General features: G+C 34.9%; 3 protein-coding genes and 1 non-coding gene across 5 annotated transcripts; 3 read left to right on the top strand and 1 right to left on the bottom strand.

The window, feature by feature from the left end:
• Window positions 1-22,364: 22,364 nt before the first annotated feature.
• On the top strand, window positions 22,365-27,838 carry LOC114416779 (rab3 GTPase-activating protein non-catalytic subunit-like). Its single transcript, XM_028381787.1, has 8 exons — window positions 22,365-22,896; window positions 24,969-25,103; window positions 25,318-25,512; window positions 25,967-26,028; window positions 26,163-26,320; window positions 26,848-26,996; window positions 27,081-27,224; window positions 27,497-27,838. The coding sequence occupies exons 1-8, from the start codon at window positions 22,540-22,542 to the stop codon at window positions 27,677-27,679; spliced, it is 1,383 nt and encodes a 460-aa protein (XP_028237588.1). The 5' UTR covers window positions 22,365-22,539; the 3' UTR covers window positions 27,680-27,838.
• Window positions 27,839-37,199: 9,361 nt separating this feature from the next.
• LOC114416778 (peptide-N4-(N-acetyl-beta-glucosaminyl)asparagine amidase A-like) lies at window positions 37,200-39,360 on the top strand. The gene has a single exon (XM_028381786.1). It carries the CDS (start codon window positions 37,275-37,277, stop codon window positions 39,087-39,089), a length of 1,815 nt encoding a protein of 604 aa, XP_028237587.1. The 5' UTR covers window positions 37,200-37,274; the 3' UTR covers window positions 39,090-39,360.
• A 4,104-nt stretch (window positions 39,361-43,464) lies between these two features.
• LOC114416777 (anaphase-promoting complex subunit 6-like) lies at window positions 43,465-54,447 on the bottom strand. Of its 2 annotated transcripts, none has more exons than XM_028381784.1 (16): window positions 53,959-54,447; window positions 52,578-52,712; window positions 51,805-51,878; window positions 51,307-51,346; window positions 50,808-50,853; window positions 50,584-50,663; window positions 50,321-50,502; window positions 50,054-50,179; window positions 49,828-49,902; window positions 48,988-49,113; window positions 48,190-48,259; window positions 47,855-47,937; window positions 45,957-46,070; window positions 45,534-45,633; window positions 44,825-44,944; window positions 43,465-43,763 (listed from the first exon to the last, which is right to left on the bottom strand). In XM_028381784.1, the coding sequence occupies exons 1-16, from the start codon at window positions 54,202-54,204 to the stop codon at window positions 43,659-43,661; spliced, it is 1,722 nt and encodes a 573-aa protein (XP_028237585.1). In that variant the 5' UTR covers window positions 54,205-54,447; the 3' UTR covers window positions 43,465-43,658. The 2 variants fall into 2 exon arrangements, with proteins under 2 accessions (XP_028237585.1, XP_028237586.1); XM_028381785.1 differs by having other exon boundaries at window positions 44,909-44,944.
• A 98-nt stretch (window positions 54,448-54,545) lies between these two features.
• On the top strand, window positions 54,546-54,618 carry TRNAE-CUC. The gene has a single exon. It is a non-coding gene; the product is annotated as a tRNA-Glu (tRNA).
• The last annotated feature ends 17,471 nt before the right edge of the window (window positions 54,619-72,089 follow it).

The following is a 72,089-nucleotide window of genomic DNA, read 5'->3' as shown; positions in this document are numbered from 1 at the left end:
TAGCTTTACCAAGTAACACAAGTTTCCCGAGAGTTCGATACTCGGTTCTTACTATTTTATACTACTTGCACGATCCGGTGCACTTGCCGGAATCGAACACAAAGCCAATGGCAAAAAGGGTATGCCACTTAATTGCATTGCTACTAAAACTAAGGGCACTGCTATCAAACTATGTGGAAGTATAAGACCAAAAGTGTTGTGCATGCACAAGAGAGAGGGTAAGTATTCTCGATTATTGTGAGAAACAAGAATATTTGATTACAATGATTAGATTAAAATCAGCAGTCATGTGAAATTTTATAATAAAATATGCAATTTGAATTGTTAATCTTAATCTAACAATTTTTTGTTTGAGACCATAGGTAGTATCCTCCTAAAAGGCAATCCTACTCGAGCCATTATGGGCATCAAAGTTTCCCTCCCAGTATTTCATGCAATTGTATATCCATGATTTGAATGTAAAACCAATGGCTAAGCTGGAAAAAAAATCCTATGCTACCTACCATGCGTATAGTGTTACTTAAATGTTTTCACTACTCATAAATAGCAATTCACAGAGAGTTCTCCCCTATATATATACACATATTTTTAATTAATTAAAGATCATGTGAACCATAAGTCAAGTGTTTAGTAAATGTGATAACAACAAGAGCATCACTTTAACAGACTGCTCGAGGTATCAAGCACAAGAGTATCAAGTAATTATAAAAAAGTGACAGCCACATTTGCATTAATATATAGAGAGAAAAAGGTTAAAACATGTTTTTAGTCCCTTTAAAATTAAAAAATTTCAGTTTTAGTTCCTCTAAATTTCTAGACGAGCTAAGACTGAGGGCAATGAGGAAGGGAGAGGGAGAAGGTGCGGCGAGTGAAGAGGGCACGGAGGAAACCCATAGAGAAAAAGTGAGTGAGGTATCAGCGCAGTGGAGTGGAGAAAGTGAGGGTTTTTAGGATTTTGGAGGAAACTGGGAGGTTGTACTGTAAAATTTCACAAGCTTAGGTAAACCAACAAGTGTGGAAAATGTGATCTGAGCTAGCACTGAGAAAAGCACGCATCATAAAAGCTCTGATACAGCACATGTAGACAGTGTGGAAAATGGAACTGTCATACCCTAATTTCGTCCGGGGACCTTTGGTTGATGACATGCGACTTTTGTTTGGTCCTTGTAAGGTGCTTGGCACCCATCATTAGGCAATTTGTGAAATTTCGGGACATGCCAGAAAACAAAAGAAAATATTGATGCACAATCCGTAAGGTTCCGTGACACACCAGAAATCAGATGGAAGCATCGTTGCACAATTAGTGAGGTTCCGTAACATTCCGTAAGTCAAAAAAGGGATGATTATGTAATCCACAAGGTTCCGTAACATTACGGAAAGAAAAAAAGTATCGTTACGAAATTCATAAGTTTCCGTAACTTTACGAAAAAAGAATCACCAAAAATAGCAGGGGGTGTACTTAGTAAAAATGGGGGTGCAAATAGCAACCAGGCCCACTTGGGCCCTCCAGAAGATTCCTCCAGAAGGCTGTTGCTTCTGGAGGAAGCAACCCTGCTCGCCTGGGCGAGCTGGGCGGCAACCATCTCCCCTATTTTGCTATAAATAGGGGAGGAAGTGAAGAAGAAAAGGGTTCAACCCCTTAGGCACTTCTCTCTCTTTCGAATTTGCTTGGAAAAATTGTTTCCGTGAAGAAAATCTAAGCCGAGGCGCTTCCGAAACGTTTCCGTAACATTTCCGTGAGGAATTTCGCAAAGGTTTCGACCGTTCTTCGGCGTTCTTCATTCGTTCTTCATCGTTCTTCGATCTTCAATGGGTAAGTACCTCGAACCAAACTTTTCGATTCATTCTATGTACCCATGGTAGTCCACATTGTGTTTCGTGTATTTTTATTCTCGTTTTATTTACTTTTTATACCCCCTTTTGACGTGCTTAAGCCATTTTATTTAAGTCATTTCTCGCTTAACCTAAAAATAAAATAAATTTCCACCGATCGTTTGAATTGTATTATCCATTAACTTCGGTTAAAATGAATTCCGACCATTCGGTCGTGCCGTAACCACGTTGGAAATCAAAAAGAGGTAAAGTAATAATATAATAATAAAAAAACAACGTCTTTTAGTAAAATAAAGCGAAAAATCAATCGGACATTTTCTCTTTGGGATTTCTCATTCTTAATCGAATTGACTAATAACTAAAGTGAAACTAAGGCTAAAATCAACTCGCCTAGTCAAGCTCGTCCATAAAAAATAGGTTTTTGAAGTTTGTCATTTCAATTTCTTACTAAGTAAATGGATCGTTTTCAAGGTCCAACGCCTTAAAATGATCACCTTTTAAGTAAAAAGAATCACTTGATAAAAAAGAACTACGTAGGTCTGATTTCCTCATCGCAATTGAGGAATACGTAGGAGCAAAGGGAAACACCCTTGTCGACCACAAAAAGAGAAAAATATAAAAAGGGTATAAAGGATATAAGGACATAAAAGGCAACGTAAAATCAAAGTCATGTTTGCACATTCGATTAAAGGCTTTCGTCCCTTGTGACGGACGTGTGGGGTGCTAATACCTTCCCCGTGCGTAAATACAACTCCCGAACCTTTCACTTAAAAGTTCATAGATCACGTCTTTTCCAGTTTTTCCGACGTTTTCCTCAAATGAACGTTGGTGGCGACTCCGCGCGTATTCCTTTCGTAGAACACGCATCCCGCGAGTCTTGCGTCGCCCTCCCGCCGAAGGGTAGGTTGCGACAGTTGGCAACTCCACTGGGGACTATTTTTAGAGAGTTAGGCCATTTAATCTTGTGCAATGTTTTACCGTGACTTACTCCTTTGTTGGGTTTCCCTTCATTATGTTCTTGTATATATAACTCATTGATGTTTTTTTGTGCATTTTTAAGTGTACGCTTGAGGTAAATATTTATTCATTTGATACACACAAACACTAACACTATTTGCACACACGGTGAGTTGAAAAAGGGCCCTATACCCGGGTTCGTGGGAACATAAGGAGTGGAGGTGAATCCGTGATCATGCTAGGTCTCCGACTTGCTTGATTACAGTGAACCCTCATCTAGAGTTTTTCTCTTTGAAAACATATTGTTGCTAGTAGTCCCTACTGCTGCAGTATGTTCTTCGAAGGGGATGATACCTCTAGAAACCATCAAGAGAGATATGACTACCTTGGGGGTTATTACTAAAAGCCTAGTTAGTTCCCTCCCATATAGGTCCCTTTAAATAGGGGCACGGAGCAAACACGCTGCGTGCCATTTTTCACACTGCCATGCATAAGTATCATATACCCTTTTGCTTATATTTGTTTGTGAATATTGCCGTACTATGTACATCCCCGTGTTGTGCCTTTCACATATGCATCATGCGTGGGTTTCGTCTTTGATCCCCTCACTTTAGCAAACCGACGAAGGGTCCGTGTCGCCTTCTTAAAAACATACGTTGGGTGCCACACTGCCCAAACGTTGTATCCAAGAAGGAAACAATTTCTCGGGTTCCCGTATTCGTAAATTGCATCTGTGTCATATGCATTTCTTCATGCATTCATCCATTCCACCCATGATAGATGTCGGAGTTTTGATTCGCACTAGATTTTATTTCACTTTAGTAAAACATGGGATCGAGTCAAAAGCCTTCGTTTAAAAAGAGGTTCTATCAAGTCAAAATCAAGAGCTTAGAGGTCACTAGTTTACGAGAGTTGGGGCAATTAATGGGTCAACTTCAACGGCAAGCCTTCCGCAAAGCCTATGGTAAGATTTGGGACCTAGCTAGGGTAGAAGTCTCCATGGAACCGATTGCATCCCTTTCCCAGTATTATGACCAGCCCCTAAGGTGCTTCACATTTGAGGACTTCCAGCTAGTGCCGACTGTGAAAGAGTTTGAAGAAATCCTGGGATGCCCACTGGGAGGAAGGAAGCCATATCTTTTCTCTGGGTTCTATCCCTCCACGACAAGAGTTGCCAAGGTAGTGAAAATCTCAGCACAAGAGTTGGACCGTGTAAAGCAAAACAGAAATGGAGTAGTCGGAGTACCAAGGAAGTGTTTGGAGGAAAGGGCAAAGGCCTTGGAAAATCAAGGCAAATGGGCTTTCTTTTATTTACATCTTGGCACTTTTGATCTTTGGAGTTGTCCTCTTTCCGAATATGGAAGGGTTAGTGGACCTAGCAGTGATTGACGCTTTCCTCGCCTTTCATCATGGCAAGGAAAGCCTGGTCGTCGCCATTTTGGTCATGTATGACACGTTCGACCGGGGATGTGAAAAGAGTGGCGCAAGAATTGTTTGTTGTGCACTGGCTCTCTATGTGTGGCGGGTTTCACACCTTTTTCTCCAAGAAGGTAGGCCCGTCTATCCGCTACAAGGTCACCGCTCGTGCATCGAAAAAGGAAAGGCGAATTGGGACCAACTCTTGGCTAGCATGGAGGGGCGTCTGTTAATTTGTTCCCTCGCTAGAAGGAAGGAAGAATCAGGATTCTATCTTTATGCGAAGGATGTCCAAATGTTCCCTTGATGGAACAAAGGGTTGTATTAATTATAATCCTGTCCTCGCCATAAGACAGCTTGGCTACCCCATGAGAGGAGTGCCATCAGACGAAAGTATCACGCCTTTCATCGCACGGGGTTTCAGTGACCCCAATGCGAGGGTACTCTAAGGAGTTCACAAGGCATGTGATGCGGTGTGAAGAAAGGACAGAGAGCTTAGGGGAAGCAGTAATGGGAGCATCGGCGGCTATCATAAGTGGCTGAGAGTCCGGACACAAGGATTGGATTGGCTCCCAAATCTAAAGACTATGAGAGATGATGAGGTTAAAGCTTCGGAAGAAAGTGATGAGGTACAATCCCTAAAGGCAGAGCTTGAAAGAGCCCGGGTAGTCGAAGAGAAGTTCAAGTCCATAGCCATCAAAGTCTGAAAAGAGTACGATGAACTAAGGGACGTCAATATGGCCACCGCTGAAGCCTTGGAATGAGAAACCAAGAAGGCCTGAAAGGAAGAACACGACCAAAGCAAAGTTTTGAGGGGCTTTATAGGGCAGCAATAGTGAGCTCAAGCTCCGAAGAGGTGAAAGGAATCATCACGGGTCAAAGGCATGATCTTGAAGGACGAGCTAAAGGCTTGCCTTAGGTCGAAAAGAAATTTGTCCCAACAGTTAAGCGAGACTGAAGGGAATATGTGGGCCATCATCGATGAGTGCAAAGAGAAGCTAAATCTAGCGGCGACTCACGAGCAAAGGCTAGAGGATGAGTACGCCAAGATATCAGCAGAAAGAGAAGCAAGGGAAAGGGTAATTGATTCATTGCACCAAGAGGCAACAATGTGGATGGACCGATTTGCTCTTACTTTGAACAGGAGTCAAGAACTTCCCCGATTGCTAGCCAAGGCCAAAGCAATGGCGGACACCTACTCCGCCCCCGAGGAGATCCACAGACTTCTCAGCTATTGTCAGCATATGATAGACTTAATGGACCATATGATTAGAAACCGCTAGGAAGTTTGTATTGTCGCTCAGATGTTGACTAGTTATAACTTTTTGAATAAGATGAATTTATCCCACGTTTTTACTCCAAAAATCAGTGCGAATCAAGTCACTCCCGCATTTTATCTCTAGCATGCATTGTATGTTGGTCTCGTCCTTTGTCACGGGAAGCCGGAAGGTCCATATCACCTTCTTAACTGTACACATAGGGCACTGCGCCCCCAAATGCGCAAGTAAGAAGAGGTAATTTTTCGGGCTCTCGTGTCCGTAAATGCATTCATATCATGCATCGCATAAACATCTCTTCATGGCATCATAATGAACATATCGTTCCTGCATTTGTCTGTTATCATATTACAGCCTCACATTTTGCATGAGTCATGGCATCATCATGCATATGTGTTCAACAAACTTTTTGATCTGCAAAATTGCATACCATTTGTTTTCATGTTTGCTCATCCTTGCGTTTTCCTCTACAAAACAAAAACAAAAAAGGGGAAGCGTGAAACTTCACACTACATTCTTAGTTGCATGTGTTAGGCACCATGAGCCAACCATGTTGGGATCATAAACCCATTTCTAAAAAAAAAAAAAAAAAACACACAACAACAAAACAAAATAATTGAACATGGTACCTAATGCATGGTTAACTAGGAAATGGTGTTTCTTCGGGCATCTCAATTTCATAATTACATTTTCCATGCATAGCTTAAAGTATGCCCGAGTCATTCATCCCTATGAGATGTTGTTGAAGTATTGGCGATCAGAATTGCCATTCCTTGGATTATAGGGTTGAACCAAGCTCATGCTTTTACAAAAAGGTTCATCAAAGTCAAGTTGAAATATGGAAGTAACCGTCTTGCAAAATTGGGGCAAAAGATGAATCGAGTCACATCACTGCTTTGTCTATTGCCAAACATATTTAGAATTTTTGATGTCCTTATTACTTCCAGTTTCACCTTGACAAAGATGTCATGGACCATGTTGAAAATATAAATTGATTCAACCCCATATCCTGCGTAAAAATTCGCAATACTTCAACTGTACATCATTCGCATACATCCATGCTTTTCATTGGTTGCATTGCTCATTGCATTCTTTCCTTGAAAAATAAAATAAAATGAACTTAATCATTGTTATCAAAAAGAAAAGGACACGCTTTATGGCGCCCTTACCAAACTCGTGCTAGAGCTAGAGTAATGGGTGAAGCAAAGGAGGTGCAAGAGAAGATGAAGGCCGACATGGAGGCCATGAAAGAGCAAATGGCCACAATGATGGAGGCCATGATGAGCATGAAGAAGATAATGGAAGCCAATGCGGTTATAGTTGCCGCTACTAGCGCTGTCGCTAAGGTGAACCCGATGCTCCCATCTAGCCTCAAGCAAATGAATCATCCAACCTCAAATATGGTAGGCAAAGATTTGGGAAGTACGGATGACCCCATGATGTGCAAATTCAAAACAAGCACGCCTTCCCGCCATATGGCTTGCCTCCCAAACTATACACCACCCAATGTGGCGTACATTCCCAATGAGGATGTCAATAACTCCACTCCCATACTCATTAAGAGCCAACAACCTCAATCTGATCATGCACATGTCTCTCGACCCATGGAGGAGACACATGAAATTCCCCACCACGATCTAGCCGACTTCGAGCCTTGCCTCGGATATGCCGCTGAAGGGCAAGCAGTTGGTGGTATACCCCTGCAAAACACTTTGGAGGGCCCTCAGTATCATCCATAACCACAACCCTCACGTTCCACAACGGTTAAAAACCCTCATGACTATGGCAGGAATGGGAAAGTTGGATCATCTAGAGGAAAGGCTCAAGGCCATTGAAGGAGGTGAAGATTATGCCTTTGCTAACCTAGAGAGTTGTTCCTAGTACCCAATATCATCACCCCTCCCAAGTTCAAGGTGCTGGACTTTGACAAGTACAAGGGGACTACTTGTCCCAAGAACCATCTAAAGATGTATTGTCAGAAGATAGGGGAATACGCAAAAGATGAGGAATTGCTGATACATTCCTTCCAAGAAAGTCTTACTGGGGTAGCTATTACCTGGTACACTAACTTGGAACCTTCCCGAGTCCATTCTTGGAAGGACCTAATGGTTGCCTTTGTTAGGCAGTATCAGTACAATTTTGATATGGTTCCGGATAGGATGCAACTACAGAACATGTGCAAAAAGGGGGACGGATCTTTCAAAGAACACGCCCAAAAGGTGGAGGGATCTGGCGGCCCAGGTGGTACCCCCAATGATGGAAAGGGAGACGATAATCGTGATGGTAGACACATTATCGATACTCTACTATGAAAAGATGGTGGGCTACGCACCCTCAAAGCTTTGCGGATTTGGTCTTCGCCAATGAAAGGATCGATGTGGGTCCGAAAAGAGGCAAATTTGATCATCCTACTAGGACGACTGAGAAAACTGGGGCAAATAAAGAGGGTGAGAAAGAGGGAGAAACCCATGCTGTGACTGCCATTCCTATACGACCAAGTTTCCCACCAACCCAACAATGTCATTACTCAGCCAATAACAAACCTCCTCCTTACCCACCACCCAGTTATCCACAAAGGCCATCCCTAAATCAACCACAAAGCCTGTCTACCGCATTTCCAATGACGAAGACCACCTTTAGCACAAACCAAAAACACCAACAAAAAGGAATTTTGCAGCAAAAAGCCTGTAGGGTTCACCCCAAATTCCGTTGTCATATGCTAAACTTGATCCCATATCCACTCGATAATTCAATGGTAGCCATAACCCCAACCAAGGTTCCTCAACCTCCATTTTTCTGAGGATACGACTCGAATGCAACGTATGCTTATCATGGAGGAGCCCCGGGGCATTCCATTGAGCATTGTATGACCCCGAAGCATAAAGTGTGAAGTCTAATTGATGCGGGCTGGTTGAAATTTGAGGAGAATCGCTTGTTGAATCCTAACATTGACAAGCGACACCATACATGGGGCAATTCTGGAAGCTGTTTTTATGACTCATCAGGATTTTCGAGTTTATGCCATTATTATAAACCATAGTTACAATGCTAAATGATATGGATAAAATGGACATCCTTGTCTCTCTCATCCTTTAACGAACACATCTTTGCTTATTCAACTTCCACCGGAATGTGAGTGTAAGCCATTGGTCTGTTTGCTCAAGCAACCTGCGCTCCTGAGTGTTGACTTCCAAGACCATTCAATCAGAGATTACTCATCTTGCACGTTGGTGGGGGTGTCGTAAAACAACGAGTAAAGTTCAAAACAAATAAGTTTCAAAATAAAAAATAAGTTTCAAAATAAAAAATAAAAAGGCATTTGATTGACTGTGTTTTCAAGTAAAAATATAGACGTTCATGTGACCTCATTTTGTCTTTTTAGAGAGAAGTGAGTTATCAAGAATAGGATGTTGGACAAATGGCCTCAGTTACCTTAAGAAAAAGGGGGGTTGAATTAAGATGCAAAGACTATTCCCCAATTGAACTATCACTCTTTCTTTTTGGATTAACAATGCACCCTTAACATGAATTACTCAAAAGACAATTCAAAATAAACTTCTTTAAAGCAAAAGATAAATAGCAATAAATAAAAGAAGTTTAAAGGAAGAGAGGAATGCAAACTTGATTTATACTGGTTCGGCCACTTCCCGCGCCTACGTCCAATCCTCAAGCAACCCACTTGAGATTTTCCACTCTCTTTGTAAAACTCCTTTTACAAAGTCTGAACCACACAGGGACAACCCTTCCCTTGTGTTCAGGAATGCTCTACAACAAGAGACCCACGGTCTCTTAATCCCTTTTCAGAAATAAGAAGAAGAGATCTCTCTTAAAAGAGATAGATTGTACAATGAAGATCAATCAAAATTCTTTATTGAATATACAAGTGGTTGATCAAGGAATCTTTTGAGAGGATAAAGACATCTCAGTTTGGAAAAACTCTTAATCTTTTGAGAGGATAAAAATTTTTTGGGTAATGAAAACTCTCTTTAAATTCGTGTTTCCAAGTCACATAAATAGACCTTTGATGGCCGTTCATAAACCATTTGAATAGATGTGACTCCTGGGAATTATATTCTGAAAATCCCCTCTGGTAATCAATTACAAGACTGGTGTAATCGATTACAGGTTTTAAAAATTTGAATATAAACATTTTCAGCTGCTGGTAATCGATTACCAGAGAGCAAATCTCAATTTGAAATGATAGAATTCTTTGGTCAAACCTTTTGTTTGTTTTCAATTTGGAAACTTCTTCCTAAAGATTCTAAGAGATCAAACTTGATCATATATCTTGACTTTCTTGGATTCTTGTCTTGAATAAAACTTAGAAGCACTTGATCCTTTAGCATCATCAAGACATCAAAACATCTTGCTTCTACATAGGAGTCATTTGACTTAATCCATCAACTGAAAAATCCTTCAACTATTTCTCGACCTTGGAAAATTCTTTTTGCAAGAATCAACTGCTTCTTTCATTCTTCCTCACTACGAGGTTGTGAAAACAAGACAACAATTGGTACCTCTAAGCCCTACACTGGGGCAACGAAAGGCACCATGCAAAAACCTCAAGCGAACCTAGGGGCAGATTAGAAGTTTTCACCCAATAGGTTCCCAGCTACAAGGTCATGACGAAAGATAACAATTGGTACCTCAAAGCCTTACACACTGGGGCAATGAGGGGCATCGTGCATGAGCCTTAAGTGAACATAGGGGCAGATCAAAAGTTCACACCCGTCGATGTTTTTAAACAAGAAAAAAAAAAGGGAGACAAGCCCTGGAATTTCAATAGATTGATTAAACATCAAACGGCTCCATTCCCGTCACTCCAAAACGGTCAAGTGACTAAATCAAACAAAACATACACTCTGAGGGAGTTCCCGGAGAGATTTGCAAAAAGATAGGATGAGGTTGCATGAATTATCACCTCTTTCAAAAGGACAGTCAATCTGTGTTTTCCAAAAAAATTAAATCAAAATCAAAATCACAAAATAGGGAAAGAATGTCATGAACGTTGTACAACTTTCCATTACATTGCATTGTTTCATATGAAGTCTGCATTTACCGCATTTCAAGACAAAGGTTGCATGCATCTGCATCCCTAAAAATCATGTTAACTGCATAGATTTCCTACATCTAATATCCAGTCGTGTGGATTTGGGATGACCGACCCTCTCGATGAGTCGATCTCTTGCTTTCTCATAAGGGTGAACCCTTGGGTACTAGTTACCCTCACCATCAGAGGGCTGCACGCCCTCACCTTCAGAGGGCTACACGCCCTCGCCATCAGAGGACTGCATGTCCTCACCTTCGTAGGGCTACACGCCCTCACCTTTAGAGGACCACACGTCCTCACCTTCAGAGGGCTACACGCCCTCGCCATTAGAGGACTACATGTCCTCACCTTCGTAGGGCTACACGCCCTCACCTTTAGAGGACCACACGTCCTCACCTTCAGAGGGCTACACGCCCTCGCCATCAGAGGACTGCATGTCCTCACCTTCGTAGGGCTACACGCCCTCACCTTTAGAGGACCACACGTCCTCACCTTCAGAGGGCTACACGCCCTCACCATCAGAGGACTGCAGGTCCTCACCTTTAGAGGGCTACACGCCCTCGCCATCAGAGGACCGTATGTCCTCACCTTCAGAGGGCTACACGCCCTCGCCATCAGAGGACTGCATGTCCTCACCTTCGTATGGCTACACGCCCTCGCCATCAGAGGACTGCATGTCCTCACCTTCAGAGGGCTACACGCCCTCGCCATCAGAGGACTGCATGTCCTCACCTTCGTAGGGCTACACGCCCTCGCCATCAGAGGACTACATGTCCTCACCTTCAGAGGGCTACACGCCCTCGCCATTAGAGGACTGCATGTCCTCACCTTCGTAGGGCTACACGCCCTCACATTTAGAGGACTACACGTCCTCGTCAACAGAGGGTTGCACGCCCTCACCTTGAGAGGACTACATGTCCTCGCCAACAGAGGGCTGCACGCCCTCACCTCCAGAGGACTACACATCCTCGCCTTGAGAGGGTTGCACGCCCTCACCTTTAGAGGGCTACGTGTCCTCATTTTCAGTGTGCTCCACATCCGCACCTTAAGAGAATTTAAGGTCCTCTGTCCTTAAATGCTTAACCGAGACTTGCACTCTCGGTTAAGGGACCAGTAGTTTCCTTTTAACGGTTCCTGGGCCACCCCCTAATATTGGAGGGCGACCAACTATGCAAGCACAACCAGAGAGGGAGGCTATCACGCAGCTACTATGCATACCGGGGCAAGATTTCACCCGGGCCGCTGCAAAGAGACGAGTGTGGATCATGCGCATCAACATGACCACTCTTACACAGATATAAATGACGTTGTTACTTAGCAACATTCTGCCCAGTGATCGTAATGCCGATCTCCCCCTGTGGAAGTATCAGTTGGTCTGTGCCGTCCCGACATAGGTAGGTATGCATTATTTCCAACTAATTTCTAATGCCATCTACTATTTGCAGGGATCGCACCCATAAGACACCCAGTGGACTCGGAAAAGTCCAACAGGGCCCTGGGGTTTCCAGCTCTGGTTACGGGCCTCTATCAGTCCTACAGGGTGCCCGTACCCCCCTGGCAAGGTCACGTCATCATAGGTAAGTATGCACATCGCTTAACTAATTTCTGATGTCATCTATTGTTTGTAGGGATCATGCCCGCAAAACACTCTGTGGACCCGGAGAAGTCCAACAGGGTCTTGGGGTTGCCAGCTCTAAATACGGGTCTCTGTCAGTTCTAGGGAGTGCCTGTCGCCCCCAGCAAGGTCATCAGGCCCCCCTTACCAATCGAGCTTTCATCAAGAAGTACTGCACCCCCAGGCAGGTGCAGGGCGAAACACCACATCAGCATTGGGATGGCCGGTAATGGGCAATAAACACACCGCCACCACCTCTAGAGTTCACCTCAGCTCATCCATAAAAGGGTTAGAGCGTTGCCTACAACACATGGCCGACCAATAGGCGACCAAGTCCAAAGCCAAAGGTAAGCAAAGTACTAGGTCCATGACTGACAAGTCATAAGGCGTCCAGCTCAAGACGTTAAAGAAGCGCTACTAGGAGGCAACCTAGTACCTTTTGAATCTATGCTTGTTATTTGATCACTTTTTATAGTAGGACGCACCTAGTTGCTCATGATCCTGGGAATTTAAATAAAACAAGCGCAAGCTCGGAAGGTAGATACCTCACAAAATATATATATGTATGTTTAGGTAGCAAGATACCTTGGATATGCATGTATATAGCAAAAAAACCTCACAAAAATATACACATGTTTAGGTAGCAAAATACCTCATGAAAAAAAAAGGAAAAAAAACAAAAACAAACAAGAAAAAGAAATAAACAAATAAAAAAAAGGAAAAAGGAAAAAGAGAGAAAAAAGAAAAATAAGTTGTCTAGCTGAAAAGCCAACATGCTTTTGAAAAGAGATGACTTCCAACTTTTCTTTGAAGAAAAATTCGCTGATCATAGCTAGTTTTTGAAAAAATGTGTGTACACCTGAAGGGTGAATGCTGTGAAATTTTCCTGAGTACCCAAAATGGACTCGGATGAATGCACAAATTGATGAAAGAACATAATTTGGAAACATTGGGTTGATTTAAAATAGAGGAAATGAATCCTGAGCCCTAGCATCACATGACCATAAAAATTTGACACTTGAGTGTCCGCATAGGTGCATGCATGACCAGTTTTGCATAAAATTTCCAAATCATCATTTTTGCATTTGTGTCATGGAAATAATGTGGGGCATCCCTTTTATCCTTGAACCAAACCAAACCCTGACATGTATCATGTCTAGCCATTCTACAAGTCTTGTGCCGAAATCCTGACTCACCATAAACCTTGACCCAGGGTGAGAATGTCAATCCTTACCCTCGGAAGCAAAAAAAAGGAAAGAAGGAAAATTTCCAATCAAAGAGAAAGCAAAAAAAGAAAAGAAGGAAAATTCCCAATCAAAGAGTGGGAGAAAGCAAAAAGAAAAGAAAGAAAATTCACAATCAAAGAATGGGAGAAAGTAAAAAAGGAAGAAGAAGAAGGAAAGAAAGCTCCTGATCAAGGATCGAAAGAAAACAGAAGAAATGTGCAGAAAGGTCTTTGGACCGGACAATATCTGAACAATACAGAATTGTCACCAAATGAACAAAAGAAAGAAAAGGAAACCATGACCTAAAAGTGGTCTTCTCCCTTTGATTACCAACCAAAATCTTGTGCGTCGGTGACTTGTTCGCCTCGCGCAAAACCAAAACAGAAAAGGAAAAGGCCAAAAACACGCAAAAGCCGAAAAACCCACCAAAAGAACCCATTCCCAAGGGAAGTCCTATTGATCCATGATCACGCATGTAATTTTTGATTTGATAGGAAATAATTTGCAAAGTCAAGTCATGACATATCTATGGTTCGGAATTAGGGTAAAACACTTACCTGTGCGAGATTGATACACTTTGAGTGGATTTCTTCTATTTTTGTCGAACCCAGTGTTTCCTCTAAATGGTCATTTAGAAACGAAATGCTAACATCCAAAATCTCATTTATGGTTATGGGGGATTTCATCAGCATACTCTCCTTCCCCGGTAGACGCATTGTTTTTCACTCAAAAAAGCATATGCTGCTCTAAATCAATTGGAATATTTGTCTCTTTGCTAAAGCATGTTTGCATTTTAGTGGAGAAAACACCGAGACTTTTTTAAGTCTCACAAGTTATCCAGAACTACGTAGGTCTGAGTTCCTCATTGGAGGATACGTAGGAGCAAGAGCCTCGCTTTTGTCGACCACACCACCTTTTGTTGCCATGACCCAAGAGCTGGTAACCCGCGGAGACAAAATTTGGTCATTCCGCACCCCTTTGCCATTCAGACACAGTCGTGTCCGATGGCACGCAGAGATAAAATTTGGTCATTCTGCACCCTTTTGTCATCCAGAGGCGGCGGGCCCGATGACATGCGGAGACAAAATTTGGTCATTCCGCACCCCTTTGCCATTCAGACACAGTCGTGTCCGATGGCACGCAGAGACAAAATTTGGTCATTCTGCACCCTTTTGTCATCCAGAGGCGGCAGGCCCGATGACATGCGGAGACAAAATTTGGTCATTCCGCACCCCTTTGCCATTCAGACACAGTCGTGTCCGATGGTACGCAGAGACAAAATTTGGTCATTCTGCACCCTTTTGTCATCCAGAGGCGGCGGGCCCGATGACATGCGGAGACAAAATTTGGTCATTCCGCACCCCTTCTCCATTTAGACACAGTCGTGTCCGATGGCACGCAGAGACAAAATTTGGTCATTCTGCACCCTTTTGTCATCCAGAGGCGGCGGGCCCGATGACATGCGGAGACAAAATTTGGTCATTCCGCACCCCTTCGCCATTCAGACACAGTCGTGTCCGATGGCACGCAGAGACAAAATTTGGTCATTCTGCACCCTTTTGTCATCCAGAGGCGGCGGGCCCGATGACATGCGGAGACAAAATTTGGTCATTCCGCACCCCTTTGCCATTCAGACACAGTTGTGTCCGATGGCACGCAGAGACAAATTATGGTCATTCTGCACCCTTCGTCAATCGCGGCCGACAAGTCCGTTGACACGCGGAGATTTACATCATCTTCCGCACTCACAAGATCTGTCATACTGACTTTTGAGTCACGCTGACGGGCGGAAATACCCGAGTGGTTATCCGTATAAACATTCTTTTGCTATCTGTAAGACAGAACGCTTGATAGCAGGCAGAGACTGACATCGTCTTCTGCACTTTTTGTTCCCTCGGGAACAACGAGTCATTTGCATGCGGAAATTTTATGGTCACCCGCAACTCTCGTCAACCGAGAGGAACGAAATTAGTGTCTTATCTTTACTTTCCTTTTATCTCCAATAAAAGGCAAGTAAAGAGGGGCAACTGTCATACCCTAATTTCGTCCGGGGACCTTTGGTTGATGACATGCGACTTTTGTTTGGTCCTTGTAAGGTGCTTGGCACCCATCATTAGGCAATTTGTGAAATTCCGGGACATGCCAGAAAACAAAAGAAAATATTGATGCACAATCGATAAGGTTCCGTGACACACCGGAAATCAGATGGAAGCATCGTTGCACAATTAGTGAGGTTCCGTAACATTCCGTAAGTCAAAAAAGGGATGATTATGTAATCCACAAGGTTCCGTAACATTACGGAAAGAAAACAAGTATCGTTACGAAATTCGTAAGTTTCCGTAACTTTACGAAAAAAGAATCACCAAAAAAAGGCAGGGGGTGTACTTAGTAAAAATGGGGGTGCAAATAGCAACCAGGCCCACTTGGGCCCTCCAAAAGATTCCTCCAGAAGGATGTTGCTTCTGGAGGAAGCAACCCTGCTCGCTTGGGCGAGCTGGGCGGCAACCATCTCCCCTATTTTGCTATAAATAGGGGAGGAAGTGAAGAAGAAAAGGGTTCAGCCCCTTAGGCACTTCTCTCTCTTTCGAATTTGCTTGGAAAAATTGTTTCCGTGAAGAAAATCTAAGCCGAGGCGCTTCCGAAACGTTTCCGTAACGTTTCCGTGAGGAATTTCGCAAAGGTTTCGACCGTTCTTCGACGTTCTTCATTCGTTCTTCATCGTTCTTCGATCTTCAACGAGTAAGTACCTCGAACCAAGCTTTTCGATTCATTCTATGTACCCATGGTGGTCCACATTGTGTTTCGTGTATTTTTATTCTCGTTTTATTTACTTTTTATACCCCATTTTGACGTGCTTAAGCCATTTTATTTAAGTCATTTCTCGCTTAACCTAAAAATAAAATAAATTTCCACCGATCGTTTGAATTGTATTATCCATTAACTTCGGTTAAAATGAATTCCGACCGTTCGGTCGTGCCGTAACCACGTTGGAAATCAAAAAGAGGTAAAGTAATAATATAATAATAAAAAAACAACGTCTTTTAGTAAAATAAAGCGAAAAATCAATCGGATGTTTTCTCTTTGGGATTTCTCATTCTTAATCGAATTGGCTAATAACTAAAGTGAAACTAAGGCTAAAATCAACTCGCCTAGTCAAGCTCGTCCATAAAAAATAGGTTTTTGAAGTTTGTCATTTCAATTTCTTACTAAGTAAATGGATCGTTTTCAAGGTCCAACGCCTTAAAATGATCACCTTTTAAGTAAAAAGAATCACTTGATAAAAATGAACTACGTAGGTCTGATTTTCTCATCGCAATTGAGGAATACGTAGGAGCAAAGGGAAACACCCTTGTCGACCACAAAAAGAGAAAAATATAAAAAGGGTATAAAGGATATAAGGACATAAAAGGCAACGTAAAAATCAAAGTCATGTTTGCACATTCGATTAAAGGTTGTCGTCCCTTGTGACGGACGTGTGGGGTGCTAATACCTTCCCCGTGCGTAAATACAACTCCCGAACCTTTCACTTAAAAGTTTGTAGATCGCGTCTTTTCCGGTTTTTCCGACGTTTTCCTCAAATAAACGTTGGTGGCGACTCCGCGCGTATTCCTTTCGTGGAACACGCATCCCGCGAGTCTCGCGTCGCCCTCCCGCCGAAGGGTAGGTTGCGACAGGAACAAAGACCCCCCAACATAAAGCAAGCAATTGGTGAGGAGAATATTTACCAAACACAACTAAGCACCCTGTTAGGATTAGCAATAATAAGAGATTAGCAGAAGCTGACAAAGGAAGAAGCAGAATACTAAAAGAGAAGAAGAGAGAGGTTTGAAGTGTGAATAGAAACACTAAAAAGTAGGCAGCATAAGGGAATCGGTACTAAAAGTAGCATACAAGACCCACAAGCAGTGTTGAGACAAAAGGGCCCTAAGTAGAGAGGAAACATGAATGAATGAATGAATGAACGAATACAAACATTACCAATGAACATCAACATGAACCAAATGTAGATTGTTATAAACATTACCTAAATTGGGGCTCAGCTTCACGGGAACCTAGCTTATGCACTTCGACCAAGCAGTAGCGAAAGCAAGATTATGGTGGTGCGGCACAACAAATGGCAGAACAGGCAGCGATGTCAAAACAGAGGGCACTGGAGACGGCGGAGTGGGCTACTAGCTAGGGCGCAGACAACGCATTGTCGTGGAGTAGTGAATTCAATCACCTGCGTAGGTCGTGAAAAAACAAAAGAACAATCACGTGCCCTCACGTGCAATCACTAACCATACAAAGACGGTTTTTGGGACTAGACCATCTTTGTATTGTAATCAAATAATTACAAGTTTGCCATTGCATGTAGTTCAAAGACGGGTTTGCGGAAACGTCGTGGTTGTCTTCCTGTTAATTACAAATATGCCACCGTCGTACTTTCTAAAACGGTCATTTACAATCGTCTTAGAATCACCGACGTAAATAACACATTTTTTAGTAGTGAAAACAGATTTAGTATATTAAGAATGAAGATCGTGGGTTTTGGTTTCATCCAAATCAAAGCTACGGTCTAAATTTTATGCACGTTTGAAGTTTGCAGTTTTGAAAGGACTCTAGAAAATGATTTCCTACGCAAACTGAGCTACAAAATCCCAAATGGTGTGGGATCTAAAAATAGTTTTTGTTTCATTCTAATTTACATGTTACATTCTTATTTTCTTTCTACCACAATACACACATTAGAAAGAAAAGAAAAGAAAAGAGAGAAAAAGAAAAGAAGTAGTTATATGCTTAATTGTTTATGCTAGTAGAAGAAAGTAGAGTAGTCTAGTAGACAGTGTGTGCAGAGGAGAAGGAGTATAAAGATAACCAATTCCTTCATCAATTAGTTCCTTCAATTAGAGTACCAGTTAGTTCCTTCATGCTCAAGTGTACCAATTTGTTAAAGAAAGAGAAGATAAAAATACCTACTAAGGGTGATTGCCGAAAAACGGGCGATGGAGCTCTAAACGCTGAGAGATACACGCAACAGTTTGGTTCGTGAAATCGCTCAGGATTTCAAGACGGATATAAGGTTTCAAAGTAGTGTCATTTCCGCGCTCCAGGAAGCTGCAGAGGCTTACTTGGTGGGACTCTTCGAAGACACCAATCTTTGTGCCATTCACGCTAAGAGGGTTACCATAATGCCTAAGGATATTCAACTCGCCAAAAGAATTAGAGGGGAGATGGCTTAGTTTTGTCATCCCTGTCAGTTTACGTGTTTACCTACAACAATGATGACAATGCATTGATGACAAACCCTGACGGTGGAGACGCCGTCCATGATGACTCGTGACGGTGGTGATCAGTCGGGACGGTGGTGACGACGACGGCGAGCCATAACAGTGCGTGGCAACGATGGTGACAGAGGTAAACAAGGAAAAGAAAGAAAGAGGATATTTAACATCAGGTAAACAAAGGCCGATGTTAAATATTTCCCATAACATCAAGTAAACAATAATCGATGTTAAATCTCAATTTTCCCTAATGATTTTGGTTTTCACAAACCCAACATTAAACATAATAATCGACAAAAGGCGTAACCTATTCGTACTTAAGTTCACAGCGAAGAAATGAAAACTTTGACCTTTTCAAAATGAGGAAAATCAATTTTTGTATCTTTATAAAAAAGACGTTTAATCTCAATACTTGGTCCTGAATAGTTTAGACAGCTATGACATTTTATAACATTTTATTTTATCTTAACATGCACATGATAGCATGGCTAGTTAGTTTTAAGGAACTACAGAAAGATTATTTGAGTCACATAGAGAAGTATATATTAAGTTGTTTTTCACAAAGCAGCGCTACTTTTGATTTTAGCTTGAATTCTTTGGTTGCAGCAAAGTGATGCTTGACTATATATTGTTATATTGTTTAGGATACAAAGAATAGAGATAAGGTTTTATGTAACAAGATATATATACGAGGGTGTTGATTCAGGACTTTACCTTGAATAACAATTATAAACTCAAATCATTTTTTATTTTTAATAAATATCTGATTTTTTATTTGTTTCTTGATAAATTTTTATTTTATGTTGAGTTATTAATAAAATAACATTTTATTTTTTATTCTTGATGTTTTGTTTTAAGCTTTGAAAAAAAAAGAAAATTTTGTGTTTACTTCTTAATAAATTAGTAAATATTATTTTAGTATGTATTAATAATAAATGAGAAATATTTATCACAAAGCAAACACAAAAACAAATTTTATTAATTTATTAGTGGTTAAAAATAAATGTTCAATGATCAAAAATAAAATTATTATTATATTCTAAATTCATCGCAAAATAAAAAATTATTAAAAAATAAATACAAAATCAAATATTTATTAAAAATCAAAAACATATTTAAAAGTCTAAACTCAAATTTTCTTTCGCCACTTTTCTTCTCGCTACCGTCAAAATCCTCCACAAAACCTGTCTTCTCAATCGCACTCTAAATTTGGAGGAGCAAAATGACTGATATGGGAAACAAATAAGATGCTTTCATAATTAAAGATCAATACCGGGAAAATCCATTTAAATTTCTAATATATTGTAAATTGATGAAATTTAATGTTTGAGTAATGAAAAGTGTACGTTTATCCTTGAAGAAAGGAAATTGAGATTTTCAAAGGTGTGTTCAGCATGTGAGGCAATAAATTTGGATTGTAAAACCTGGCTCGAGTGTGCACGAGATCAATATCCCGACTAATTAAATATCCAGGATTTTATATGCGTGAAATATGAAAATTAGCTGAATCTGTCTATATTAAAATTGTGTGCATCTAATTTCAGTAGTCAATTATAAGCGAGAGAAAAAAGTTTAGTGGATTTAAATATTAATTAATTTTAATTTTTATCTTATTCAATAAAACCATCTAAAAATATTTTCAATTAATTAATTGACATTCTATTTCTAATTATTCTTTTTTTTTATATCAAGTATTAATGAAAATCATTTTGATTTTTTAAAATATAATTAGTATAATTAAATGATACTAGTATTAACTAAAAAATTTAATTAACACAAAAATTAGTTAAAATTACTTACTAGTAGTATATTAGTGTTCAAAGAAAGTATGTGTCTTTACTCCCTAAAATATATTTAAGTATATTTTTCTATTAGAAGTTGCGACTTAATTAATTGTGTCCATCAACTAAATTTCTTTGTGCAAAGAACATATTTATGATAATTTTTGGGTTCGTTTGATTTGTTAAAAAATATGATACTTTACATGATAAATATTTTTATTTTCCATTTGATTTGATTTGAAAAATGATTAGTGAACAATAAAAATCAAGCTGATGAGAACATGATAAAATCTCTAATTTTTGTTAGTCAAAAGATTGTGGGACAACTTTTTGTCCCAAGTAGAAAGTGTATTGTACGGGATCGGTAGGTAGTCAGTCTCAACCGACTACCACTAACCAATGGCACGTTCTCAATGGACATATTGGAACGAAGTAAGTTAGTTTCTATTCACATTATACACACCTTAGACAAACACTTACTTTACTACTAGAGTCCATTTTCAAGTACCCACTCCACGCCGGAGAAGGAGCTTAGTCTAAAGAAAACACGACATCCAACAAATCAAACAAGTATAGAACTTGATTAGAATATTTTGCGCTCGTTACAGGGCTGAAGTGAAATTTCCTTCAGTAAAAAGAGTTTATGGTAGTGACCAAGAGTTCAACATTTAGGTTGACCACCATGGAGGAAAGTTCAATGATACAGGGATGTAGGGAGTAGTTGGAAGCTCTACAAAAGAAAAACGTCGAGGAGATGGTCGTGTTATGACAAAAACAAGAAGTAGATTTGCAAGCATTGGGCCAAGAACACGAAGTTATCTTAGCGCAATTGCAACAATTGCAACCAAACACATAGAATACCATGCCTACACACCAACCTGAAGCAACAAAGGAAAACTCTTCACATGATACCAACCGTCAAGATGACACCATTGGACGTTCTCATCAGAGATCCCAGAGTGAGCAAGTTGGGATACATTGTCAACATCCCTTCGTCAATTGCATCCTTGACGCTCCCTTTTCTCTTAGATGGAAACCTTTGAACATCAAACGATATGATGAAACCACATATCTAGATGAACACCTAGAAGCCTACATCACCCAAGTAAACTTATACACTAACGATGATGTTATCTTATGTAGGGTCTTTCCAACTTCTTTAAAAGGACATGCATTAACATGGTGGCATCAACTTCTTGCTCGATCTATTGACATGTTTGCCACTCTAGTCGAACATTTTGGTGTTCAGTACGCAACATGTCGACCTCATGAAAAATAAGAAGGATAAAGAATGAAAGTGACAAAAAATGGTAATGTCTATGCTAATAATTTACATGTAAAACTTAGTTGAAATTTTGAAAGTGCTTTCATGGATCAAAATGTCAGTAAATGATTATGTTCGGGGACTAAAATGATAAGTTAAGTTCAAAGACATGATTGAAAAATCAACTTTTAGACATGTAACAATCATGTGGATGACATATGTCAATCGTTAACCGTAAGAAATGTCACGTGTGCATGTTAACGATAATGAAAGAGAATTAACGACAAAACCAATATCTTTACTTTTTTCACATTCAAGAATTAAATTCAAATTTTTCATCTTAAAGGAATCAATCTATCAACATCTTATACTTTCGAGGACCAAAATAGATATATATATTTACACCACTAATGATCTAAAGATGTTATGAGTGTTTAATATATGCTTTTTATTTATTTACTTTTTGTTTGGGCTGAAACTAAAAGTTTAATTATCAATTTAATTCTCAAATTATTTTAAAAGATTCAATTTATCCTTAAATTTTTAAAAAAATTCAATTTAATCCTCGAGTTTTTTTAAAATACATTCATTTAGTCATTTTCGTCTAATTAAACCGACACAAAGTATAAATTCCGACGGTTTTGACTTGAAATAGTTTTAATCACCATTATATTTATTTTTGTTTTCAAATTAAAATTTAATATACATGGAGGAAGTGTGGCATCGTTGTCTTCTGGGATCGCACCTTTCCCGACGAGCATTAAGTCGAAATTAAATCTTCTACCCATCGAGGACAGGTACTTTTATGCATTTGGCTTCCGTTGTTGGGTGTGTGAGTGGAATCTGAGAAGAAGCGATGTCCCGGCGATCGTACAAGACGGAGTTGGGTTGCATAGCATGCGACGAACTGGGCGAGCTGGGAGCGGGGAAGCCCCACTGGCTGGTGGAGACCCCTCAGCTCCTCTGCGCCATCGACACGCACTCTCTCCTCCTCGCCAACCGCTCCACCATCCTCCTCCTCTCCTGGTCCTCCGACTCCACCGCCGCTGCACCGCCGCCCCTCAAGATCCGACCCGACCTCTCCCCCATCGATGCCGAGTCCATCTCCGCCCTCGAGTGGCTCGCCTTCCGCGACCACCGCGTCATCGTCGCCGGCACCTCCTCCGGCTACCTCCTCCTCTACTCCCTCCAAGGGGAACTGATTCACCGCCAGGTAATCTCATCGTTGCCCCTCCCATCCCGCCTTCATGCCTTTCTTGTTGGTTAAGAATTTTAGGGAGAAATTATTGTGCCTTCCTTAGCCCTTTTTAGATTTGGCGTTTTGCTGGGTTAAGACTTTTTGGGAGAATTGCGATTTGAGACCCGAGAAACATGCTTGTGTTGTTCGGTTGGATCGATGCGTTTGTTTGGGAGATGAATTATAAAGGTTTAATGGTTGGGAGTTTAACGATTTCGTAGTTTGTTATTTGTGTGCTTGTAATTTGTACAATGTCGTCGATTGAATTTCTAATCAATGGCTATAACTATTGTTTATCTTTCAAAGTTCCCCCCTCAATTTAGTGGGTGTAAAATCTTGGACTTGGCTCATCCAAGGTTTTAAATATCGATGGCAGTCGCGTTGCAGTTTCATCACGTTTGTTGATATCGCGGAAAATTACAGACAAATGCGACCGATGTGGTCCCAGTTGCGGTTGCGGACAGTTGAAAAACCTTGATAATACGGCTTAAATAATGGTCATGTGGACCATTTTTTAAAAACCTTGGGATCATCTAATGCGAAGAGGATGCTCTTAAGTGGATATCAATTGCGGATTGCAAATAATGACGGAAAACTAATGATCTACTGTATTTATGCGGATAGTATCAGAGGCAAACAGTAGAAGTCGTACAGTGGTTGAAATCAGGGTTTTCGATAGCCGCACCGCAAGCAGCCCCTGCCCGCTACAGATGTTGCTGTAGCAGATCAGTTTAGTGTAGTGTCCATAGCGGGCTGAATAGCGACCATAGTGGGGGTACTAAAGCAGCGCTGTGTTGATTCCAAAAAATCCATCTGAACGGAGACAATAGAGCTTTCTTGGACAGATATTTTAGGATTTTAATTTCCAAAAATGAAATATATAGATGTAATAATTGTGAAAACGATTAAGACAACTTGGATTTAGAGGATGATGGTTGATGACTGATAATTCCCATCTAGGAAGCTTGTATTTGACATTTGTTGGTAATTACTGGTATGTTTTTTTTAAGACATCTATGACTTTTTTATTGTTAATTATGAATTATGAATGTCATAAATTTTGAGTAAATTTGATCATTTTTATGTGTATAGTATTCATTGAGTAGACTGTAAAAAAAAATTCAAAATAGAAGCTATTCTGCTATACTTTCTTTCACTAGTGTTTTTGAAGCCAGCTGCTGCACGTTGCTCTCCAGGATTTAAAACATTGGTTGAAATATATACTATATATAAATTATATATGTATAAAAAATTAAATTATATTCAAATAAAAGTAAAATGCATAAAAATTAGCATAACATTGACTCAAAGTTCAATTGGCCAAAGATGACAAGAGGATGCATGACACATGACACAACCACAACACCCATAACAACTGCAATAGCAACAGAGTTGCAATTTCAGATCCAAGGAATTCTGCAACGCAATAAATCTGGAAGATAATGTGTAATAATAATCATTGATTAGAAAATTAATGGTTTAGAAGTGTGATAAAATGAAATACATGTATCACAAATGCTGAAGTTAGTTACAATCTCAACGGTTGAATTTCCAAAAATTAATGTGCCAGTTAATTCAGCTAGTAAAGTCCTTTGTAGATGATCAGAAGGACTTAGGATCCATCTGCCTTCATCCGTTGCCCTCCTTTAAGAAGTAAAAAAATATTTTAATAGTGCTATTTTGTTTGAAATGAATGATTTTTTGGTGAAAAGTATTATGAATGACATTTTAACCAATTAAGATAGGAATAGGTAAGTGAGTTAAGAGAGAGAGTTGCTTTAAGATAGAGAAATGTTGTTCAGAGAGAGAAAGATTTATACTTTTGAGTTTCAAAAAATCTGTTTTGTACCTTTTAGCATTTTCCAAAATATTACTGCTCGAAAAGAACAAATGAAGTTTAAAATATAATTAAAATTTTGGGTGCAGATTTAAGATTGGCAAGTAGGTAAGGTGTACAAATCAGATAATATGAAAGTTTACATGCATATTTGTCCCTTTTTTTTGCATTAGTTTAATCATAGGTTTTATATCAAATTGCTTCCCTGTAGATGATTTATCCTGAACGAGTTTTAAAGTTAAGAGTTCGTGGAACAAAGAAAGATTTGATTCAAGATACCTCCTCAGAAGAGTTTTGTCTCATTATGTCAGGTGTAATTGCCCGTTTTGATGGCTCTGATATTCAGGTAAACACTAGTTTCTGTATCTCTTGGCTGTTGGAACTTCACTGAAATATAGATGAGTGGAAATGTAAAACTTTGTTTATTTTTTATTTTTTTTGGTGTTGGAATACTTTATTTTATTAAAAGTGAAATAGGGTGTCGTTGTTACAGTCTGAATTTTGGATTTGTGGTGGCTGATTATGAGTCTAATTGTAGGCTTTGTAATGTTGAAATGCAGAATATGCTGCAAAAATGGTTTGAAGAAGCAAACTCTCGATTTTCAGATCAAAACCCAAAGAGCCAAGATTCAGAGGATTTTGAAAATACTGATGTAAAAATACCTTACCAGTTATGGAATATTGGCAAGTATGGTACTTGTGCTGATGCAGCAATTACTGGCATAATGCCCCCTCCACTTATGGAACAACAACAGGTAAATTATTCTCTTAAATGATTGTGTTTTGTCTGGCATGGTAATGGTGTTCATTTGAATTTATTTTCATGAAATCCAAACAACAGAAATACAGAAAAGTGATTGGAGGAAATTATCATCAAATATTTTAGTATGTCTTAGCATCATATAAGATTTGTGAAGGCACATTTGTTTCTTTCATTTAATTGTATACTTATTCAGGTGTTAGTAGGCTTTTAAAAATTTCTTATTCCTTTTGGAAAAAAACTCACTCACTGTAATCACTTTTGAAAATTGTGACCTTTTAAAAAGTATAATAGGTTTGGTGATGTCTTTGATTTCTTGTGTGGCTTGTGTTTCTCAGTTTCATTTTGTCCTTCCATAATTATTGTGGTTTTATTTGAACCTGTAGATAATGGGAGCTTTCTGAAATTATTTCTGGTATTTGAATTCAGCTGCTTTTATTGTTGGGCAGTCAAATCAACGATATTATTGTGCAGTGGCTGTTGGAGAGGATGCCGTGATTTCAGCATACAGGTACTTGATGGATTATTTGGTATAATTTATGGTACTTCTTTGTCAATATGTGCTCTGATTTGCTCTATGATTTTTTTTGAAGTCATAGTAATATAGTATTATATTCACCAAGTTATTGTTTGATCCTTTGGAAGACTTTCTGAGAACAAAGGCAGGTCTTTAGTGGGAGCTATCTTGTCTAAAGTTGTACCTGCAACATTTTCCACTATAAGTTCTTTTTCTAAGTTGATATGGCGGAATGAACGGTCGTCTCCAAAGAAGTCAGATCTGAAGCCTCGGCCATTTGCTCGAGGTAGGAGTAACACCCATTATAGTGCTTGCCTTCTGTGATTATAAGTACACAGGCTCCTGCAGATAATAATATGGATGATGGTCAAGCCTAGTAAAAGGAAAAGAAAAATACATATTATCTTGCTAAATAGGATTGATTTTGACAATAGAAAAGTGATCCTATTATATTTTAACTATAACTAGAAGAAAAGGACTCACTCCAGAATAAGTTAATGAATACTTAGATACTTGTTAAAGGAAAGTTCTGCAGAATAACTGTTTTACAGGACACCTGTCTTTTCCTTTTTTGGCATTTTATTAACACTGGTGGAATTGATGTACTTCGATACTGAGAAACTCATTATGAGTGTCTAAAAAAAAATAATGAATACTTAGCTAAATCCCATTGCACATTCTGTTAGAACAGATATAGCTGAACCAACTGGATTTTCAACGATAAAATGCAGAGTTAATGTCCTTCATTATTGCTGCACCATTTCTAAATTCTTATCCTATTATCTTACTTTTTGCCTTCATGGTTCAATGCAGCTTCACCTCTGACATGTTTAAAGGATCACCCTAGGAAAGGTGAGAAGCTTACCTTATCACCAAGTGGTACATTGGCAGCTATAACAGATTCACTTGGTCGCATATTGCTGCTTGATACTCAAGCACTTGTGGTGGTGCGCTTATGGAAGGTTTTCTTTTGAACTTTTTGACCCCAACCACCACCTCACTCTTCCCAAAAGAAATATCAAAATGAAAATTAGTATTTTTTGCAGGGATATAGGGATGCCAGCTGTCTATTCATGGAGATGTTGGTGAACAAAGATATAGCATCATCAAGCTCTTCTTATTCTGAACCATTGAAGAGTGATTATTGCTTGTGTTTGGCTATTCATGCACCTAGGAAAGGAATTATTGAGGTTAGTCTTTTACCTTGCATTATAAGTGTGTTTTCACCTCTTTTTGTAAAACTATTGGAAAGCGTTGGCTGCAATTGTGCAATGAAAAATCTATAATTGCTATAATATAACAGTATATTCTCATTTTTACTGTCAGTGTAGCACTGATCCTCTACATTTTTATTCTTGTGCATAAAAAACTGAACCAGTCTTCTACTAGGATTGAATTGAACCTTTAGTGTTCTTACTTGGTAGATTCTTAATTTCTTTCCTTGATTGATAATGTCCTCCAGATCTGGCAAATGAGAACCGGACAACGTCTTAGAACGATTTCGTGCACAAAAGGTAGTAAAATGTTACAACCCAGCTACAGGTTTGGAGCATCAGTGTCCTCTCCTTATGTCCCTCTGGAAGTTTTCTTGTTAAATGGGGACTCAGGTCAGATATCAGTCTTAAATAGAACCTTGGATTCTTGATAGCTTTTGTCGTTAATTTTTTTATTCTTTCTATTTGCTAAATCAAAAACAATATTTGTAAAAAGAAAAAGACAGCATGATGTTATTAAGCCCGTTATATGCGAGATCATAGAATGGTGGATCCACTTGCATTTCAATTCAGTAATGGTGATTATTGTCTTCCGTTAGTGCCCTAGCTTAGTGAAAAGGATATATTGCTAAAGTTACTATAAAGATCCCTGCATCTCTTAATGAAAACTTTTGGTGAAAGTGTAGTAAGGCGCTTGATCAAGAAAGGACGAGCGAAGCTTTTTTATTTTTAGAATTGGTAATTAACTGATTATAAATTTTTACTTTTATTTTTATCAAGCAGATGCACGAACCGTGGGATTGATTACACTTTTTTTTTTTTTTGCAAATGCAACATTAATTTTTTTTTACAAAAATTATAACCACATAATTATGTTCAAACATAATTGATTATGCACTTTGAATTTATTTTTTAAAAAATAACTCAACATGATGAATTATCACAAAAAGGTAACGTGCATCATATTTGTAAAAAAAATAAAAAAACTGAATCGACTATGATTACCGCATAATTAATTATGGTAACAAAAAAAAACATCTTTTTGTCCGTCAATTTTATTTTTAAGATTGGGATAAAATTATAAATTCATAATTGATTATTTTTTTTTATTACTCATCTAACTAGTTTAATTTAAAATATTAATCTCTTTTCACCTCTCTTCTATCTATACTAAACTCCACTTTTATCTCTCTTTCATTTTATTTCATTCCTTTTCATTCACCTCTACAAAATACAACTTTAATTTGGTTTTAATTGTTTGTTTGAATGAAAACTTTATTAGTTCGGTCATTAAAACTGATCAAAGAAAAAAAATAACGAAGTTAATTACTAACAAAATTTAATTTATATCAAAGAGCTGATAAAAGACAACATTGATTGATCACGATAAAGTAAGCTACGAGATCAGACAAACTTTTCTTGTGGCATCCCCAAGATAATGGTTAATACAATGTTACTGATAAAAAATACACTAAATTTGTCTTTTTCTTAACTTAATAAAAACCTTTCCGTTGGACCTATAACATGGCTTTGGCATCATCTTTTTGTAATGACAAATTAGAATTTTGTTATACCTTTTTCTTTTCTTGATTGTTATACCTAAATTGACTTGGAAAAAACAATTCATATTTTATTTTTATCTTCTTCACCTCCGCGAGTTCCTCCTTCTATGCTAAACTACGTTCCTCACTAGATACATGGGAGGTTAGCTCTATGAGTAGAGAATCATCACAAAATAATGTACATGTTTATTAGTTTATATATAGTTGCAAGCCAAACTCTCTAGTGTTTATTATATATGGTAGCAAAATGCTTTTGTTATGTATGTAAATATTTTGGAGTCTATATTGTATAATTTTGTAAAATATTAAGAACTAAATATTTAATATGTTTTTATAAAAAAAATATTTAATATGTGTTATATTATGGTATGTACTAATTATAACTGACTGTATTTATAGATTTTTTTCATTACTTCCTTATTTTCTTTCACATAATATGGAAAAACATCAATAATACTTCTTATATTATTTCACTGTTTCATTATTTATATACAATTTCCTAATATACTTAGGCATAACACAAGTTTAATGTCCATGATAGTGTAAAATAAATATTCATTCAATCATAAATGACCATTTGAATTATTTTATGATAATTTTTTAAAAGTTAACAAACTTATCATACATGGTGGGTTGTCATTAGATGATTATGTAAATTTTTTTACACTATTAGTATATAACTCTTTTTCTCAAAAACAAAATCCTAATATACTTCTTATCTTTCATATTAATTAAATACTCTCTTATTTTTAGTTTTTTTTTAAAAAAAACTTTTTCATCTATAGTAGTAAATATTTAAAACTATAATAAAATTTAGCAAAAAGATAAATCTATAATATAAATATATTTAATATACCATCAATAAATAACAATTAAAAATCTACTAAAAATGGATTCTTATTTATAAGATCTCATCACCTAATTCATTAGAATTAAAATAAATGATTAATTTAATTCATAACAATAAATTTATCTTTAATTTATATAATTTTTTAAAAAATATCATTATCATTAATATTTTTATTTTTTTCTAAATATATGTCAATATATTTAGAAACACTTCATATTTTGGAATCATTGTATGCATTTTCTGGCATAAATGACTCAAAATCTCTGTAAGACATCCAGTAGAGCTAAAATATTAATTTGCATTAGTAATTTTAAAAACAATAAAATTGACATTTGAATAAATAAATATAAAAACAAAGGATTCAACCTCCTCATTACGCATGTTGTCGAATCTAAACCTGTAGTCAATGACATCACCGCGTGGGATTTCACAAAATCGTAGGCCTCTACCGCTCCATCTCGGTTAATGTGATAAGTTAATGTCGGATACATTATTGAAAAATGAGCTTTGTTTGAGTTGGAATTTTTGGTTTACCTATTTGCCAATGGATATGACGGTTGGCGCTCGACCCTTGGTTGAATGAACGACATGCGATACCATGTCCAAGACTATGATAACAGTGTACATCCTCCCATTTTTTTGGATGAGAGATAAATAGTCCTACACATTCTTTGTACAGATGTGCTAAACATGTCAAACCCCAACTTATCAGTTAGCCCGATCAAATCTGCTAATAAGGATAGATACATTTGGTGAACTCTATTCCTTGACTTGTGTGGCATCAACATCCCACCAATGAACCATAAAATGTATGCTCTACAATGGCCTGTTAGTTGTTGTGGTGTGGGTTCTGCTAGGAGAGTCAACATGTATTCTTTTAACCACTTTAGTTTAAGTGTTGATCCCACTAGTACGTTCTCTAGGAAACAATACCTATATATTCTGTGCACATTTGTTCACAATCAAAATATGCTGGGCCAATAACTAGTCTACCATCAATGTATAAACCCAATTATAGAGCAACATCTTCCAAGGTGATTGTGCATTCATCAACAGGAAGATGAAACGTGTGTGACTCAAGTCTCCACCTTTCAACCAAAGCAGTCACTAAAGCGTCATTGATTTTAACTTGTCCGAGATTTGCAACATCTGAAAACCCAACTTGAACCAACAAAGGTTCAATTTTGGGATCTAAAGAGGGCATTGTCTGAGCATATGACTTGATTACATCATTAGTTACCTGAAGAAATGAAAATAATACAACATCATCATTTCTGACTCATGACTTGATTAACATTCAATTAAATAGTATGTATTACATACTTCTTCATATCTATGAAGGTGTTGTTTCCAAAGAAAATGATCAATTGTAGATGTCATTGTTTAGGCTTTGGTGCTAACATCAAGAAGAACTTAAAAAAGGATATATGAGAACCAGAGAAAGTGAGTATGTTAGTTAGCATATATGATGGCAATACATGCAATGTATTTATAGGAAAAATGTAACAGTAACACAACTCATTCAGTGATATCTAGGCCGTTGATTTTGTCGGTGGGATCTTGGTTGTTCAGTGTTCATTGCTCCAATCGGTGATATCTAGGCTGTTGATTTTGTCGATAGAATCTTGGTCATTCAATGTTCGTTGCTCCAATCGGTGATATCTAGGACGTTGATTTTGTTGGTGGCATCTTGGTCGATCATTTTGAAGTGTATGTGACAAGCCATTAAACATTATAAATATGGTATGCAGTAAGGTAGTTTGATCCATCACCTCAACCAGAAACCTTTCTACAACCCTGTACCCTAAACCATTGCTTCGTCATCAGTCAATGTGATTGTGTATTATGATGGCATGATCATAACAACTAAACATGACTCAACGTTTGTAAACAGTTCACCAAAGATCGTTCAACTTGACAACATAATGTCATTGAATGCCTTGAAGTAGGCTATTGGAAATAACATTAGTCTACCAAATGGTGAAGTGGTGAAGGATATTCATTTTCAATTTCCTGTATCATTTGTTGGTGATTGTGGCAGGTACATTGCATGCATGTTACATGATGATGAGGATGTAATGACTATGTTTTCCATGTTTGTAGACATCTCCAAGCTCACATGCCTGGAGTTGTATATTACCATTGTGCACCTGGCCATACAAACATTTGCACATCCACCACCAATTTCTGGCAGCTCTTTCAATTTTCAGGGTTTGGATAAATACCTCGCTCAAGCAATGAACCTTGAATCGAGTTTTGAAGAACTATGGGAAGGAATGATTATTTCAACCAAAACACTTGATACAAATAAGAATCTAAGTGCCCAAAGTTGCCCTCATGGATTCATATCTTCAAGTCTTAGTAATTTTTCTTATCTTTTCCCACTTGGTTCATGTGTTCGCGAGCTGAATCAAGACCCAAAAGTTGTCTTAATGGATTTATTGAGATGAAAACTATGAAATGAAACATTATTTAAATTCAAACACTTGATACAAATAAGAATCTAAGTGCCCAAAGTTGCCCTCATACATTCATTACTTCAAGTCTTAGTAATTTTTTCTTATCTTTTGTCACTTGGTTCGTGCATTTGAGAGCTGAATCAAGACCCAGAAGTTGAATTAATGGCTTTATTGACATGAAAAATATGTTATTGAAACATTATTTTAACCAAAACACTAGATACAAATAAGAATCTAAAGGCCCAAAGTTGCTCTCATGGATTGAAATTTTTAAGTTTTAGTAATTTTTCCTATGTTTTGTCACTTGGTTCATGCATTTGAGGGATGGATCAATACCCAAAATTTGTCTTAATAGGTTTATTGACATGAAAACCATGAGAGTGAAACATTATTTTAACCAAAATAGTTGATACAAATAACAATCTAAGTGTCAAAAGTTGTCCTCATGGATTGAAATCTCCAACTCTTACTAATTTTTTCTTGTTTTTGGCCACTTGGTTCATGCACTCTTTTTGTCTCACTTACAGGTTCAATTTATTTCATACCCTTATCTGCTCACGTCAGGGAATCCAATGCTTTACAATCTCATGTATTCATGTCAATGAATCCAATGCTCTAAATCCTAACCCTTACCCTAGGTTGTAAATCCTTAACCCTAACCCCGGACCCTACACTTAAGAGGAGGCAAAGCCTTTGTTGTATGATGTTTCTTGTGCTCTTATTTTTCTCTCACTCACAGGTCCAATGTATTTTAGTGATGAGAATCCTGAAACTGGTCAAATACAGGCTAAAGGTCCAAGTGGAGAAGGACGAAGGCCCAAGTGGAGAAGGACAAAGCCCCCGAGTGGAGAAGGATGAAGGCCCAAGTGGATAAGGATGAAGGCCCAGAGGCAAAGACACTACCAAAACTATTAATTGTTGATGAAGGCCCAGATTAATTTTAAGGCCCATACTAAAATATGTTCTATTTTTATTAATAATTTTTATTTATTGTAATTTTGGCCCAAACTATTTAGAAGGCTCATGTCTATTTTTATCTTTTTGTTCAGATACACTATAAGTATTGGTTTTTGTTTTCAATAAAGGAACTTTTGGCATTTTCATAAAATTTGGTGAGAGCTTCTCTCTAGGTTCCTTGTTGAACCAATCTCAGACTTATCAAGGTAATCCTTGTGGCGTCTACCCTGACTTATCTTCCTTCATTGGAAGTGGCGTCATCCAAATCTCCGTAGCCTGTATCAAGCGATCCGCTCCTAGTCAGGATCACATCAGTATGTTAGTGGATGAAGGTAATAATTGAAATAACGTTAAATAGTGAAAAACCCTTAATATTACATCAAGAGTAGTTTTGGTAAGTTGAGTCTCAACACGCTCCGTAATTCTACTTCAACCGACAACTCACTGCCTGAGTGTTTGTATTCTATCTCTTTAATGTTCTCTGCTTAATTATCTTCATTTATGTCAAATTTTATATTCCATATCATTATTTGACTCATATCAAATTTAGTTCATTGATTGCTTAAAATTGAACATATACAAATTCTAAGTACAATCAAAGTCCCTGTGGACTCGACACTCAGTTTTACTGTTTTAATTTACTACTTGGACAAATTAGTGCACTTGCCAATCGGTTAACAGTTAACCTGCTAGTGTCCCCTGCATTGATTGAACACGCCTCTCAACCTTTGCAAACCAAGGGATTCCAAGGCAAACTGAGGCAAAAAACTTTTGAAAAAATTCACTTCAACTTATATTTAAATAAATAAATTATATTTTATTTTATCATCAATAATTAAAATTGTTATATAAATTTAAAGATGAAAATAAAAATAAACAAGTGATTTAAAAGAGATAGACATACATTAAAATTATGAATGTGCAAAAAATTACTTTAAAAAGTTATATTGATTGATATAGATTTTATTTTTAAGTTTCATTTAATCTATTTAAAAGCTTAATTTGGTATATTAATCTATTTACAAATCTATTTTATATTAAAGTTTTTATATAAGTCTAATTTTTCTTTATATTACACAATAGCCTCATAAATAATTGAGAAAAAAATTATGTTAAATAAACTATAATCTATAAAAAATCAAAATTATCATTACTCAAAACATGATAAAGATGAAAATACATAAAAATAAACAAAAAAATAATGTAGCGAAAATATCATCTTAAAAAAAATTAAACAACACATTCTCTTAAATAAACTTTATTTAATTTTAAACAACAAATAAAATTAAAAAATAACAAAAATAATACAAAGTGTTATCAAACTAAAAATTATTTTTAGTTTAAACAATTTAAATATAAATATAATTAATTAAAAATGAAAAAAATTAAAAAAACAATTTACAAAAAAAATTAAATTAAAAAAATAAATATAAAAAAAAACTACGTTATGAAATCGATTTCTAGGGAACCGATTTCATAAAGTTGATTGTAAATCATGCAAGTTTTGATGATGTCAAAAATAATTTGCTTGATAATGAATGTCATCATCAAAAAGGGAGAGAATGTGAATGTATGTATACATGATTTTGATGATGCCAAAGAAGAATCAAACAAGGTTGCTTCAAAGGATAAACAATGCTTCAAGATTAATACAAGATTGCTTCAACAAACAAAGTCTTGTTTCAAGATTTACTAAAGATCAAGTCTTACCTCAAAACAAAGTATTTCCTAGATATGTAAGGCTCTGGTAACCGATGACCAGGCAGTGTAATTGATTACCAGAAGACAAGTTTGAAAAATAGTTGTTTAAAAGGGTTTTGAATTTGAAATTTGAACCTTTAATTGATTAACAGATGTGTGTAATCGGTTACCAGCAACGAAACTCTTGAAATTCAAATTCAAAAGTTATGACCCTTCAAAATATAATTGTGCAATCGATTACCAGAAACCTGTAATCGATTACCAGTGAAGAAATTCAAAAAAAGCTTTTCGAAAAGACACATCTCTTCAAACCATTTTGAAAAGACACGAAGGGTCTATATATATGTGTGTTTGACTTCAAAAAGCAAGAGAGAGATTTTTCAAGAGAATTTCATTGCCAAATGCTCTCTCAACAACTCTTGGGCAAACACTTGCAAATCTATTAAGAGTTCATGGAACTTCAATTGTAATATTCTTATCTTAAAGAGAGAATTTTTTTTTCTTCTTCTTCTTCTTATTCAAAGAGATTGATTAAGAAACCGAGGGTCTTTTAAGTTGTAAGGATTCCTGAGCACAAGGGATGGGTTGTTCCTATGTGGTTCAGACTTTGTAAAAGGATTTTTACAAAGAAAGTGAAAAATCTCAAGTGGGTTGCTTGAGGACTGGATGTAGGCACAGGAAGTGACCAAACCAGTATAAATCGAGTTTGCATTTCTCTTTTCCCTTATCTCTTTTATTTTATTGCAATCAATTTTGTCTTGCATGTTTAAAAAACATTATTAAATTGATTGTTGCATCTTCTTCTGCATTCTGAGCCTATCACTTAGAAGGAGCGTTAAAAGTTTGTTAGTGGAAAATTAATTCATTCCCTCTTAAGTTATTGAGGTCGCTGGTCCATCATTGATTAGTCAAAAGATAAACACACGCTATGACATCAGTTCCCCAGGAATCGATTTCATAACGTGGTGTTGTAAAAAAAATAAAACCATAGTTTAGAAATCAATTTCTCAAACCGATTTCTAAACGAAGGCAACAAAAAAATAACACTATTCATGTTAAGAAATTGGTTCCCTAGGTATCAATTTCTTAACATGAACACTCATTTGTATCATTCCCATAAATATTTTTCTAGTTGTATTGTTTACATAAATATTTTATTTTTTCTATTATTTGCATGAAAAAATTCCTGATTATGTATGTTTTAAGAATTTTATGTGTTATTTTATTTTAATGATTATCATCTAAGTTCAATCGTACTGTCCTTTTAATAATAGTAGTAATTTCACTTTACATTAACTTTTACTATTTATTGTGATATATTAACTAATAATTAACTAATTATATTATAAAACAAGATTACTAAGAATTTGGGAAAATAAATACCGAGAGGGATGACACATTAGTAAACTTGTCTAGTTTCATTTAAGGATTAATTTTTTTAAAATATTAATGTGGATTAATTCATATTTAAGTACTCATACTTTTATATCAATCATCAATGTAAACTATTAAAATTGAACATGTTTTACTTATTTAATTTGTTTAGGTAAAACAATTAGATCACTTAAATATATCCATTTTTCATAAATATTTAACTAAATTATATTTATATTGAGTTTTTAAATATATCCATTTTTCATAAATATTTAACTAAATTATATTTATATTGAGTTTTTAAATATATGCATTTGTCTTAAATGCTATTCTAGATAAGTTATATTATTTTATAAATTAATGAATATAAAACAAATTAAAATAAAAAAAGATAATTTTTTTATAAAAAGAAACTGTTACAGAAAATAAGAAAACAATTTATAACAAATAAAAGAACTCCAAAAGAAATAACAAAAAAAAGAAATCGTTCATATTCTGAACTTCTTTTTTTTTTAAAAAAAAAAAACTTATGGAATAACCCATTTCATAAGGTGATTTTGAAAAAAAAACATGGTTATGAAATGAGTCCCGATAAATCGATTTCATAACTTTTCCTTTACTTTGATATGTATGAAAAATATTTGTGAAATTTCATTTTTTAGGATATTTTTAAATCAATTATTTTTTATATGTCGAAATGGACAATTTCATTGTTTATAATTAAAAAGAATTTTTATGAGAGTTTTTTTTTAACAAACTCTAATTTATATTTCTCCTAGTTAATTTTGTATAAATTATTCTCTTTATTTTTTTAAAAAAAAGGAAAACGCAACACCGGTGAGAAATCGGCTTGAGGAAATTAATTTTTTGCATGCATGGTAATTTATATTATTTATGTAAATAATTTTTTATTGTATTATTTAAATAAAATTTTAATTTTTTTAATTATTGGGATGAAAAAATCACGAAATCTTACTAAGATGTGAAATAAATTGAATCGGAAAAATTATGAGTACAATCAACAACACCTACCCCAGTCTCTGTGTAGCATAAAACCACCCGCTCAAATCATAAATAAATCATCTTAGCAATCATCACTCACCCCTCCCTCTAAACCAACAACATGGACAATTATTTCTTCCTCTTCATCATCATCATCTTCCTCTCCCTCTCCCTCTTCCACCACCCCATTTCCGCATCAAATCTCCACAAAATCAAACAACTAACTCCAAATTTCCCCCTTGAACCTTTATCCTCCAATGACCCTCCACCACTCCCCACCGAATACTTCGAGGTAACAACACCCATTGAACACCCCAAAACAAAACCTTGCTCCCACCACATTCTCCACCACGACTTCGCCTACACCTATGGCCACCCCCCTGTTCTCGCCACCTACACCCCTCCCTCCCATTGCCCCTTCAACACCTTCTCCAAAATCGTGCTCCAGTGGAACGCCACGTGCAAAGGAAGACAATTTGACCGCATTTTTGGTGTGTGGCTTGGTGGGGTTGAGCTTCTCAGAAGCTGCACTGCAGAGCCAAGAGCCACTGGCATTGTTTGGAGTGTTGAAAAGGACATCACAAGGTACCGTTCTTTGTTGTTAAGTCCACAAAATCAAAGCTTTGCTGTTTTTCTTGGGAACGTTGTGGATAAAACCTACACTGGGGTTTACCATGTTGATGTCACTATGCACTTTTACCCTTTGGGATATTTTGATGGGGAGAGCTCAAAGATTGGAGTTTTAGCATTTGGGGGTGGTGTTCATGCTGATTTGGTCCTACCCATTTCTAGAAACCTTCCATTGAATGATGGGTTGTGGTTTGCTATTCAGAATTCCAGTGATGAGGGTTTGAAGGAGTTTAGGGTGCCTCAGAATACCTATAGGGCTGTTTTGGAGGTTTATGTTTCATTTCATGAGAGGGATGAGTTTTGGTATGCTAACCCTCCTGATGAGTATCTGATTGCTAATAATCTCAGTGATGTGCCTGGGGGTGGTTCTTTTAGGGAGGTTGTGGTTTCTCTTGATGGGAATGTCGTTGGTGCAGTTTGGCCCTTTAGTGTGATCTACACTGGAGGGGTTAATCCCCTCTTGTGGAGGCCTATTACCGGGATTGGCTCGTTCGATCTTCCCTCGTATGATATTGAGGTCACACCACTTTTGGGGACCTTGTTGGATGGGAAGAGCCATTCGGTGGGGTTCAGCGTGACGAATGCAGTGAATGTTTGGTTTGTGGATGCAAATTTACATCTTTGGTTGGATGGGAAGAGCAGTAGGACAGAAGGAGGAGTTGTGGATCTTGTTGCCAAGCCTTTGGTTGAGTCTCTGGTGAGTGACTTTGAAGGTTTGAATGGAAAGTTCTGGACTAGTGCAAGGAGGTCCGTTTTGTCTGCTGGTTGGGTCAGATCCTCATATGGGAATGTTACTACCAGTTTTGTCCAAGATTTTGTTTTCAACAATTCAATGGTGATGGGGAAGAATGGGAATCAGCAAATTGTGAATCAAGTGATTCTTTTCAATGACAGTGTTCATGCTAACCTTCCATCACCCTTTGTTAAGGACACATACAGAAAATTTTCCCTATACTTGGACACTGACGAAATGGATCAGGGCGATGATACTTATTTATCCGTTTCAAATGTTACATTGGGATTTGATGTGGACAAGTCTACGAGCTCGGCTTTTGGATTTTCAAAGAGCTCTCTCAAAAATGTGCAGGATGCTCAGGGTACTATGGTTATCAAAGGGAATTTGGTTGTTAGGGGATTGGGTGAAACACAGCAAGATTACAGTTACACAAGTGATGGATACTGCTATTCTAGGAAAGTTGGCAGCTCAAATTACACAATTCTTTACGACAAAGTCAGACATTCGTGTAACAAAAGAAGTCACTCTCATCTTGGTCCTCATTCTATCAAAAAGTTGTTCATTCTCTAGGTTCCCTTCTTATAAGAACATAGAACTTTATTCTCCCCGGCTCAGTCCCACAAGTCCTTCCTTTCCATAAAGATTTGCCTTTCTAGCTCCACTCTCAGACTCAGGGATTTGTTCTGTGCTTACTGTGTCAGTTTGTTACATATTTGCCACTAAGATTTGTCTGTTTTACTCTCTCTCTGTCTCTCTCTCTTTTCAATAAATATGCATTATGCAATGACAAAATTGTGATTTTCTTCCACAGTTTAATCAAACATGATTAGTTTTCAGTGCTTGTTTACATGTCTTAGAATGTTTCTGCTTGAATAGATCTGCATCAACATACATATTTAGTATTCTTGAATTGAAACAAAAGTGTGGCGGGCCTTTGCCCCCGTAACAAGCTTTTTTGGCATCATATCTGAGAGATACCTGGGAAGGATTTTAAGCTAACCTGACAGCATTAATGGGTTTCATATTATTTTGCAAGAATGAGTCATATGCTTCACTTATTCTTTTGTTAAATACTATTTTAGGAGTTCCTGTAAGAATGGCGACAAGTATAGGGAAAATGTAAATTTGTTTGTTTTGTGTCAAGAAGGATGTTTAAGTTTGAACTGACTCGTGACCTACCATTTATCAATATTTTAATTTCATGCTGCTATTACAAAACCAAATGAAACTGAAGTTTAAGTTTATTTGCTCATAGTTGGTAATGTGCAACATTTTAGAAGCTACTCAAAAAATATGTCATATCAGGTGTAAAAGAAACTAAAATAAGGTATGAGTGCAAAATAATGTTACTCCATGAGAAGTTTATTTCAAGGGTTGGTTTCCAGGTGGTTAAGCTTTCAGACTTGAGCTGAAAGATAAGCAAAATGATGCATAGCGGAACCATAACAATGCTACTCTACCCTAGCTATTGTACCTATGTGTTGCGGAGGAATATGAAATGACGATTTCATGTTATGCCTGTGTTGATTTTAGGAGCAATGTTTTAAAATTTGAGAAATTAAAATCATTGAACTTGAAAATTGGAAAATGAAATCGAGTTAGTTTTTAAAATTTTCAATTTTTAGAATTGAAAATTTTTGGAGAACAATTTCTAGCAGTTTATAGCTGCCAAACTAAAAACTAAACAGAAAAGTAGTTTGAGGAACAAGATTAGTCAAACTTTAATTGAGGAACTAAAAATAAAAATTTTGAACAATTGAGATACTAAACTACATTTTATCCTTTTTATATTAATCTTTAAAATATGTTTTTTTTTGTTTCTATAAAATATCTAAAGTTTATTTTTAGTCTTATAAAAAATTTCATCTTATAAAATTATAATGTATTATTTTTTAATTTAAAACTAGATTGAGGTGATTCTGAACGTCTGTGTGGCATATGATTGTCTACTAAAAAAGGAGGCCTCTAATAGCGGGTTATTGGAGATGGAGTACGATGGAGGAGGCCTCCTCTCTTTTTTATGAATGTTGCATGCTTTGTTAAGGCAGGTGACATGGCTTCTGCACTAGGCATGCACGAGAAGATGGTCTTTAATGATTAACTTCACTAATTAATGGCTTTTTCCGAGTTGGATGGGTGAACCATGGCTTGGACCTATGGCGTGAAATTAATGCGAGGAGTATTCTTATTATTGGGCATTTCCAGATCCATCGGAAGTTGTGTGTCACGGCTGACGTAGGTTGATGGTGGTGGTGGCGTTCGCTGCGCATGGAGGTTGATGGTGGTGAACCCGAACCAATTTTTTTTTATATTTTTTTCCTACAATGTGATTCTAATTCCCAAAAATTGTGTTATGTTATTTTTAAATTTGTTTATCTGGCAGTTTTTAATTCTCAAAAATTACATTTAAAAATTTAAACTAAAAAATATCACGTAGATGTGGATTACTTCAAATCTAATTCTAAGTTAAAAAAGTAATATATTATAATTTTACAAAGAAAAAAAAATAAATGAAAAATTTTATAGAAATTAAAAACAAATTTTAGGTATTTTACAAGGAAAAAAAACATTTTATTTTTATTGAAAAGAAATATTTCAAACATTCTAAACTGAAAGTTGTCACTTATAATAAAAAATTAAAATAATATAATTATAAAATGACTTTTCTATTTATATATTTTTAAATTAAAACTTTAATTCAAAGAGGCGTGTAATAACATATGTTAGTTTTTGAAAAATAATATAAAACATTTTAAAATCTTAACATGTAAGAATCTTTAAAATTTTGAATTAGGAATTATAAACTAAAATTAATAATATATTTTTTTTTTGCTAAATATCAATAATGTATCTAGATATAAAAAAAATTTAAATTATTAATCATTATTGTGTAATACAAATAGTTAGTAAGATTCAACTGATTATTATATCTTAAAAGATATGGAAATAATAAAAATAAGAATTAAATTTATGCTTACTCAATAAACTATTTACATTTTATCTTAATTTGAATATGTTGTAATTTTGAATCAAAATATATTAATTTTATTAATTAATTTGAATTAAAATATATATTATGCCTAATTACTTTAAACTAATTAAATATATTAAAGAAGAATGATTGAGTGTTTCATGTTGAATATTTAAAATATTTTATTAGTTACTGAATTACAATAATTAGTTGAGAGATACATGTGATCTTTGATCTAAAAAACAAAAAATATAAATTGATACCCATCTTTACCGCACAATTATGTATTTTAACCTATAAAACAATCAAATCAACATTATTTTTGTGATCCTTTTGTTATTTTTTCTTTTCTTGACCCTTTTTTATTCTCTAACTTTGTTTGAATTAAAAATAAAAATATTAGATATTAATAATTGTTATCATTATGTATATATGAGTGACGGTAAAATTATGCTCAATCAAAAATACTATAAAAATTAATTTTTTATTCTTGAATTTCATAATTATCTTAAATTTTGTATGCAGATAATTATACATAAATTATTACATGTACAATTAGTTTTTTTATTACTTACATATGTTAATAAAAAATTAGTTTATTAATAATATCAATATTAATAATAAGTATAATGCGTATGTAGTAAAAAAAAGTATGATACATGTATAATTAATATAAATAATTGTTAATCATTTTCATTATTGTAATTGCATTAAAATTATTATATATAACTTGTGTTTTTTAATTTCAAATGAATTCTCTTTCAAAACAAAATCAAATATATTTATTGTTTAGAGCTTTTGAGGATGTCTCATGTAAATATTTTTTGGAAAATATTTTCATGTGTATATACTATAAATATGCTATATTTATTAAATGAGAAAAAGAACTATACACTAATAATGTAAAATATTTTTATATAATCACTTTAAAATCATATCAATAATAATTTAGTATTGGATGATGGTATAAAACTACTTTACACTATTAGTACATGATCATTAAGCTCTTACATATATAATGTAATAAGTTGAATATTATAATAATTATATTATATATATACATATTTATTAGTAGAAGGGAGAGTAATTATATCTTAATATAATAACTACTAAAATTATATGTAAAAATCAATTTGATTATATTTTTTCTATTTGATATTTTGCTATTTTGATTTTATCTCCAAGATTCATTAAATTCAAACACAAATCTCTCAGATAATAATACATATAGAGAGAGGGGGAGACCAATGAGAGAGGCTCTTGTCATAGCATATCAAATTATTAATCGTAACGCATCAAGATAATACATTAGAACCATAGGATAAGATGCAATAGGATAATGCTATTATATCTATTTGTACAACAAATAACAAATTATAATAAGATAAGATAACTTTCGTATCTTCATCAAATGGACCCTATACGTTCATATATTATTTTTTTAATAAATTTTAAGGGGCCTAAAATTATTTTTATAAAGGCATATACGCACTTTAAAAAAATTATTGTATTAAAAAAAGTTTTACCATATGACATCACTATATTCATTCTCACTAAATTATAATTGCATAATCATTAATTATTAAAAGATTTACTTAATATAATTAAATTTTAATTATCATTAGTCACTAAATTTTTACTATTAAAAACACTAATATTTTTTTTCTAATTATAGTTACAATCATGATTAAAGTATTCTAAGTAATAAATAATTATATTTTCTAATTCAAATTAATTAACAACACAAATATATTTTGATTCTAATTTAAATTTAAACTTTACACTAATTTTTTTTAATTATGGTAACTTTTTTATTATCATGATTTTATTAAATTGCCTTAAATATTTATTATAATGATAATAAAAACAATGATAATAATAACATGCATTCTTATTAATCAAAATAAAATAGTTAAACACGTTAAAAAGTTACAATAATATTAAAAATTATAAATTTTAAGATTAATACCTGTGAAGTCACGGAATATTTAACTAGTATAAAATTGCTAGAGATATAATAAAATCAAGCATTAATCAGAAAAAAAATACAGATTATCTACAACTAATAATAATAATTAACAATTGCACATTGGCAATACATCAACTCGGCACTCATTGTTACACATTTACAAGTGCAAATGGCTGCACCATCATATTCAAATCAGACTTCAACGGAATTCAAGACTGGGGTCAACGCCTCTTCGACTTTCATCTATTAGAGCCCAACTTAACATTTCAGTGCAGAACTGATCATCTGGTTTCAGCCACAAGGCCTAACATTCAAGAAACAAAATGATAAGTAAACTCAAATGCATGTTAAGGGAAACATACAAAATGATCACATGGAGATCCTTCAATAGACGGTGACAGTATCGTTTTAAGAATAACATCCATCAAAGCTAATGACTAGTTGAAGAGATTCTTTAGTAAGCATCAACCAATGTAGGCACTCCGTTCAACTATTGAGATCCATGAACATTGTTCAAGAGATAAATTCAATTTTAAGATGTTGAATAGAGTGTCCATGGTAGGTGGTATTCAACCATTCTTAAGTAAAACATAACTCAGTATGCCTAGGCATTCCATTCAACAATTGATGAACACTAATTCTCAGATAAGTGCATTTTTAACAAATGTTCATACAACCTTACATTTATTACATGTTAAATACAATGTCCATGGTAAGTAGTGCCTCCTAGGAACATGTTTGGTTAGAAAAAATATTCTTTTTTCACTAATGATTATGAAATGTTATTTTGTTTTCACAGGAGTTTATACAAGAAATGCTGAAAACAACAAATATTGAAACAGTGAAAACCAAGTGATATTTTTACAATTATTAATGAAAATAGAAAATTAAAATATAAAATATTTTCTCAAACTAAATATATTATAAGAATTTCTCTTATGGGGGTTGTGGGTGGATGAGCTAGTAAAGGTGTATCTATACTTAAAATTAGCAAATTGAGATTACAATCCAGAGAACTACTCTCAGTCCACTAAAAATTTAAGGGTAGACACATCCTTACTTGTTCGCTCTAGAAAGTGACTGACTTACTATGAAGTACAAACTCTACGATTAATGTCTAAAACATAAGACACCGGGGCCATAGATAGATAGACATACATGTTCCTAGGAGCCACCAATTACCATGGGCATTTTAACATGTAACAAATGTAAGTTTCTATGAACATTTGTTAAAAATGCACTTATCTCAGGAGTGTTCATCAATTGTTGAATGGAGTGCCTAGGCATATTGAGTTATGTTTTACTTAAGAATGGTTGAATACCACCTACCATGAACACTATTCAACATCTTAAAATTGCACTTACCTCTTGAACAATGTTCATGGGTCTCAATAGTTGAATGGAGTGCATCATAGGTTCATTATCATGGATACAAGCACAGTTACTCACTTTGTGATAATATGCAATTGCTGTGGTGAAATCATCCTGCATGAATTACATACAACAGTAAAAAAGGGAAGTCAATCAAATTTCATCAAATAAATAGATACATAAAGATGTACAAATACTTTTCAAGCAATAATAGACATTTAGAAAGTATGAGCCATTGACAGCCAAAGTGCTTTAACATAAAATAGCAGAATTTATTTCTTTTCACACGCACTACTCTCAACCTGCCTCAACTTCTTTCAATAAAAATATCCATTAATGAATGTGTTAACATCTGCTTTTGTTAGTATTATTGGAAATCAATCAGTCTAAAGAACTAATGTGTCGTGAACTTTGAAAAAAAAAATCAAATATGGGTAATGGTTAACCAATCCTCTGCCTATCAAAAATTACAAAAACTGACAAGTCAAGAGTAATCATTCCCCTACTGCCAGCACAGACCTTTTCAGAAAAAAACCAACATAGACTATTTACCTTAATGAAGCCACAAATCCAAATTTCCAAGGCAACTCATACATAAAAAGGCTACATAAGAGCAGGACATTTGCTTCTCACATAATACCATAGTATATTGTGTTTTACTGAAAATCACAAAATAAGAAAAATATGAATATAATTTTAGAACCTGTAGGTGGTAAGTATATGCAAGACCGGCATAAGTGCTCACACTTCTTGTTGATAATGCAAGTGCTTTCTCATAATATGAAATTGCTTCTCGGTACATCCTGAAATAGTTCATTTCAACAATATTGTCCTTCAGCAGTCATGATAACAAACTAGCACTACCATTATTCAGATTAAACCTTCTATCAAATCAAGAAATTCATATTCTTTCTCAGTCAAAATTAATGGTTGAGGAAAAAATCCAGGACAAGAAATTTAAACATAGAGTAACCATGAACATAACAAATTTTATGGGTTTTAAAACAAATCCTCTAGCAAATGATGCTTCAACTCAACAACAGAGACCTCTCTGTATGCTAATTTTTCTATAAAAAAGGACAAGAAAATGCAAGCCCGATGACCACTGAGATATTAATTAACTTACTTCAGCTTTCTGTATGCATGTGCAAGATTGACTACAGTCGATTCCCAAATTTCAGATAAAGTGGTTGGTACCAAGGCTAATGTTTTCTCAAACCACCACACTGCTTTCTTATACCTGAATCAGAAGTCACAATTAATCAAGTCAAAATCTCTCAATTTTGCTAATTTGCATGGAAATTTGGCTGACAAATAATTAAAAAGATTTTTTTCAACTGTTTTGAGATTTAGAGATAAAGAGGGAGCACTATAATAAGATAAAAACTTTGATTTCATCACATTAATAGAAGAATAACTTAGTACATTGTAACTCTTTTAGATTTAACAAGCCTCCGTTAAAGGGCTTTGCAAGATTTCAATTTCCTTTCTTTAATGATCAGAAACCTTTCAACATTTTTAACCCATAATGCCAAAGAAGGAATTGACCAAGAAATAATTCCTTGCATCAACTAATCACCTGATACCTTCAACAATAGTTAGGTATAAAAAAATTTCATGGTTTCTATAGATAAAATGTATTCCACATCCCCAATGGAAATTTACAAGTATTAGTAAGATTAATATATTCCCATACATCCAAAGAATACCTGTGTTTAATAATTTAAGAGCTTATTTTCCTTGTTTAATAACATTTTTAACCCATAATGCCAAAGAAGGAATTGACCAAGAAATAATTCCTTGCATCAACTAATCACCTGATATCTTCAACAATAGTTAGGTATCAAAAAATTTAGTGGTCTCTAGAGATAAAATGTATTCCAAATCCCCAATAGAAATTTACAAGTATTAGTCAGATGAATATATTCCCACACATCCAAAGAATGCCCGTGCTAAATAATTCAAGAGCTTATTTTCCTTGTTTAATGCTTTAGCTTTCACCTCTCAACCACATTCTTCTTCACAACCATTTCTATAGTAATATGAGAACATAAAGAAGCCTTGTACAGAGCAAGGGCAGGATCCTATGAACTAAAATGTGAGTTGATATTAAGCAAATGAATACCCACATTCTAACAGACAAAAAGCAATGCTAGTTCAGAGAAGTATAGATACAGGAATCTCTAGTTCTTTACCACTAATCATGTTACATAAGAACAAGTGAACAACTGATAAAGAATTAAAAACTTACAAATTTTGGAATGTCAAATCCACTAGAATGAATGCATATTTACATCTTGACTCAATTGAAAAATAAATAAATAAAATTTAGTATGAAACTGCAAGAAACAATGTGTAGTGCTCCAAGTCCAATTAATATATGTTTGAACCATAACTCACATTCATGAGACCTATAATATATTGTCGCTGAGTCAAGTTGGTAAAGTTCAATTTGTCTATCTTAACAGCACTGAGAGCAACCATAACTGAGAAAAGATACATGAGTTATATTACTTCAGTATGACAATGAGATAATTATGAAAACCAACATGAGCAGTTCAGACACCAAACATAACTATACTAACTCAAATTATATTAAATGACTATACTAACTCAATCCAAGAGAATTTTAAATGCAGTTCTCAGACATCAGACTTTACTATACTAACTCAAATTATATTAAATGACCATATTACACGAGCAGTGGTTCAATTGTAAAGTTTACAAATGCTGAATAAACTTCCAAAATAGAAAATAACTCTGCAAACACTTCCACGATGCCATATCAATCTATTTCACTACACATTCGTGCTGATCAAAACTAATATATATTCCTTCGTTACAACTAAAGCAACTCATATTTTGTATTAAATAGAGTCAGGGTCAGATTCTTCACAAACAGGCTTTGTTTTATTTCATTAGGATCATTTGAATAGCATTCAAGAGAAGGGAATTCTGTACAAGTGAATCTGAACAATTAAGTAACTTATAAAACAATAATTCAAAGCAGATAGTTGTCCTTACTCTTCCATATGGTAGGCAACAACTCCAAGTTCATTATACACAAGTGGATCTGAGGGGCAAATTGACTTGGCCTGCGTAAAAAACTGAAACAATATGGGAACATTAAGATTTAGATAAGGGCATGAAAGTATATGCATGATAATACACTGATTTGTAGGAGAAAATTTATTTTTTAGGTAATCAGTCATAGAAAGTGGACCTTGTTTGAACTCTACTTTTTATAGGATTTGCAAGGATATAGTTGGAAAGCATTACACCAACACCACCCCCCCCCCCCCCCCCCAAAAAAAAAAAAAATTCCCTGCCAATCCTTGAATCTGTCCAACTTTATATACCTGCTCAGCAAGCTTATAACTGTGGGTCCGCATGCATTCCATTCCAATGTAAAGAGTTGCTAAATGGCACCTGGAATAAAAGAACATCAAGATTTACAATGTAAAAGAGCAATTTATAGAAAAATAAGAGGATTTGACAAAAAAGTTGTTAAACAAACCAAAGTGACACATACATGGAAGCAAGTGAGCACCTAGTGTAAGAATCACAACTTTGAAATTTAAAATTGCAAACTGCTTTGGGATTCGGTTGGAACATGGGTTTGTGCCTTAAGGAAAACTAGTAGGAATTATGCCCCAGCTATAGAGGATTATGAGCCACTAAAAGTAGCACTGTTGCAATCTCCAGAAGATAAAACTAAACTTTTAGAAATTACAATCCTTTACTACAACAAAAAGCTCAAAACTTCAAAAAAAAGGCAAAAAATACAACAATTTTGTTATATTGTAATCATTGAATGGAGGGAAGAAGAATTCTGCAAGACTCATGATTCAAGTCTTTAAGCAGGAAGACCCCACATATTTGGGCCACCCTTCTAGTCCAAATCACAAGGCAAAGACAATTGCCAACTAAGGACCAATTAACTTTGAGTTTTCTAAAGAGAAAAGTGCCATTTAGTTTTAAAAAACAAAAAAGAATTCCATTTTCTGCCTTTTGCCTCCTTTTGCAAGAACCCAAAAACAGGTTTTATAAACATGTACTAGATTCTTATCTGACATTAGTGAAGAAATGCAAAGAAAATAATTTGCATTTGGGGAATAGTGGGAAAATCTAATGCTGTTGTAAAATAAATATCTTACCCAGGAAACAATCTAGCTGCAGTGCGGTAAGCAGACATAGCCTGGTCTCCCTCTTCTTGAGCAGCATAAGCATTCCCATAGCCTATCCATGCAGGGGGAAATGTTCCATCTAGACTAGTTGCCTTGCTGTACAGTACACAATGAAATTGAACAATAAGTTTTGATAATGATGTTCAAAAACAATCAAAGGCATAAATAATGAACCCTTGATAATTATTCATGCAGAAAAATCAGATCAGGCAAACAATTTTTAAGTATTTGACAGAGAAGACTGTCAAGCAATCTAACTCAGGTCAAAGAAACAATCAAACTCTGTTGTAAATACAGTAGATATTAGGATAGGAAAATATATCTTTCAGTTTATCTTTTAGATAAAAGATAGCTTTTTAATTTGTATATATATGGGTACACATGTTGTAACCCAGTATACTGATAAAACAGTTTCTTCTCTTCCATGAAACCCAAACTTAACAACCCACAAAAAGCAATCTCAATCAACCAAACCCATGACAAACAATATATGCATTTATGTGCAGTTGAGGTGATAGCATGTCATTAGACATAACATATCCTTCAGTAGCCAGACATAGCATTTGATGGTTATGAAACAAATTGACAACTGCATCAAATGTCAAATACAACTTATCTGATGTTATGAAGCACAATGAAATATAAAAAAATTTCAGTATATTCTCAAGTAAATAATAGTCAAACATTCAAATTCTAACAATACTGACAAGGAGAAAACCAAGAACCACATTCCTGTGATGATAAATTACTTGAAAACATTAGCTTTAGTTGTTTAAAGATTATCTAATTCTGGTAATAAGATATGTTTACCTAAAATAACGGCGGGATTGATCATACTTCTTGATACAATAGTAGTAGCAACCAACAGCAAACCATGATAAAGCCCTACACCAACATCAATGAGATTTAATTGTTTTACATAACAAAAGGCTTAAGGAGACAACTACATATATCAAGCAAAAGTTTAAATTAAGAGTAATTCTTATATGTGGCAAAATCATTAGAAGACAATAGAAATCATGGAAAAAGTGTTTACATCTGAGGATAATCCTTCACCAAATTGCATGACATCAGATAGAGTTCATTTGAATGCCCAAGCTCCACAGCAGCTGCCAGATGTACTAGCGTAGTCTTTAGATGGAAAAGATCCTTCTCAAGCAAACTGTAACAGAATTATTTAAGGTAAGTCAGGAAGAGAGAGAGAGAGAGAGAGAGAAGAAAGGAGTGGGGACAGTGAATGAAGCCAAAAGCCAGAGTTGTATCGCACCCTCACTTCAGTCACCAGATTAGATCCACAACTTACTCATTTGTTAACTCAAAACATTTCTGATATTCACCGCACTGATGGTAGTATTCAGCTTTGCAGGCCAATAGATCAGTATTGGATTTCAGTGTCCGCAAAAAAGAAGAATCTGATTGGTCACTTTTACAGCTTTCATTCTCAAGATCTCTGAACTTGGCTACTACAATATTTTCTTTGTCATACTGCATGACAAATAAGGGATTATCTTTCAGCAGTACAAAACATTTGGAAAGAAGCAAATTCTACCTGTCACCTGCTATTACCTTCTTTATCAAACAAGAATAAAATGAAGAGAGCCATCCATCCTCACTACCAAATTGCAATGATGAGATCAAATTTGCTTCTGATATTCACCATACAGAAAGGAAAGACAGATATATATATTAAGATCAATTTTTAATTAGACAATCTACTTCTTAACCTTCTTTATCTAAGGATAGAAAATTAAAATCAAAGAAATTTACAAGGGATCAATGAAAACTTCTACCTTCCTCACATGTAAGCATGTGATTCTCAATAAGGCATTCCAAAGCCTGTCATAATTATTGCCAAACAAGAAGGAAAAATCAGATAACTAGTGTGAGAAATATGTACACAAGTACATATGCCACAAATGACAATCTCCCCATAAAGGAAATAATACATTTGAGCATTCTAAAGCCTGAGGACTACTGGTTACAACCTACATTGTATCAATTTACAAATTTAGAGAAACTATCATAAGAAAAACAAAACTCAGTTTCTTCAGTAATAGATGTTATATAAGTCTAAGGTATGTTAGCATTTTTTTCAGCATTAGAGTGATACCTAACGGGCCCAAGGAGGGGGCGGGGGAAAGGGATGTTCCATCAGTGTGATGAACCCCCTATCTAGAATTTGCAAGCAAATTTCCAACCATGTGAGCACAGCTCACAAGACAGATCCCAGCATTCCATGATACTACTAATGAACTTACAAAAGATGGTGTGGAGAATATCAATCCATACCTCATAGCATAAAGGATCCGCTTTTATAGCAGCTTTATACCTTTACAAAAACAAATACAGCAAAGAAAGTGAGTCTTTTTTAATCAAATAGGCAGAGATCATACTTTTTGTAACTCTTCACACAAGCAGCAAATAATTATACTTCTTCCTAGTAATAAATGCTGAAAAATAATAAGGCCCAGGGTAAATAAAGTTCTCAATAAGTATTTACAAGAACAAACAAATAAAAAGATAAAATGAATGAAACTTCTCCTATAAATTAAAATCAAATTTTGAATTTAAAATTTTTTTTACAAATTCTTCCATCTAACTTCTCCAAAAGATGAGGCACATAAGTTGCTTTTAACTTATGGTAGAAGGTTTCATTCATTTTACCTCCTATTTTCTTCTTCTATAAGTATCTATTAAGGAGTTTATCCAAACTAACCCTAAAATCATATCTATTTTACTTATCCATAAGTTAGAAAATAACAATCCAAATACCCCAAACATACTCACCACATTCTGGCCTGGGCACGGTTTTCTAAAGCTTCATATGCTTTGCCTCTTAAGAAGCATATTGCGGAGGATATCTGTTATAGCATAACAAAATGTATTCAAATTCAAATAACCAAAAAATAAGTAAATAAACAAGGGCATTCCCAATGCCTCGAATTCCCATTCTAACAAGATATTCCAAAAATTTCACTTGAACAATGCTATTCTAGCACATCATATCAAAGCAGCAGAAGTAATTCAAAATTTAAATTCAGCATTGGAGAACATTTCCAGAATCCAGATCAGGTTTAAAAATATGATATTATTATTTTTGTTGCCAAAAATAATATGCAAAGTTGACCAAGCCATATAAATACGAAACCCACATCTCCAAATCAACTAATCAATATTTCTAATCATCTATAATGTGTACAGTGCAAGGAACAAGAAACATCCCAGGTATTCTTATGCAATTAAGTTGGAGATAGCTCACCAAAGTCTGGCCACAGTTCCAGCTCACATAAGAATGGGAAATGAGTAAATTTAAACCAAAAATGCACTTTTTCAAGTTGGAATCCCTTTCGGATGAGATTATTATGTTTATCTATTTAAATGTCTTCATTAAATTAACAAAGAGACAAGCGACCTTTGCACATTTGATATTTTTTTTAGCAGAACATCTTTATCTTTAGCTAATGAACTTACAGGCTTGCCTTGTAAAGTCCAAGAATAATAAATAACCAGACACAAATTTAGTTGCATCAATATATATAAAAAATAAACAAGGAACTCACATTGATTTCACGATCTTCACAATCTTTATCCAAGTACATGACATTAGAGTCCTTCATATCATAAACATTTCCATCATCGTCCACTTTAGCCTCACCCAGCATCGACAGGCACTGATCCCACTCCTTCAGTTCCTCCTTCAATAACACCACGCCTCATTAATAAACACAAATTACAATAAATAAGAATAAACCCCAGTTACATCCTAAAATATTACTCTCTCTTCCATGATTTTAACTGATAACCAAACACATTAAATCATCCAAATAGGAGTCATCCCAATAAAGTGAGAGGGATCAACCCTTAGTTTTTACCAGCACGACTCAAATTAATTTGAAATTTCTTCCTAATCTGGATAGATATTGTTATTGTATTAGTAATTAGTAATTTACAAAGGGGGTAAATAAAACTTTCCCCCATTTACTAATGGCTCCTAATCCTGCCATGATCATTACGACGATGGGCTACCAATAGATGCTGGAATCCAATCATTTCCTTGAATTGAATTCTGCACTAAATACATTAACAAAAGCTCGGCATACTCAGTGATACAATGCCATACTCAATAACCTATGGACTACAAGTGAGTGATGGTAACATTTGTGAGGCACTAAATTGATATTTAATTCTTAATGAATTGATTTATTTAATCAGACACACTTGCTGAGAGCTAAAGAAGTTAAGTTAAAAGAACCAGAAACAAGAATAATTTACTTTGACATTCTACAGTCATGTGATTCATGAAGATACACTACACACAGGCCAAAAATTTACATCACAATCATGGTTTTAAATTGCGGTCGCAGTTGCAGTGAGCAAGAAGCCTTTTATATTGCAGGCAATTGCGGGAAAATGCAGCCACAATTGCAGTCACGGTGCGGTTACGGAGAGTCAAAATACCTTGACATTGCGGTTGCGGACTGCTATTTAAAACCATGATCATAATGCATAATGTTTCAACATTAGGAAACAGTCCACCATGCAGCAGAGAAGAATTTAAAATAACAATAATACGCATCGGTGATGAAATTACATTGGCAACCACATTCTAACTCAATAACCCTTATCCAGCTGCAAGTTATGGAGGATTTGATGACAGCACTATGCACAATGACGCAGAGTCACTTGGCATCAAGTTTCATAACCTTCTCAGTACCCTTTTCCAATTTCCCAACAGATACCACAAAAATCCCATTTAAAAGTTCCTTTTGAAATAACTATAAGTTGTAACTCATACTATTTGAATTCATTCAAAAATCACGTTTCAACTCGTTTAAATAAAAATAAAAAAAGACATCCCATTATTAGAATTGATGTGTATTTTCAATGAATGGTTTTAATCAATAATCAAATGAAAAAAGAGAAAAGGAAACAGAAGAATACGAGGCACTTGGCGGCGAGGTAGCGGAATCGGAGGTCGGTGAGGACGATTTTGGATGCGTTGAGGAGGTGGAAGGCGCGGCGGTAGTGGCGGCCGAGGAAGAGGGCCTGGGCCTGCATGTAGATGTCTGCGGGGTCGGCGGTGAAGGCTGCCACTTTGTCGGCGAAGAAGATGGCGGAGGAGTAGAGGTGCTTGCTCACGCAGTCCCGCACCACTCCTCGAAGCTTCTCCATCTCTTCCTCCCTCATCTTCCAAACTTTACTCTTTCACTCACTGCTTGCTAGGGTTTTGCTTATGAATTTGCTTGTGACTTTGAGGCCAAATTGTGACGGCGCCCGGGTGGTGGTCCTGCGACGGCGGTGCGACCTCACTTGCTCGACGGCAACGACGGCTGAGGCTGATGCGTTTAGGGTTTCAGTGGTTCACTTATGCGTCTGTTTCTTACGATTTTGTTACTTTTTCGTTCAAACTTCAAAACAACGTTGTTAATCCAAGGGAGGGAACGTTTTGTATCAAATTTTCAATTTTTAATAATCAAAATTAAGTGAATACCTAACTTATTATTATTTATAAATTAACATAATAGCAATCCGTTGTAGTCTAGTTGGTTAGGATATTCGGCTCTCACCCGAAAGACCCGGGTTCAAGTCCCGGCAACGGAAATTTTTAGTTTTAATTAATATTTTTAATTGTATTTTTGTCTCCTTATAATCGATCATTGTTATAGAAAAAATGGCTAGTTTTAGGAAGTGAGTGAGTGGATTGGCTAAACTTTTTAAAAATCATACCAAATTTAGTCAAAATCTTAGAATGCGTCTAGTTTTATATATACTAGTTTTTAATATGGGTAGACAATTTGTTTGTGTAATTATAGAATTATTTTGTATTAATTAATATAGTTTATTAAGGTTTTAAATTTTGAGTCAAATGGTCACTGATGATGGCCTCTCTACCGCCGCTTCCCTAATGAACAGCACATAAAAACATGATATTCATCATCCACAACAGTGACAGAGTTTGTTTTTTATAATTCATAATTTTATTTAATCATACTTATTGGCAAATTCTATAAACATAAAATAAAAATATACTAAATTAGTATCACACACGAAAAAAAACCTTTATCATTTTTGCTTATGAAGTTGAACATATTCCTTATGCAACAAAAAACAATATAAAATTAGAATAGATATAAAAATATTATAATATGACTAATATTCTATGTGTGCATCCACACCGGTCTCCGGCCTCCTTTATATGTATCTGTGCACATTATCCATTATCATTTGTGTAATACTTTTAAGAATTTAATTGAATTAATTGATAATAATATGTGTAGTATCTTTAACTCAATTCAATATTCCTATAAGTTAGTTGTGGAATCATATTTTTTCATTTGAAAAGAATATATTATATACTAAGGAAGTTTGTAATAAGAATAAGAAGGATATCGATAACTCATCCAAACCTAAAACATTATATGCTAAGGTAGTAAAAGATAAGAATGGTTGCAGATAATTGATCCAAATCGAAGAAGACATTACACCATAATTTATATAACTTATAATTATAATATATATGTCATTGTAAGTTAGGCATGTTGGCATTTTAGAAAAACTATTTTAGCAATGGCAAACCAAAAGAGATACAATGATAATAAACACAAAACTTTATAATAAGTGAAACTATTATTGTAAATCAAAACATTAAACCCAAACCTAATAACTCTTAGTTAACTTTTGTCACTCCAACCACCTTTCCCATTGCAGCATCAAAGGTAAAACGAATTTTGTCTCCCTTCTATAGTTTGTTATATTTGCAGTAATGCTTCCAACCTTTTCCAATCTTCATTGTGTTCTTGTGAAGTTAATGGATCAAACATTTGCATTTAATGATAACTCCACCCAATAACTCAAATGATTGAATCAGATTTAGCTTGCCTTAAGAAATTCGCAACATGGAGGGGTAAGTTCTAGCAAAAATGAAATATATTAACCACTAGAATTTTTGGGTATGCAAAGAATTGAAATAAGTGTATTCCAAAATTAAAAGTGAAAATAAAATAAGTGAAAGACAAAAATTTAACCATACAAATTGGCTTCTTGTTGCTTTGTACTTGATCAAGGATACTTCAAATAAGATTTCTTCTTTGTTGGTTGCATCAGGTGACTGAGGTTTGGGAAACTTATCACATTCGTCACCCTCTTGAGGTTGAAGTCGTTTATTTTTTAAAATAGTAATTAGGAACAATGAGTGAAAAGATATACAACAAAATAAAAGATTGAACCTCAACAGTTGTTCTATTATGAAAATGTAACCCAAAAAATTAATCATTGGTAGTCTCGTGTTTTGATTTCCTAACCTACAAATCCAATTACCTAATTGAGTAAATCATTGTATTGATTGGATTCATAAAATCTTATGATTAATTCTTTTAGTGGTAGTTCAAGATGAAAACTAAAGTTAAATTTAATTAAATGAAACAAAACTGGAAGTTGGAGAATATGTTTAGAACAACTCACATTTCCAAAAGAATGTGAAACTGATGAATTGGACAAAACATCTCCAAAATCATCCATCATATTCCTGAAAGTAGAACTTGAGAATTGAAATAAGACTTAAGTTAGAGTAGAATGTACTCCTCAGTATTAGTTTGAACTACTAAAAGTTGGAAGTCAAAACATAAAGTGTTTTTCATGTGTGATATAATAAGAACTTTACCAATTAAAGATTATGGAACACTTCTTTGAAGACTACATTTGTTGTAGTATTCAATGGTCTTCCTTCCTTATTATGTATCAAGATCTTCAATCCTTGTTTACTCTTAACTCTTAAGACTACTACATATAATTGACCATGGCTAAAAATTGGTCTAGGCAAGTAAAAGTCCAACATATTCTAGTGATTGACCTCAAGATTTGTTGATTGTCATGGCATATGACAGCATGATAGAAAACTGCCTCCTAATTAGTTTAAAATGTCATGGTGACAGTGATGGGGACATACACATTATAGGAATATATATCATGGTTTGCTAATCTTGTCACAGTTAGTCTTGTGCCATTACACAAACCTTCAGATTGATCTATATTTCTTAAAAGCATGATTGAACTTCCTACTTTAAGTTTAATTTTTTGATTAGGAGGTTCAGATGTCCTAAGAGAGTTTAGAAATTCAAGAGTAAGTGCTTCCAATGCTTGGTTGTCTGCTGCATTTGATTTGTCTACCATATCTAAACTTAAATATTCTTTTTCACCACCTACATTTATTAGAAAAATGGACAAATTAATGCAGAATGTGTTATGTTTGCAACACTTATTTCTAATTGAAAGATGCATAAACTAGAATAAATAAGTTAGTACATGGCACTAATGATAGAACAAAATCATTTATCTCATCAACAATATCAATTGTAGAAACCAAAATAGCTCTACATTGCAAATACTCCTCATTATTGTACTGGTCCATTAGATTTGGGTAGGTGCTGTTGACAATGCCATGTATAGGGTCATTAAAATTTGAGATGAGAAGCTCTTGTGGGATCTCTATTATAACATAACCATCATTTGATTTAGAAATTTTTTCATCTCCAATATCAAGTATCCATTGGGAAAAGCTATTGAGTTCACTTGCAGATGAGCTGTCCATACCAAACTGCAAATGCATATTTTTTGTCAAAGTCAACACTTCACAATGATCTCATATATATGATGCATTAATCATTGAATGAACAATATCAGATTGTCTTCCTCTTGGAATGACCGGTAAGATTTGACGAAAATCTCCACCGAAAACAATGACCTTTCCTCCAAATATTGTAGACGATTCATTACCAAGTCCCATGATGTCTCTCGGGCTTTTATCTAGTGCTTCAAGGAAAAATTTATGGGTCATAGGTGCTTCATCCCATAAATCAACTTTGTCACTTTCAAAAACTCAACTAATTCACTACCTTGGTGAATATTGCGAATTGAGTCATCAAAAGTAGGAATGAGAATCTTGAATTTAGAGTGTGTAGTTCGCCCTCCAGGTAACAACAATGATGATATTCCACTTGAAGCCACTATTAAAACAATTAACCGTTGACTTCTTATTGTCGAAGTTAATGTTTTCCACATGAAGGTTTTTCCTGTACCGCCATAGCCATATAAAAAAAACATCCTACCTTTCCTATTCATAACTCTCATAATTGTGTCAAATATATTTCTTTGCTCAATTGCAAAAGTAGTTAAATAAAATACATCATATTATAAAAGAAAAAAACAGTACTTGGATTGAAAATTTTAATCAATACGTCCTTTATCCATACATTTAAAAGTTATCCTTTACCTGTAAGAGATTTAAACTAATTATTAAATTGAGATTTTAATTCAGTAACATCATAATCCAGCTCTGCACAAATCAGCCTATTTCCCAAATGTGTTGTGACATAATGTTATGGACAAGGTATCGATGGAAATTCCTTTAGGCTTTTTCTGTTTTTTTCTAGTAAAATCTCAATCTCAATCAAAGTTAAATTTTGCAACTCTTGATCAGTAAGCTGCAAGTCTATACATAAAACACATTAAAATAAGTAATCAAACACAAATAGTAAAACATGACTCGTATTTGTTAATACTTGTTTAAGTATTTACCATGAATAGTTTACATTCTTCTTTGTTGAAACAAAATCCCAACTAAAAGCCAATGTCAGACTTTTATCCAGGCATCTCCGAGTCTATTAATGTTATTTGACAACAACATAGTGACAAGCAATTTCCTCAAAAGGTGACTTGAGCCCCAATGGTAAGCTACTCTAATTGTCTCAATGTATTCCTTATCATCTCCAATGAAACCCATAGCAAAACATGCTTCCTTGAAAGTTGGATATTCAATATTTCTCATAGTCTTAATTGCATCATAACTACATTGTCCTTTTGCAACGGTTAACATTAATATAAGAAAATATAACTCGTCTGTGCTTAGAGGAATCCATATCAACCTTACAATTGTATAACCTGATTTGTGTGGTTTCCAAGTTCTTCTAGTTTTGACATAGACATACTTGGACACAAACTGAGTATAGGTTAGATTCTTTGCCTCTGGATATTTTCTATTTGTATCCATCCAAGAGGTGAACATCGATTCGATAACACTTGGCTTTGAAAGAACATCATCAATCACTTCATTATCTTTAAAATAGACTGCTTGTTCACTAGGTAAGTGAAAGAATAACCTTTCAACAGTTGGTTTCCTGCTATGAATAGGAAAAGAAAAAAATTCTCTAGCAAGCTTCAACTGGTGATATATATCAACAATCCAGGTATTGCTTAATTTCATCAACTACCCCATCAGAACATGATACTTGGTGCTCAGTTGGAACAATGGTTGCTGTAATCCTATCATAACCCTTGTTGATGTACTTGAATAAATACTTAATTGAGGTACTCTAGTAACACCATTCCATGTTAATATGTGCTTGGAACTTTAATAATAGTCTGGGATTGTAAGGGACAATTGAGTGATTGTTAACTATTACACCATTTTTCAAAACAGTATAACCATTGTCTCTTTGCCTGTAGACCGGATAACCATCTTGATCAACAATGGTTGAATTCTGGAACTTCTTAGGATAATACCTAGAACACTTTCCACCTTTCATGCATGGTGATATTTTTTGGATGAACCACAGGGACCATGAATCATGTGAGCTTTCACCAAATTGTATAACTTAGGTTCATCTTGTTCACTTGGAATTTCAGCTGGAATAATCCGGTCTATATCTTCAGTAGTTGGGTATTTGCTCTGTGGATGTAAGAAGATAAGCAAGTGATATCGCTTTTGGAATTCAATTATGTACATATCTGTAAACAAAGCATAATTAAACATTCTTCAATAACTTTATAATTCTATGGTTAAAAGTCAATGAATAATTTTTAATTTGTATTGAAAAAGAAAATGTGACATACATGCAACCACTTTTCCCAAAATATGTTTCTTTGTAAAGTCTGCCAAAAGTTCTTCAAATTTGATTCTGAATACTCTTGACATTATATCAAGCCAATCAGGTGCTTTCAAATCCATAGACTTCAACGACCTTTCAATTTCTGGCCAGCAAGGATTACATGTAAAGTAACAAACAAATCTTGAAATCCAACATGGCTACATATAACCATCCCATCAAAATAAAGTTGATCCATGTAGCGTCGACCTCCTACGAATGATGAAGGTAAAATCATTCTTTTTCCTCTACTTGAACCTTTAGTTTAGACACCTTGCCATGATTCGGTCAAGTTATAATATTTGTCAACTCTTAGTTTTTCTTGATTCCTTCTAATAAAATTAAGTCTCTCTACCTCTAGCATTGCATAACCATCTACCAGGAATTGCTGAAAAAGTCTCCTAGACAGAAGCAGAGTTTGCACCTCATTTGCTCGAGTTTGGATTCTAAAACACATCCACTACTTGATTGTAATTCGAATCCTTTTTTTGAGAAGTATGTGTTGATCGGTGAAGAACATCATGTCTGTAACCATCTTCACCATAAGGAAACAAAAAAGGGTATTGAAATCTTAAATAGCTAGTATGCAATTCATCAATTCGTTGAAGTTTTCCATTATGTGTCTCCATAATAATATCTCTCTTTGAACCTGTATCAACATCCCCAAAAATTAGGGTAGTAACTTCAAATACAAGTGGTATGTTATATATTCTACCATTTTTATTTCTGTTAGAAATCAACACCAGTTTCAAATCATGCACAGGTTCAGTTTTTAGCCTTTCCTTCATCATCCTAAAGGACTTTGCATGTACATTGTATTCATCTAACATGATCAATAACTTGGACACAATTTCAGCATCTATGTTCTTTTCATTCCTACATTAATTAAAGTACCATTTAGAAATTTTTAGTATAGTATCTGACACTTAGATGATAGAATAAACTACATTAAAATTTTAATTAGTGTTATTGGAAGCTTTATACATACCCCATTGACTGAATCTGATTATGTATCTCATTTTCTATATCATAAATGTAAAGTTGTGCAAACTTAGGCGCATGGCCACGAAGAGGTAACAAACTCCCTATTTGGTGACATGATTTACCTTGTATCTTTATGGTTGGTGGTTCTGCACTGTTAGTAGATCTATTAATCTTAGCCCCCTTTGATGTAAATGTAAACATCATACTATAGGTCCTATGTTGTTGATAATTTCTGTTATCATTAGCATTGTTATCAAATAGAAGATGCTGGAGCAGAGGAGGTGGATCTTTCAAAAGAAGGAGCAGAACTTTGCCATCACCGTAACAAAGATAAAATCAGGGGATTGTAGTTTGTCTGTGCTTTGGTGTTCTTTCTTGATACCACATATAATCTTGGCAATGTGTACATTGAATTATTGGATCCCTAATATCAAAATATCCTACAATGAATAAAACTGATATTAGATATTGAGACTCAAGCTAAATTGATAACAAATATACAATATACAATATCTTCTAGTAGGTCATCAACAAAAATAGTTATGGGATTGGTAAATAGGTCATCATCCTCAGAATCAAAATTATTTTTAGAAATTAAGTAAGCATTATGAAGAAGAAAAATAATTTGTAATAGATGAACTACTCAGGTGATAAAAAGCATACCAAAGCTCTTAATGATTTTTAATCTTGTACCTGATAGAGCATTTATAATTTAAAAATTTTCTATTCTTCTTAGCTTGATTGACATCTCTTTGAATCTTATTTTCTCACCTTAACTCAGTTTTGGTTTAAGGAAAATGATTGAGCTTAATTGAGAATTGTAGCTAATTTAAGATTTTGTGTTTACTTGACTTATCTTCCTTATGCAGGCCCTAGAGGACACTACAAAACTCCATTTGGAGAAAGAACTTTATTGGGAGAAACACTTCACTACACTTCATTTTGTACAAAACTTGTTGTGCAAGCTTTCTCTTTTCTCTCTTTTTCTCTCAAGTGTTCTTCATTCTTCTTTATCATTTCAATTTTGTTCCACCATTTTCTTACAAAAATTTCATGGCTTCTGTGACACCTTCTACCCTCACAAATAACGAATAAAAGGAAATAAAATCATGCAGATTTTTTTTAAAACACATTGACTTTAAATTGATTTCAAAAGATAAAGGGTTCACATTCACTTAATGAAAATATAGTAGAAATTGTTCGAATAAAAACAACAAAGTTATCCTGGCTCAAAACAAGGTCGTCCATGCTGAATGAATAAAAAAAATGTAGATGCAATTGCCTTTGGTGTTTTGATGATGATCATAATGATATGATGCAACTGATGCAAATGGGCTTTTCAAGATTAAATTCAAGACAATACTTCAAGATTACAAGTCACAACATCAAGATGATCACTAGTATATTAGGAAGGGAATTCCTAATTGAATTAGCAAAGGTTTGGCCAAGTAATTTAAATTAAAAAGTGTTTTTTCAAAGAATTTATTCTCTGGTAATCGATTACCAGAGGATGTAATCGATTACCAGTGGCCAAATATGTTTTATAACAGCTACTAAAATTTGAATTCGAAATTTTAGACTGTGTAATCGATTACACAATTTTGGTAATCGATTACCAGCAGTTAATAAACGTTTTAATTCAAATTTTAAAAAGTTGTAATTGATTACACAATTCCTGTAATCGATTACCAGACAGGATTTTCAGAAAAATATTTCTAAGAGTCACAACTTTTCAAAGGCTTTATTCATGACTACCATTGGTCTATATATATGTGACTTATAACACGAATTTGCTCAGAGTTTTTCAGAACAACAAGTGTTTATCCTCTCAAAGAGCAAAAATCATTTTATCCTCTTAAGAATTCCTTGACCAATTCAATTGCAATTCATTAAGGAATTTTTTGAGTGTTCAATCTGTAAAATCTATCTCTTTCTAGAGAGATTCATTCTTCTTCTTCTCCTCATTCTCTAAGGGATTAAGAGACCGTGGGTCTCTTGTTGTAAAGGAATTCTAAACACAAAGGAAGGATTGTCCTTGTGTGTTTAGAACTTGTAAAAGGAATTTACAAGATAGTGAAACTCTCAAGCGGGTTGCTTGGGGACTGGACGTAGGCACAAGGGTGTGGCCGAACTAGTATAAATCTGAGTTTGCACTTTCTCTTCCCTTAATCTCCTTTGTTTATTATTGCTTTATATTCATATTCAAATTGTTTTATTTGAATCAATATTTAAGAAGTTCATTATTAAGGGAATTTATAACTTGAATAAAAAGTGAAATAGATTTTTAATTGGGGAAGTAGTTTGGAATATCTTAATTCAACCTCCCCTTCTTAAGATATCTGAGGCCACTTGTCTAACAAGTGGTATCAGAGCTTCATTCTTGTATAAAGTTTAGAAGCTTCAAGAAAAAGATGGCCTCAGCAAATTCCTTATTTCCAGAAGGGAATTCTATCAATAGACCTCCAATCTTTAATGGAGAGGGTTACCACTACTGGAAAACCCGAATGCAAATTTTTATTGAGGCAATAGATCTAAATATTTGGAAAGCCATAGAAATAGGGCCTTATATACCCACCATAGTAGAAAGAGTTTCAATAGATGGTAGTTCATCAAGTGAAAGCATAACTATAGAAAAACCTAGAGATAGATGGTCTGAAGAGGATAGAAAACGAGTACAATACAACTTAAAAGCCAAAAACATAATAACATCTGCCCTGGGAATGGATGAATATTTCAGGGTTTCAAATTGTAAGAGTGCTAAGGAAATGTGGGACACTCTTCGATTAACACATGAAGGAACTACAGATGTTAAAAGATCTAGGATAAATGCACTAACTCATGAGTATGAATTATTTAGAATGAATGCAAATAAAAATATTCAAAGCATGCAAAAGAGATTTACACATATAGTAAATCATCTAGCAGCCTTAAGCAAAGAATTTCAAAATGAGGATCTCATAAACAAGGTGTTAAGATGTTTAAGTAGAGAATGGCAACCCAAAGTAACGGCCATTACTGAGTCAAGAGATTTGTCTAATATGTCCCTTGCCACTTTATTTGGAAAGTTGCAGGAACACGAGATGGAACTATTGAGATTACATCAACATGAAGAAAATGACAAGAAAAAGAAAGGAATTGCTCTTAAAGCATCATCCTCAATTCAAGAAGAAAGTGATCAGGATAATGATCCAGATGATGATGATGATCTAAGTCTTTTTGTAAGAAGATTCAACAAGTTTCTTAAAGTAAGAGGAAATCAGAGGCGACCAAATTTTAAATCAAAGAGAAGGACAGAAAATTCATCCTCTACTCTAAAATGCTTTGAATGCAATCAACCTGGACATCTGAGGGTTAATTGTCCCATCTTCAAGAAAAAGATGGAAAAATCTGAAAAGAAAAATCATAGTGAAAAAAAATTGAAGAAAGCATACATCACATGGGATGAAAATGATATAGAATCTTTTGAAGATTCAGAAAATGAAGAGATAAATCTCTGCCTTATGGCTAAAAGTTATGAAAGTGATGAAGAGGTAACATCTTCAAATAACTTATCTATTTCTTTTGATGAATTGCAAGATGCATTTGCTGATCTGCATAAAGAGTCAATTAAACTTGCAAAATTAGTTTCATCTTCAAAGAAAACAATTTCAAATTTAGAAAATGAAATTTCGAAATTAAACAAAGAATTAGATCTTCTTAAAAATGAAGTCTCAATTTCTAAAACAAATGAAAAAGTTAATATCTCCACTATTTCTGACAAGAAGATATCAGATTCTTGTAGTTGTTGTGATAAATATGTAAAAGAAATTAAAGAGTTGAAAAATTCACTTGCAAAATTTTCATGTAGTAAAAATAATTTAGATGTTATATTAAGTAAACAAAGATATGTGTCTAATAAAAATGGACTAGGGTATAAATCTGAAAAACAACAAAAGTTTCATAAAAACTTTTCCACTTCCACACAAAAATGTAATTCTAATTCTATCACTTGTTTTTACTGTGGAAGAAGAGGACATGGCATATCAACTTGCTACTTCAAGAAAAATTACAGTAACATTAAAATGATATGGGTTCCAAAAGGATCCTCAGTTTATACTAACATGCAAGGACCCAATAAAGTTTGGGTACCTAAGTCAAAAACTTGATTATGTAGGTATCTTTGAGAAAGAAGTGGTACATAGATAGCGGATGCTCAAAACATATGACTGGAGATGCATCAAATTTTACACACATCTCTCCAAAGTAAAGCGAGCATGTAACATATGGTGACAACAACAAAGGTAGAATCCTTGGAGTGGGTAAAATAGGTACAAATTCTTCAAACTCCATTGAAAATGTTCTACTTGTTGAAGGCCTTAAGCACAGCCTGCTTAGTGTTAGTCAATTATGCGACAAAGGCTATCTAGTATCATTTGATTCTCAGAAATGTCTTATAGAACATAAGCATGACATTAATATAAAGCATGTAGGACATAGAGTCAATAATGTTTACATTATAGACTTAAGCATAAAACTAGAAAACAATCATTGCTTTCTTAGCAAACATGATGATCCTTGGTTATGGCATAAAAGAATTGCTCACATAAACATGGATCACTTAAATAAATTAATTTCAAAAGATTTAGTAGTTGGTTTGCCTAAATTGAAATTTGAAAAAGATAAACTATGTGATGCATGTCAAAAGGGCAAACAAACAAGAGTCTCATTCAAACCTAAAAATGTTGTTTCAACCACTCAACCCTTACAATTATTGCATATGGATTTATTTGGTCCATCTAGAACCATGAGTTTTGGAGGAAATTACTATGCTCTAGTTATAGTTGATGATTTCTCTAGATATACTTGGACATTATTTATTACACATAAAAGTGATTCATTCCAAGCATTTAGAAAACTAGCTAAAGTCATACAAAACAAGAAAAATCTTAAGATTGCATCCATTAGAAGTGATCATGGGGGTGAATTTGAAAACAAAGATTTTGAATTATTCTGTGATGAACATGGTATTGAACACAATTTTTCTGCACCTAGAACCCCTCAACAAAATGGAGTTGTTGAGAGGAAAAATAGGTCATTGGAAGAAATTGCTAGAACTTTATTAAATGATACTTCTCTTCCAAAGTATTTTTGGGCTGAAGCGGTCAATACTGCATGTTACATCATGAATAGGGCCTTAATAAGACCTATTTTAAAGAAAACCCCATATGAGTTATTTAATGATAGAAAACCTAATATTTCTCATCTACTTGTTTTTGGTTGCAAATGCTTTGTGCTCAATAATGGAAAAGATAATCTAGGAAAATTTGATGCAAAATCTGATGAAGGTATTTTTCTTGGATATTCATTACAAAACAAAGCATATAGGATATATAATAAAAGAACTATGAATATCGAGGAATCCATTCATGTTACCTTTGATGAATCTAATGCTATCTTGTCAAGAAAGAATATGCTAGATGATATTGCAGATTCTTTAGAACATATGAATATTCATGAACAAGATTCCAAAGGAAATGATAAAGGAAACAATGAAGATCCTCCAGAAGAAGTCAAATCCAATTATGAACTTCCAAGAGAATGGAAAGCTTCAAGAGATCATCCCCTCGACAACATTATTGGTGATATCTCAAAAGGGGTAACAACTAGACATTCTCTTAAAGATTTATGCAATAATATGGCTTTTGTATCTATGATTGAACCTAAAAATATAAAAGAAGCCATAGTAGATGATAATTGGATCATTGCCATGCAAGAAGAACTGAACCAATTTGAAAGAAACAATGTGTGGAAATTAGTAGAAAAACCTGAAAATTATCCTGTCATAGGAACAAAATGGGTTTTTAGAAATAAATTAGATGAACATGGTATAATTATTAGAAATAAAGCCAGGTTAGTAGCAAAAGGGTATAATCAAGAAGAAGGAATAGACTATGAAGAAACATATGCTCCTGTTGCAAGATTAGAAGCCATTAGAATGCTTTTGGCATATGCATCCATAATGGATTTGAAACTTTATCAAATGGATGTTAAGAGTGCCTTTCTAAATGGTCTAATTCAAGAAGAGGTATATGTTGAACAACCCCCTGGTTTTGAAATTCCTGATAAACCAAACCATGTTTATAAATTACAAAAGACTCTTTATGGTTTGAAACAAGCCCCTAGGGCGTGGTATGAACGCTTAAGCAATTTTCTTCTAGAAAAAGAATTCTCTAGAGGTAAAGTGGATACCACATTGTTCATAAAGAGAAAGCATAATGATATTTTGTTGGTTCAAATATATGTTGATGATATAATTTTTGGATCCACTAATGATTCATTGTGCAAGGAGTTTTCCCTTGATATGCAAAGTGAATTTGAAATGTCAATGATGGGAGAACTAAAGTACTTTCTGGGATTACAAATCAAGCAAACTCAAGAAGGTATATTCATCAATCAATCCAAGTACTGCAAGGAATTGATCAAAAGATTTGGGATGGATAGTGCAAAACACATGTCTACACCGATGAGCACTAGTTGTTACTTAGATAAAGATGAATCTGGTCAGTCTATAGACATAAAACAATATCGAGGTATGATCGGATCTCTTCTTTATTTATCTGCTAGTAGACCTGATATTATGTTTAGTGTATGTATGTGTGCTAGGTTTCAATCCAACCCCAAACAATCACATTTAAGTGCAGTAAAGAGAATCATGAGATATCTATTAGGAACAATCAATTTAGGATTATGGTATCCTAAGAATTCAACATGTAACTTAATAGGATATTCTGATTCTGACTTTGCCGGATCTAAAACTGATAGAAAAAGTACAAGTGGAACTTGTCAATTCATTGGATTGGCTCTTGTCTCATGGCATAGTAAGAAACAAAACAGTGTTGCTTTATCTACTGCTGAAGTGGAGTATATCTCTGCCGGTAGTTGTTGTGCACAGATTTTATGGATGAAGCAACAATTATCTGACTATGGCATCATTCTTGATCACATACCTACTAAGTGTGATAATACTAGTGCCATAAATCTATCCAAAAACCCAGTTCAACACTCTAGAACTAAACATATAGAGATTAGACACCACTTTCTTAGAGATCATGTCCTAAAGGGAGATTGTGTATTAGAGTTTGTTGATACTAAGAATCAACTTGCTGATATTTTCACAAAACCTCTCCCCAAGGAAGTGTTCTTCTCTATTAGAAGAGAATTAGGCCTCTTAGATGTAAGAGATTTAGAAAAATAGGGATTGATTGGTTGATTGATTGATTGACTGATTTACTCTTATTTATTGTTTGTAGATTATTTTGTTTGATCTTGTTTGAATTCTTGTTATTATGATAGAATTTATGATTTCTTGTGTATATAATAATTGAATGATTGAATTAAATGCATTAGTAGTGATAATTAATCATATTGGATGTGTTTTTAGCATAAACATAGATATTCTCTTAAGAAACTAGCCTAGGATAGGCTCTGGTAATCGATTACCATCCAGTGTAATCAATTACACATGAACAGGCAGACTGTAATCGATTACAACATCCTGTAATCGATTACCAGTAGGCTTATTGGTCATGTAATCGATTACCAATCCCTGTAATCGATTACAATACGTCATCTTCTATAAATACTCACGAAATCAGAGCTGCTGCGCAGCCAAAGCCTCCTCCACGTTTCCTCCATACCTAAAACTTCAAATCTTCGAATCTCACTCAATTCTTCACCAAATCACGTCCCGTAAAGCCCAATCTTCCTCTTTCACTTCCACCGATCAAAATCCACAAAAACTTCATCAAATGGCAGAGCCATCGAAGAAGAGAAAGGGATCATCCTCCACCGCTGCTGCTGCTGCCCATCGCCGCCACGGCCCATCCGGAGCACCCACAACACCTATTCATCCTTCTTTGTCATCTCCAAGATCATCAACATTGTTTTCATCCGATGATCAGCATCTACGGTACCTTTCTCAGTTTTCTTCTAGAATAATCTTAGACCCTAAGTACCTAGACGTAGAATTCTTTAATGATGAAACGTTTGATTGCTATCAAGTGTTTCAAAATTCTGGTCTTGTTGATTTCATGTCATTAAAATTGCCATATTATCCTGAACTTGTAAAGGTCTTCTACTGCAATTTAAAAATTCAGGATGACATTATTATTTCTGAGGTGCATGGTATTTCTATGGTCATTGATCAGTCACTGTTCTTTTCTTTGACTCATTTACCCAGTCAAGGTGCACCTTTTGAGGGCACCATTGTTGATGACTGGAAATTTGATTATTCGAGTCATGATGCTCGTCGCATGGTCTGCAATGATCAAGCTGAAATGACCGGTAGATTGCTGGCCGGGTCATTAACATTTGATAATCGCATCATGCACTATATAATTGTTAGGATTTTGCTTCCTCGGTCTTCAAATTTAGCACAAGCCTCTGAGGAGGATTTGATTCTTATGTGGGTTTTTCTTACCGGTCGTCAGATCGACTGGGCTCATTTGGTTCGGTACCGAATGCATAAGGCATTACGGGCTAATGCACCTCTCCCTTATCCACATTTGATTACTCTGTTTTTGCGTCATTTTCAAATTCCGCTTGATGATGAACCCTTTGTTCAAGTCAAGCGTTCCTTTGCAATTGGTGCTGGTGCAGTGACCTCCTTTGGGTACCGTAAAGATCGGAATGGTCAATGGCTGAAGAAGGATGCAATTCCTGCTCAAGATGAATGTACTCCTTCACCTCCTCCTCCATGCGAAGATTCCGCACTCATGAATGAAGTCCTCTCCGAATTATGGGGTCTTCGTTCTTATGTTGGTGACCGCTTCGACTCGTTAGATACACGCTTTGCCGGTATGGACATTCGCCTCACACAACTTGAAGAGGATGTCGGATACATTCGTCAGAGTTTCGATCTTCCACCACCACCTCCGTCTTCTTAGACTTTAGTTTCTGATTATATGTCTTTTATAAGCCGTGTATTTTTGGTTGTTTAGTTTCTTAGAGTTTAAATTATTACGATAAGTACTTTATTTATTTATCTTGCGGTTATTTGGATTTCAGCCTTTTCTGCTTTGACATTATGTGGTTGTTGACGTTTTGAGTTATTTGGATTCTGGTTGATTATTTCTTGTTTGTGAATTTGGATGGTTATGCCTTATACTCCATTGTTATATCTTTCTACTCCATTGTTATATCTGTGTTGATTCTCGAGTTCTTTGGCTTTTTGATGTTGCCAAAGGGGGAGAAAAGGTTGTAGAAAACTCTTAACAACCTTAGAAATTAAGTGATCATAAATTCCGAAATATAGGGGGAGTAAACGCACATTTTATCTATATACAATTGTTTGTTGCTTGCTTGAATTTTGATTTCAGGTATTGTATTGTCATCATCAAAAAGGGGGAGATTGTAGATGCAATTGCCTTTGGTGTTTTGATGATGATCATAATGATATGATGCAATTGATGCAAATGGGCTTTTCAAGATTAAATTCAAGACAATACTTCAAGATTACAAGTCACAACATCAAGATGATCACTAGTATATTAGGAAGGGAATTCCTAATTGAATTAGCAAAGGTTTGGCCAAGTAATTTAAATTAAAAAGTGTTTTTTCAAAGAATTTATTCTCTGGTAATCGATTACCAGAGGATGTAATCGATTACCAGTGGCCAAATATGTTTTATAACAGCTACTAAAATTTGAATTCGAAATTTTAGACTGTGTAATCGATTACACAATTTTGGTAATCGATTACCAGCAGTTAATAAACGTTTTAATTCAAATTTTAAAAAGTTGTAATTGATTACACAATTCCTGTAATCGATTACCAGACAGGATTTTCAGAAAAATATTTCTAAGAGTCACAACTTTTCAAAGGCTTTATTCATGACTACCATTGGTCTATATATATGTGACTTATAACACAAATTTGCTCAGAGTTTTTCAGAACAACAAGTGTTTATCCTCTCAAAGAGCAAAAATCATTTTATCCTCTTAAGAATTCCTTGGCCAATTCAATTGCAATTCATTAAGGAATTATTTGAGTGCTCAATCTATAAAATCTATCTCTTTCTAGAGAGATTCATTCTTCTTCTTCTCCTCATTCTCTAAGGGATTAAGAGACCGTGGGTCTCTTGTTGTAAAGGAATTCTAAACACAAAGGAAGGATTGTCCTTGTGTGTTTAGAACTTGTAAAAGGAATTTACAAGATAGTGGAACTCTCAAGCGGGTTGCTTGGGGACTGGACGTAGACACAAGGGTGTGGCCGAACCAGTATAAATCTGAGTTTGCACTTTCTCTTCCCTTAATCTCCTTTGTTTATTATTGCTTTATATTCATATTCAAATTGTTTTATTTGAATCAATATTTAAGAAGTTTATTATTAAGGGAATTTATAACTTGAATAAAAAGTGAAATAGATTTTTAATTGGGGAAGTAGTTTGGAATATCTTAATTCAACCCCCCCTTCTTAAGATATCTGAGACCACTTGTCTAACAAAAAAAACTAAAACAGAAAGCATAACACAATTATATCGTTTATGGAAAATATAACATGCGAAGTAAAATCCTATGGCCCAATGTCACACTTATCAGAGCATGTCTCTATCATAGACTAAGTCTCTCCAACTCTATCATGGAACTCATTATATGATGACTCACCTGAAACAAAATGGCAATCAACCCAAACACAAACACACACTGGAGTGAGTTATCACATTCGTATATTATAAAACATTAGAACATGTGGAACATATAATACTTAAAGTTGAATTTATATAAATAACATCACTTCACAAAATCACACACATTATTCACACCCATTAGAGTTCACACACTCCAGGTAATAACATCAAACCACAATTGTTAACTCAATGAAAGTCAAACACAAGCGTTATGCGAAAAATACACTAGACTCAAGCCTACATGGAATGTGGTACCATTTTTCAGTGAAAAACCTCCTCAAGCGCCTAGGTGTACATGACAGGACATGCCTCACAATGGGTAAGTCAGGTCACACTCACTAAGTGAAATCATAGGGAGACCAATCAGGGTCACACTGTTTTGCGAGAATGTTCCAACCATGTGGGATCGGCACCGACTTAAAGGAGCACTCAAACTGGATGATCCCCAAGACCTACACTCCGAAGAGTCCGTCAGGGCCTCTCCCTCCTGATTCAGGTCCAAC

The sequence above is a fragment of the Glycine soja genome, chromosome 6 (genome assembly GCF_004193775.1).
Source record: "Glycine soja cultivar W05 chromosome 6, ASM419377v2, whole genome shotgun sequence".
NCBI lineage: Eukaryota > Viridiplantae > Streptophyta > Magnoliopsida > Fabales > Fabaceae > Glycine > Glycine soja.
This window is presented reverse-complemented; position numbering and strand designations above follow the sequence as displayed.

Bases quoted from the DNA above. Each gene is read 5' to 3' on its own strand.
- LOC114416779 (XM_028381787.1), top strand. From the start codon at position 22,540: ATGTCCCGGCGATCGTACAAGACGGAGTTGGGTTGCATAGCATGCGAC. The intron at 22,897-24,968 runs GTAATCTCATCG...GCTTCCCTGTAG, and splicing joins GGGAACTGATTCACCGCCAG to ATGATTTATCCTGAACGAGT. The intron at 26,997-27,080 runs GTTTTCTTTTGA...TATTTTTTGCAG, and splicing joins TGGTGGTGCGCTTATGGAAG to GGATATAGGGATGCCAGCTG.
- LOC114416778 (XM_028381786.1), top strand. From the start codon at position 37,275: ATGGACAATTATTTCTTCCTCTTCATCATCATCATCTTCCTCTCCCTC.
- LOC114416777 (XM_028381784.1), bottom strand. From the start codon at position 54,204: ATGAGGGAGGAAGAGATGGAGAAGCTTCGAGGAGTGGTGCGGGACTGC. The intron at 49,903-50,053 runs GTAAACACTTTT...ATGTTGGTGTAG, and splicing joins GTGAAGGATTATCCTCAGAT to GGCTTTATCATGGTTTGCTG. The intron at 45,634-45,956 runs GTAAGTTAATTA...GAACTATTTCAG, and splicing joins CATGCATACAGAAAGCTGAA to GATGTACCGAGAAGCAATTT.